Raw genomic sequence first — 68,922 nt, 5'->3', positions numbered from 1 at the left:
GTGTGTTTTGACAATAAACACCTGAGGAATCGAGAGCTGGAGGGAAGGAGGGATGTCACAGGCAGAGATGATTGTCATATTGTCATTTAGTTTTTTGAGCTGGTTGGTGTGTGACTGTGTTTTATCTTTTTTCACTCGCGCTGGGTGGTATGATTGTAATATTCTGTCATGCACTGCCGCTGGGCCATAAATTTTGGTATTTATGAATGTTGGAAGTATCATTATGGTTTATTATTAGATATAGTGGGGTAGCTTACATATAACTTAAAATGTAACTTAAATATATATATCGTCCCGTGTCCCGAATTCGAGTCCTGGCTTGTGGACCTTTCCTGATCCCCCAACTTTGCTTCCTGTTTGAACACTGTCCTATCAAAATGCAGAAATGTGCTCAACAGAAGAACGAAACTCATACATGTTTGGAAGAAATGGAGGGTGAGTAAATAATGAGAGAATTTTCATATTTGGGTGAACTATCCCTTTAATTATATTGAACCAAGGATGTCTATTAAAGTTTTTCCCCCACAGATATGTTTCTAAAGAAATAAACATTCTGAATAATAGACCGTTATATAACAGCCTGGCTGATTCAACAAAGATCTGTAGTCTTGTGAGGAATATTGTCTTTCATCTGAGTAGCTGTTTGCAGCCAAAGACTTTGAGACCCTGAGGAACAAGTTTGTTTCATTTATCTTTTTTTTTTGTCCCTCTGGCTGTCAAACCAGTCTTTTCCTCTCGATTAGGGTTTGTTGTTTAACGGTTTCTTCAGCTGTATTCCCTCACCTTTCTTTTACTGTGGGTCAGTGGCTGTAATGACAGACTGCAGGTAGTGTTGACAACTGAGGTGACAATCACGTTGTCTCATTAGGCTTGAAGTGTTCTTGGGTTTTCACACATTAGGCATATGTGTTTATTGTCCATTTTGCAGTCTGTTCTCCTGCCTGACCTCTTCTTTAGTGTGTTGGGGCTTAAGTCAGCCAAAAGCACTGATAATTACGACTTGCTCTTTTGCTGCTAATGATGGCTGTTTCTTCTCGTGTTTAAGGCGTGTTGTTTAATGGTTCCTTTGGAGATCTTCCTTCACACGTCTCCTTTAGTGTGGGATGGATCACGGACTCTATTGGCAGAGAGCAGGTAGTTCTGTCACTTTAACTGAGCCACAAGTGTTGACATTCACATCTTGATAAGCACTGAATGACAAATCTGACTGAAATACGGGTGAAAGTTTTGTGATGCACTCTTAAAAATAAAGTTTCTAAAAGTGGTTTTCACAGCGTAGAAAAGGCAGTTTTGGTTCACCAAAGAAGCTTTCAGTGAACAGTTCTTAAAAAAAAAAACATTTTTTTGACTTGTATTTGTGTTTTTCTTTTTTTTTTTTTTTGTGGTTGATTACTTTTTAGTTTTAAGTTTTATAGTTTAATAAAGAAAAAAATTTTAACGAAAGTAAAGTGAAGATTCAATCAGTTCTTAAAAAATCATTTTATCATTTACTCATCTTTGTGTTGTTTTAAGCCTGTATGTAATAACAATAGAAAATATTTGACATTTTTCAAAATATCTTTTGAGTTCAACAGAAGAAAATCATACAGATTTGGAATTTTTTTTTAATATTTTTTGTGTTGTTTTGAAGAAAATCATACAGATTTGGAATAACTTTAATTATATACAATTATAGTATTCCTTAATATTTTAAATTAGCTTTTATTTTTAGTCCACTTATTTTTCATTTTAAATTTGTTTTTGTCATTTTATTAGTTTTTCTTTTCTTTTTCTATTTTATGTTTAGTCATTTAAGTACTTCAATTTATATTAGTTCTCAAGGCAACATTTTTATTTTTTTTTAAGTTGAAGGTTTTCATCTTATATTTATTTCTTGTTTTATTTCAGCTTAATTTCAATTAACAAAAACCATTTGTAATAGTTTGTTACTGAACCAAACAACACTGTTTGGTTGAACTATCCCTTTAACCATAAATATTTAACAGCACAGTAGAATTTGCGAATATGTATGTTTATTTTGGCAAATACAGTATATATTACAATCACAAAATATATAAAGTGACCAATACGAATGCAAAATATTGAACAATGGAAAAATTCATATTTATGTCAAAATTCAGTGCAATTTTTATTTATTTTATGTGATTAGTCTTTGAATTTATTGAATTTTGAAAAATGGACGAATTAAAATTTTTATGTTAAAAGTCGGGACTGGGAGAGGTAGCCTGGGGCGATTACAGTTGTCTTTCAGCTGCAACATGAATTAGATGATGTCAACAAGCTGAGAAGAATCTAAGAAGAGTGTGTGAGGGCGTTCACACAACTGTCTGATAGAGGGAATTTCCTCTGCGTCCATTCGGACCTGCTGACTCAGGCACTGCGGTGGCTCACAATGCAGGCCAACTGCTCCCTCAAGTGCCCTCTGCCACAGTTCATACCTGACAATGCTACGTCCCACGCTACACCTCTGTTCCCTCCCGTGGATACAGCAAGTCAGAGGAGCCCATCACTGGATAGAGCTGGCTGGTGTACTGGTTGAGCATAGAGACACTATAGCTGTCTGTGTACGAAGTGTGCGAAGTGGAGATGTTGGATGGGACGGGAGGAGGGATGTGGGTTTCCCATTGCGGCACAGTAGCGTTCGGCGAGTACGAGTCATACGCCCCAGTCTGAGAAGATCTTTGGCTCAAAGGCAAAGCTAGGGGAGATGGGAGAAGAGCCTCTCTTGAGCCTGAAGCCACATCACCCATTTGACTTAGAAAGCCACTGAGACACGGAGTCGGATCTTTGGAAACCGGAGAGTTTCCTCTCTCTGAGGTATCAGTGGGCTCTTTCGGACTCGATAGAGCCGAGTCCGATCCAGAATAACCTTTACCCTCCTCTTCGGCCAGAGAGTCAGATTTTCTCTTCCTCTTGCGACGGAAGTTGCCGTTATCGAACATCTTCTCGCAGTTTGGGTCAAGGGTCCAGTAGTTTCCTTTGCCTGTTAAATAGAAGAAACATTGTTATTTTGTCAGTTTACCAAAAATGATCTAGAACTAAACTAAAACCCAAGCAGTTATGCAAGAAGTTGTTTCAACATGTTCTAACCTGGATCGCTGTCATCTCTGGGTACTTTCATGAAGCAGTCGTTGAGTGAGAGATTATGGCGGATTGAGTTCTGCCAGCTGGCTTTGCTCTTGTTGTAGAAGGGGAAGTTGTCAGCTACATACTGGTAGATCTGGCTGAGAGTGAGGCGACGGTTTGGGGCTCCGTGTATTGCCATCGCAATAAGTGCTGAGTAAGAGTAAGGAGGCCTCACGAGTTTCATCAGATCTTCTTGAGAAGGCAGAGAGAACCAGCTGAAACCACCTTCCGAGCCTCCGATTCCGCCTGTGGCCACGTACGGCTTTGTCATCCCATAGTGTTGAGGAGCCGGATTGATCCCGGGTCCATTGAACCACAGGTAAGGGTTGGATGTCTGGCCAGCGTATTCTCCAAAATCGTAAGCAGACGGCAGGGTTTGCTGTGGACTAGGCACAGGCTGAGTGCTGTACAAGTTGTCACCATACAGGCTGAATTCCTGGGACTCCTGCCCCATGCTGTGGAATTGGGGTGAAAGGGCATGTGGAACAAATGACGTCATGCTTTCCTCCTTTTTTTTTCTTCTGTTTGTTCTGTCGTTCTGAGAGAAAACAACTCCTTCTGCTCTGCTGCCTCTGTCTAACACAGGTGGATTGGTCAGGTGCATCACAGCCTGACACCTGTCTCCGCTGAACTATTTATACAAGTTTTGAAACACCCTCTCTACTCTGATTGGCTGTTACGGACACACCTCTGCCCTCATTTGTTTGGGGGGGGGGGGGGGGTGATATCAGTAGAATATCTTAAGTTTCATGAGTGACTTGGATGGATTAACTTGGTTAAATTCCTGAGTTAGAACTGCCTTATATTACATGAAAATATAAATAAGTATTATGTTTAATTTAAGTAAGATGGTTAAAAAAGTAGCACAATTTACCTGAATATTTCACCCTATACAAGGTGATTATTGTATGTTTATAGTGAAAGCGGTGACCGACAAACAAACAAATAAATGAATAAAATTGTAGGAATTTTACTGTGAAACAAGTAATGTCCAATGTGCGGGCAAATTTAAGTATCTATATGTTGATCCCTGCGTGGTTTCAGTGGCATTATAAACATTAAAGATGCACCATCATGCAGTTTTTCTTGGTTAATTTGCTTACATTTAAGATCACTTCACTTGTAGCCTGATGTCATCAGACCAGCTTCAATTAGTGGTTCCCAGATCTAGATTAAAACTTAGAGGGGATTGTGCTTTCTCAGTTGCTGCCCCCAAACTTTGGAACTCTTTGCCCTCGATGTATCAGATCTGCCCAGACCAGCTCTAGTTTAAAATCTTTGTTAAAAGCTTATTTATTAACTAGGGCTTTTAATTCTCCGGGCGATTAATTCTTAGGTGAGCTCTTGTTTCATATTGTGTTTGTTTTATGCTCATGCCCATCTTTTATTATTTTATTTTCTTCAGGGGAGTAGCAGCCGGGCAGCTGTCAGGTGATGTGACCCTCGACAGCCAAACAAATTATGTACATTATGTACAAAGCAAGTACATTCATGTTCATATAATAAATTCTATATAGAATACCAATTGGTGTGTTTAGAGCACCCTAATGGCAATTTTGGGAAAATGCCATGATAGCTTTACAGGAAGCAAGACAGCTTACAGGGACCTATTTTTTATGATATCATACTCAAAAACCATAACTCTAACCCTAATTTAAAAATAACTGCAGGACTTGGGACTTTGAGACCACTGTGGACAGCTATACTATTATTTTTATGAAATAAAGATATTTTATGCACAATATTTCAGTTACACTACACTTAAACAATAACTTTTATTCTAATTCTTAACAGTTGGCCAAAAAAAGTGTCTTTAAAAACTATTGGAACACACTGCTTTTTCTTAGTGGTTGTAAAAACAGTGTATGAATTACCCCCAGCACTGCACGTTTTGTATGTCTCCCTTTATCTGACACACCCACTTCAGGTCTTGTAGGCTCCACCAATGAGCTGATGAGTTGAATCAGGTGTTATAATTGAGGAAGACAGACAATGTGCAGGGCAGGGGGTACTCCGGGACAGGTCTGAGAACCACTGCCCTAACCTATATAACAAATTATTTATATAAAAAAAATTAACATAAAATGAAAAATATATATATTAATGTTTAATTCCTTAAAACATTGGCAACTAGTCCCTATTTAAAAAAAAAAAAAAAAAAAAAAAAAAAAACTGCCTTAAAATAGGCAATTCTCTTTTTTCAACAAATCTCATCTGTATAGATTCTGGAGAGGTCAAGCAACCACTCTCTATATCAGTCACGTGACAGCCTGCCTTTCCTACAGACTAGTTCAAGTGAAGAACATGTAGCTGTAAGGAATTAAAATACTAAAATATGATAAAGTATGATGAGATATGATAAGTATTCGGCGCAAACTTTGCTTTATTGGGAAGGGATAATTCTACTCCGGACACGAGCGGCACGACGCGACAAAAGAATAATCATGTCGCGTCGCATGATCGCATCGCTTATGGCAAGCCGTTGTAACATTTAAACTATAAACTGCACTGGTATCTAATTTAACGTTACTAGTACTTATTTTTTAGATACTAGTATCTTTTCCATTAAGTACTAGTACTTATTCATTAACTACTAGTGCTTATTTTTTAGATAATAGTGCTTATTCTTTAGCTACTAGTGTCTTTTGTAAAGTTACTAGTACTTAATCATTAGATACTAGTACTTATTCATTAGATACTAGTACCTATTCATTAGATACTAGTACTTAATTCAATAGTGACTAGTAACTTTTATATTGTTACTAGTAACAAATTTAAAATCTTTGCTATTGACTTCTATGGGGATCCGTCATTGAGATATCAACTTTTCAGTTTTGACTAGCATATATTCCACTAGTGACTAGTATTTAATTTTTATGTACTAGTAGTTATTCATTGGGTACTAGTATGTATTTTTTAGATACTAGTAGACACTAATACTTATTCATTAGATACTAGTACTTGTTATTTGATACTAGTACTTGTCCATTAGATACTAGTACTTATTTAATAGATACTAGTACACATTTATTAGATACTAGTACTTATTCGAAATGTTGCTAGTATGATGTTTTATTTTACTAGTAATTTTTTTAATTGAACTCTACTGTAGCCATTTGGACTAGTCATACCATAAGACAAGTAAAAAAAGCAGATCTGACTAGTAAGATAAGAATAGTTACTAGTAGTTATTACAAAATACTATTACAAAACAGTATCTAAAAAATAAGTACTAGTATCTAATGTACGCTTACTAGTAATATTTAAATAGATACTAGTTACTATTGCAATAATTACTAGTCAGAAATAAAAAGAGGATATCAAAAACAGAATAACTACGACTCACTGTTCGTTTGGAGATATCTTCAACCACATAAAGAACTAGTGAGAATGTATTTGGAGATATCTTCATTTAAACAGATCATTACATAAACATGAGTACCTCTCCTCTTTTTTTATTTTATTATATTATTTTTTAATTAATACCTAAATTTGCCAACATTTTTGTCTGAAAACCACAAGGTTTGGATTTTGGGTGCCCTGTACAGAAAATTAATGTAAAAACATTCGGTGTCTGCAGCACCAGTGTGCCCTGTACAGAACATTATTGTAAAAACATTCAGTGTCTGCAGCACCAGAGTGCCCTGTACAGGATATTATTGTAAAAACATTCAGTGTCTGTAGCACCAGTGCTATATGAAAAAAAAAAAAAAAAAAAAAAATTTAAATGATCTTTATTGTTTTTACTGGAGGAAAATTAGGAAAATAACAGCTAATAAAATTGGTCTCTTATCTCCATCCTGCCACCAGAGGTCACTCGATGACCAACAAAAAACATTAGACTACTATGTTTACGAAATTACAGTGTTTACTGACAAAAATACTTTTCTATGTGCTTGTGTACAAATAATTGTTTCTTTTCTATTTGGTTTTCTCAAAAAAAGTACACCCATCTCTTTGTTTCAGTTTCCTGTTTAATCTCTCTCCTATATGTTGCTGGCTCATTTATATTCAACATACAATTACCATACTGGGCAGAAATGCAAATTTAAAAAGTACTAGTATAGATTAAGTTCAGGATATCTCTGGTCTAAAAATTAAGTACTAGTTCTATTTTTTCTGAACAAGAAGAGTTAAATTAAATACTAGTCACTATTGGAATAAGTACTCGTATCTAATGATTAAGTACTAGTATCTAATGAATAAGTACTAGTAACTTTACAGAAGAGACCAGTACCTAAAGAATAAGTACTAGTATCTAATGAATAAGTACTTGTAACTTTACAAAAGAGACTAGTACCTAAAGAATAAACACTAGTACCTAAAGATTAAGCACTAGTAGTTAATGAATGAGCACTAGTACCTAATGACTAAGTACTAGTACTTAATGGAAAAGATACTAGTATCTAAAAAATATGAAAACATGAAAAAAGATACTAGTACGGTTTATGGATTAAATGTTACAACGGCTTTCCATACATCGCTCGCATCCGGTGAAAAATGACCTAATCGTCCTCTGCTTTTTTTCTGGGGTGCATTTTACCCCCAAACCGCCAAAAAAGCAAAGTGAAATCGCGAGCGCAACAGGAGATTTGAAGCTCATGAGAGATGCGCCCAAGAGATTAATTCGTCTTGTGATTGGCTGAATGTTAGTTGACTCAAATCGAAATAAACAAACAAACTAACTAACCAGAGAACACTGGCGGAAATATCGGTGGTGGGTCAAACAAAGAGTGGGGGACATGTCCTGTGACATTGGCAACACAGACCACAACGTGTTGTAAGTAGTTTGATAGGCTTAAGAGCATTTAGGGAAAATGTGACCTGCGTAAGTCCTCAAATTATTAATGGAAGGTGAACAGAATGATTTCACAGGATTAAAAAAAAAAACAAAAAAACAAATCCTTGCTGATAGTTAGCGTGATGTAATCCTCATTCTGTTCTTCACGCCCCGTATAACGTTCCTTGTTGAATAAAGTGACCAGATTTCTGAAATGACAACCGGGGACATTTTCTAATTCAGTGGTTAAAATATCACTGAAATCTCACTTGTCATTATCTACGAATTTAAAAACGGAGACAATATGTTTTTATTTATTTATTTTTTATTATTGTTGTGGGTTCCATACATAGGTATCATAATTGATACAGTTTTGTTTGAGGATCAAACTTACCCCTATTTTAAAAAAAAATTATTTCACCAAAAATTACACTGAAAAATAGTAAATAGTAACTATTGCAAATAGCCTGGGGTGTAAAAAGTCCACTCCCTGGTAAGAACCTCACTAAACATGATTTATAATTAATTTAACAATGCTCATTTAAACACGTTTTGGAAGTTTGTAACATTTCATTTTAAAAAGCTGTCCAAAACATGAATTGTATTAAAATTCTCGTCACCGATAGTATTTGCACTCAGCCATTTTGTGCATTCAGTCAATATACTACAGCTAACAAATATAAATATAATAAATTTTTGAGGGGGGAAAAAAGCAACTTTGCTACCCCTAAATGCTTCCTCAGTTTTGATAGCAAACTTTTGATGCCAGAAATTTAAAGTTAGAACTGAAGCTAAAATATGTGTGCTTGATGCGTGAAAACAAACCTCATTGGTTCTTGCACATCAAAAGCACTTTTGAGTTTCTGCTTACCATATTTAATGTGCATGAGATAAAATAAAAATGCAAAAATATGAATGAGTAATTCTTAAGTTTAAATAAAATTGTAAGTAATAAAAAGTAAAAAAAGTAATCAGTTTACATTTTACATGAATAAAGTACAAATACCCCAAAAATAATACCTAAGTACAGTAATCCAGTAAAATTTCTCAAGTATTTTACACCCCTGCAAATAGCAAACATCTCAAAACAGTAGACTCGTATAATAACAAAGTTATGGCTTTACAAAATCACATTAAAATAAAACAATAAATATGATAACATATGATAAATAAAACAACAAATATGTTATTTTCTAACTGTATTTAAAATTTTCATAACTGTGTGTACACAGGCTATACAACCTTTAAAATTTTATGTTTATAAACATAGGCTATGCTTCTGGAAATAGATATTTTTTATCCCTAATCAGGGTTAATAGTTTGCATTTTAGGCTCATATTGACTACAAAGTATGTGCTTTCTGCAAATGTTATCGTGCAAGTGTAATTGATTAGTTTATTATTTTTTATATTATTCATATCAGAGACTTCAGAGTTGTGACGGCGGAAGTTTCAGGAATGTTAAATAGGCCTATTGTGTGCAAAAGAATCCCGTAACCTACATGTCTTGTTATACACTGCACACAAACAGTATTACTTTGTTTTAATATGTAGGCTATATAACGCGATCTCTTTTGATAACTGATGATAACAGCGCTCTGCTCTCGTCCAGTAGCGGTTTTTGGCACGGGTGAACCTCAGACGTTATGTCAAAATGTTATAGGGTTTCAAATCAAAAAATGACTTTCTGTTACAGAACAGGGCTTTGATTTCATACATGTCCACTGTAGAGGACATCAGGACTTAGATCATGTTTATCAGGCATTTTGGGGGACACAACAATAAATTATACATCAATATTCCTATGAAATATTAGATATTATTATTAAAATGTTGCCAATTATTACTCCAATTATTACACTTCTACATTAAATGTTGCTCCAAGAACACATTAATATGGAAATTAGATACAGTGTATAGATACATTGCATTGAATGGGAATATTAATTTATAGCCATTTTACCCACATATTGCATAAAGTAAAATGGTGTATCAATTTATTCCATTATATCTTTCATAACATAGTTGAGAATCATCTTTATACAAATTTTGGTTAAAAAAAATCCTAAAACCCAAAAAGTTATTGGTGATTGAAAAAAAAAAAATCCCATTGATTTTGCCTATACATATAATTTCATGTCATTTTATTTTTTAGTCCATAGTGTCCACTACAGAGGACATACCATAACATATGAATAAAATATCATTTATCAAAAATTTTTTTTTTTTTTTTTTTTTACCATTTGTTTCTTATGCTCTAAACAATGTGATAAAATGAAGAAGAAAAAATAAATAAATAAAAAAAAAACTCTCTTCTCTTGTTTTAATATATCTGATTGTATAATTTTCTTTCGGCATATTTATGTACATAGTGTATATTTATTTAAGTTCTGATAACCTATACTGCCATATTTTGTGCAGAATTGTGTTCATTGTGGAGATTCTGCAACTTAAAATGTGTGTTTCCTGTTGTAATTGCAATAGTTAAATAACTGCATTCTCTTAAGTGTGTTCACATGTTCTAATGAAGGATTTGTGCATCTGAGAAATATAATTTTCTCCTTCACTTATGTTGTTATAATAAAATATAATTAATTGCGACCAAGTAATCAGCTCGCAGCGCCATCTACTGGTGAATTGGTCAGCTAGATAAATTGGTCGGGATTTTCCAGTGTATTTGCGGATTGTTTTGAACGTGCTGTAAAACGGGGACATTTCCGGGGACAACTCCATTCGGGGAAACCGTGCCTGTCCCCGGAAAACGGTGTTGTAGAATTATATAATCTTTATTGCTATGTCAATATACAATTCAAATTTCATGATAACACAGTAATATAGCTTTGAAGTTAATATTAAACACTTTTGATCGTGGAAATATTAAATTAAAATTATTGAATTGTTTAGTTTGAGAAATAACGAAAACGTATGTATCCAGTACTATGGAATATGCAGCATTCAAAAACTTTATGACGTTGTTCAGTACTATGGAGTGTTATGTTTTGAGTTCTGAGAGGTTTAGATATTTATTGTTGGTGTGTTGATTTGATTTCAGATTAATGTTTTGTAATAACTAAAACTAGTTACTTTAAATTAGTCTTGTGTAGAATAAAGGTTTAATATCTAGCTGGATAAATCAAAGCACACTGGTTCTGTTGGCTTGATTCTCGGTTCTTGGCATCAATAAGAAGGAGTGGCTTGTGTTTGTGCTGGTTGATAATGTCGCTGACCTGATCGAAAGTCTGCCAAAAACAATCAATAGTGTTACAACTTTGGTCGTTATGCATGTAGCTAAGATTACAGACATAAAAAACAACAGTTTTAATACCTCATAGGATTTCAGACCAGTGCCTAGCATGAAGCCATCTTGATTTCTGCGGATCTGTATGTTGTAAACTTTATCCTGGTACAGGACCACAAGCGTGTAGGGCTGGTTTGAAGATCGATTTGAACTGTCTCGCACAAGGAACGTCCCATCCTGACAGAGGGCACATTTCAACAGATTAACTTTGAATGACATTTTTATTCCCTAAAGTTGTTTTTAGTGTCATATAGTTCATTTGAACACAATGGTCTCACCCGGTTAACTCTTCTGAGGCAGTTCTCTGCCTCACCTCGGGAGACCTGACCCACATACCAAGCTGGATCCATGTCCTATAAATAGAGAAATAATAGTATTAGGGCTGACAGTGTCTGTTTTCTCTGTAATTATCTAAGAAAATAATGATTTATGAAATCCTAATATTTTACAAAGACATAATAGTGATATAAACAAAATTCAGCGTAGAACAGACTGCTATTTCTTTATCGGAACACTTGCTCACCGGATGCTCTGCAGTGAATGGGTGCCGTCAAAATGAGAGTATAATAAATAGACTAATAGAAACATAACAATAATCCACAAGACTCCAGTCCATCAATTAATGTCTACTGAAGAGCAAAGCTGTTTCCAGCTGAAAGCTCAATTTTTTAACTTCAAACCATTGCTTTTAGCTAAAATATCTATAATATTGCAGTCACCAGTTAAAAAGACATCTTGTCTAAATCCGCAGAGAAATATGCACATATCAAACATCATTTGTAAGTGAAAACAGTCCAAAACAGTTTTAAACAAAAACAAATAAGTTGGAGGGTTTTGATGTGACAGAACAACAAGGTGAGGAAGTTAAAGAACTGGAGGAAGTGTTATTATAGATTATAGACTCATATTTTGGTCGGAAGTGATAGTTTAAAATTAAAAAGCATTAATGATGGATTTGTGAGCTTATCATTTCACAAGTTGTTAATTGATGGACTGGAGTCATGTCGATTATTGTGATGTTTTGATCAGCTGTTTGGACTCATTCTGACGGCACCCATTCACTGCAGAGGACTCATTGGTGAGCAAGTGATCTGTTTCGATGAAGAAACAAACTCATCTACATCATGGATGGCCTTAGGGTGAGAACATTTTCAACAAACTTTACTTTTTGGCTGAACTGTTCCTTTAAAGCATGGGTGTCAAACTTAATTCCTGGAGGGCCGGAGCCCTGTAGAGTTTTGTTCCAACCCTGCTTCAACACACATACCATGTAGCTGTCAAATAAGCCTAAAAAGATTTAATTAGTTGGATCAGGTGTGTTTAAATAGGGTTGAATCTGTTGGAATTGAGTTTGACAACCCTGCTTTAAACCATACAAGAAAATAGACTCCAGTAGCACTTCAAAGGAAATGCAATACCAAGGTGCCATCTGCTGGTTGATGTGTATTGTTTTTGTTGGTTTTAAGCATTTCAAGCTTTTGTGCCTGCTTTACGTGCTTGTCTGCTTTTTGTGGTTGTGGTGTTGGGGTTCTTGGGTTTTTTTTGTTTGCTTTCGTTCAACAAAATAAAGGATTGAATTAGTTATTTTCATTAAATGTATAGTAAAATTAATCAAACGAATGCAATGCACGCTTACCCTCCTGCAGTTTTCCCGGTAGTGATCGACTGGGGTGAACACTGTAAAATGTAACCGAAAAATAGTTAAATATAATGGAGTAACTAATATTTCTGAATATCTGGATTAATTCAGCACCCAGATAACACACGTGCATCTGCAAGATGTCTGTTAAAGATTGCGTTATCAGGAAAGCATCTCCTGTGTGCAAACATCTGATAGATGTATTTAAGATAGGCCTATCAGTTTTACATCGAAACTGACATTTTCTAAACGTCTATTTGACATCTGATAGGAAACACTGTATATATGTAGGCTATTGCAGAGCAGCAAACACTTTCTAAAAAATATGTCTTGCAGATATTAATGCAGATGTCTGTGATGTATGTGTGCTATCAGGGCAGTAGCTTCTTGAATAATATGAAATCTGACCACCTACAGTCAGTCTTCTCATTTTAATACATACTTGTCTGTTTGATAGGACTGTCCGTGGGTTCCCGGCGGTCTTGGTGAAAGGTTCCTAACGTGCATTGGGAATGTGTTGGAGTTGTGCCTAGCAGCTGTAAGAATTACAGAGTGTTGAAACATAAAACTTAATTAGGTTTTTTTCTTTACTGATAATAAAACTTATTATAACCATCTCATCAACATATATAAACACACACACAATATGGATAAAGTTACTTACTGTCATCACGAAACTGTTGAAGAAAAAACATTAAATTTAAGTGTGAGTGATTGAAAATTTTGCAAGTTGCACAGACATATATATTTACACATATAAACATATATATATATATACATAAATTCTATATAATTTTTATATATATTTAATTTTATTTGTGTGTGTTTATTGTGTGATTTGTTTGTGTGTGTGTGTGTGTGTGTGTGTGTGCTTAATGTGATTACCTCCTTTCTGTGGTCAGGGTCAGGTTGTCTGTTGGAAAAGTAAGATACAAGTTACAGTGGCAGCTTTGTGAAAGAATGGTGCAGCGTAAAGTTATAATATATATATATATATATATATGAATTTGACCTGTTCTGAGAGCCTGGTGTAACAGAAGAGGCACTTCTGCGCACCCCTAGAGGAGGAAGTGAGGGTTTGGGAATTCTCATTGGTTCTCCTGGTGGCTCCACTGCCGGGAGTCTGATAAAAGCGAATGAAATAAAGGCAAATGAAAACATCCCAAAAAATGTATGACAAATTTGATTTAGTTTTTTCCAAAACAAAGAAATTCACAGTAATTTGCAGCAATATTCTGTGTACACATATGTAAGAGAGAATATGTGCGAGAGAATCTTTTGAAATAGTAAATTATACTACTAAATATTGTCATGCTAAATGCACAAGTGCAGTTATTTCTGTTGTATTTATAAAAGAGGAAATTAAAGGAAACCACCGTACCTTCTTGGCAGTTGACCAGTCTACAAAAAAAAGAAGAGAGAAATACCATTTTACAGAACCACTGAATAGTAAAGTTATTATGGTGTAGTATATACAAAAAAATCTAAATGAAACTTTGAAATGGAAAGACTAAATATTAGGAAAAATGTGTGTGTGTGTGTACACACAATTTTAGGAAGATGTTAGGAAAAAAAATGTCATTCATATTTCAAGCATGGAAGTTATTATTATGTTGTATGTTGTAATAATCATAGTAGTAATAATCGTAGTAATAACAATATTCATTGTATATTATATATTCATTCGAACAGTTATAAATATTTATAAAACACACACAATCTAATATATACTTATATATTGTTATACATAATGATATATTTATTTATTAATATAGCTAATCGTGATATTTATTCATCTATTCTTAAAAATAATATATAATTAATTGATTGTTCAAAAATGAAATGTTCAGTAAATGCAATTTTAAAAAAAAATGACTAAGGCACATAGTGGTGAATTCTATTTCGAGGCAGGAAAAAATAAACTTACTCTGTCAAGCGAGCATGTGACTCTTCCACCTGTGAAGACACAATACAGTCTAAGTGTTGTTAAAACATATAATTACAATACAGTTTAGAATCAAAGCCTTCCCTTTTGACACTGCCTACATTATCTTTCTTGATTGCTTTGACACCAGATCATATCAAAGTAATCTGAATTGCATTATTTCTCAATTATTATTTGCTAAAAGTGACCTGCTACAGCTGCAGGCTGGTTTCTGTCCAGAGCTCCTGGCTTTTTACTGCGGTCCACGGCAGGTGCTATAAGAACACAGAACGGTAGAAACAACATATAGAAAAAGTGGATAGGTTCAACAACATCACACCCAGTTCATCTTTCACTAAAAATAAGAATACTTTCCTACCTGGGGATCTTTTTAGGGGCCGCTCTTCTCTCATAGGCAGTCCAACCTATCGATTATAATATTAAATATAGAGTTTATTGCAAAGAAGTCTCAAAAAATGAAAATCAGAGATGAAGAGGGACACATGCTGTTTGGAAATGTGAAGTATTTGAAGTTTGACGCTTTGAAGGTGTGTGGGAGGGTGAGGGGGTTGGGGGCTCGGGAGGGACAGGCGGTTGACTTCTGCTCACTCCACGTGTGCGGTTATTATCTGATAAAACAAGGAATCCTATCATTTTTCCAAAAGACTCAGACAACAGTAGGAGAAAGTGGAAAAGTGTCCAGTTCTGCATACCAATATAATCGCTGTTTTCCATGGGTTTTGCGGGGCAGATCTGGGCCGTGTCTTCATTAGGCTCGGTTGGCGGAGGCTCATAGCTGTTGTCGCTGTCTGACCCCTCCTCTGGGGACTCATAGTCTCCACCGCTAGCTTCACCTTCATCGTTCGAATCAGGATTCTCGTAGTCATCATCACTCTCTTAAGGAAGGAATACACACGCTCTGCCAGTCAGATGTGATACTGATCACTTCAAAACAGTTTTAAACACAAATACGAGACTTACAAACTCTTCAGAGTCCCACGCTTGATCCTCATGATGCTCAACTGGAAATAACAAGAACAAACATCTTCTAGACACTCTTTAAAAGTGTAATTTGTAGCATATTGAATATATTGAATATACTTTATATCATACCTGGTGGTTGTGGGTAGCTGGGAACTGGTGATGGCCTGTTACAAAACACTAAGGATAATTAGTTGTATGCTGAAGAAAAAAAAGAGTTGCTCAAAAGACATTTTTCAAGATATCTTCTTTTGTGTTTCTGCAGAAGAAAGTTCGTTTTCAGGCTTGGAACGACATGAGGGTGAGTTAATGATGACAGGATGTTAATATATGGGACAACAAACCTTTAAAAGTTCAACAAGAACATAAATGTGTTGTCTGGATGACCACATACTTATAGAGTCATATAGTAACCAAAAACATTGGGGTCAGTACTTCTATTCTGCAAGGACGCTTTAAATTGATAAAAAATGACGAAATATAAAAATCATACGAATGCTGTTCTTTAGAACTTTTTAATCATCAAACAATCTTAAAAAAAAGTTTCCACAAAAATGTTCAACATTGATAATAATAAGAAATGTTTCTTGAGCAGCAAATCAGCATAATTATTAGTATGATTTCTGAAGGATCATGTGACACTGAAGAATTTCAGCTTTGCCATCACACATTTGAAATGTATTCAAATAGAAAACAATCAGCAATTTCACAATATTACAGAATTGTTTTTGCTGGTTTTGATCAAGAAATGCTGCCTTGGTAAGCATAAGAGACTTCTTTCTTAAACATTAAGAAATTCTTACAGACCCCAAACTTTGAATGTTAGTGTACATAATATTTCACATATATAACACAAGATTTGTGATGGTAGAGATGTACTGGCCTTATCATTGGAATCGGCGGAAAGATCCTCTTCTTGTTGATTTCCTGACAAATTTTGGAGATAAGCCTAAAAATTTTAGAAAACACCAGTTTCAAATCCTCAAAGTGTAACTACCATTACTGGCAAATGATTGATAAGTAGGCGTTTTTAGAGAAAGAACAGAATGTAATTATTGCTTTATGTACTGGCTGAGGGTTCAGCTCAAGCAGGATGTGGTAACAGAGCCATAATTTTCTGTCCCCGTTTCTGTGCACCTGACAATGCTTAAAAAAACAACAAGAATCACTTTACCACGAAGTCACTGTCACATACCTAAAGCCAAATATGCTTTTGGGGAAAAATCAATAACATCTGCTTATTTATGTGTTATTGAGGTGTGGGTGTTTTCAGCCATTCGCACCAAACATGCTCTGCAAACCAGTTTCTGCATCAGCGTAATGGTTTCTGCCACATCTGCTTCTCTGGTTTATCTTTCCTGTGCAGTGTTTCCTTTTATTGTCACTATGTCATTGATGGTGTTCTTGCACATTTCTACCTGTTTGTATACTTTTTACACTATAAAATACTATGGCAACATGATGAGCTACAGTTGTTTTTGAAAGATTTTAAAGCACAGTGACTGTATTTTTCAAATAAATAAATAAATAAATACTGTGGATATGATATATTTTTGTTTTTTTAATGGCAAATCATTTTTTGTGTTTTTTATATTGTTTTATTTAATCATGCGATTTAAACAGTATAGACTAAGAAAAAAGAATGAGAAATATACAGAATAAGCACACAAAATACAATCGGTACTTACGGTGCATGAAGCTTAGGGAACTTTTGAAGGTCGTTGTCAGACATACTCTGAAAAAAAAAAATATACAGACTGTTTTTAAATTAATTTATCAAACTGGCTGTGTACGTATATGCCTTGCCAAAGAAAGTCATCATTTGGATTCAAATAAGCTAATACTGATTAATGATTAATATGTTTCTGGCATATTGTGTGTTTTGCAACAATTCTTTTAACCCTTACTGCTGTACAGTACAGCTTTTAATTTTTTAATCATTCATGTTGGAAGATGCACCCATGTCCATATTCCAAAATGACAATGGCAAGATTCATAAGGCCCAAAAATTGAGAAATAATAGTTAAGTTAGCACGAGGAACAATTTTCATTTTTCTGAGCTTAACCCTTTTAAAAGGATGTGCCGGAGTTGACTTTAAAGAGTGGTTTGAATCTCATATTGTCAATACAAGATCTCAGCCAAAAATGAATGCAACTCTTGATGGAAATAAATATTTGGATGTTGCACATCATTGTCGAAACAATGGCACAACTAATGCACAGTTATTGCTAAAGGCTGTCCAATGAAATATTCAAATGTGCGAATTTTTTGGACTGGCATTGTAAAGTCTACTCAAGCACATCCCAAAGGCTTTCAGTGGGGTTTAGATCAGGACTCTGTGATGGCCAATCTTTCTCAGTCTGAACCCGATGAATCTTGTCATTGTCATCCTGGAATACGTATGTGGGTACTTCTTTTGACACGGTTGTTTGAGAAATAAACTGCTATGCACTGCATCAGTTAGGGTTTAAAACATATTCATCACTGCATTCATGATTCAGTCCTTCGAAATCATTTGAAGGATCGTTTGAACATACATATAAACACGAACAAACACATTTAGAAGCTTTACTTTGTTATTTATTTCTGATTGATTAGGAGTAGGTCATTTAGAAATAGAAGTTAGGAGAATTCAGAGTTCTTGGTAGTTTTTAGAAGTTAGCAGTTTACTTGGTGGTTCATTTCTAATAACAGCACTTCCTGAATCGCAGGATCAAGGAAAACAATGATACAACACTGAGTCAGACCGCAGATGTCTATTTTGTAAAGGGACATTTTTGTATGAATATAAATGTTTAACAAAATTTTGTTAAAAGCTAAAAATGTTTACAAATGTGAACACAAATTCATAGGGCCAAAAATAGCAAATTATGACATACAAAATGATGACATGTTCTAAAATGGTCAATTCTGCTTTCTGAACGCCTCTTGAATTTCATGAATTTCCCCTCCTTGCTGTCTGTGATCAGAACAGACCTGTGACACAGTTTTGGGTTGTGACCCACCAAAAGTGCTGGACTCAGGTTTTAAAGGGGTACATACCAGGAACCTTTGGCCACTGATGCTATACCGTGTCACAACCTTATCACACCCAGTTAGATTCCGCTAAAGATAATCAAAAAGAAAGTATGTCAGTTGAATTTACAGGCTCACAGACATAACCGTATCTCCTACAAAAACAACATAATTGAATATTAAATATAATTAAATATCAAACATAGGTCTGTAGTACATGCAATGCTATTAAAGATTCAGGAATGCTACAAATATCTCTCATTTATCGGTACTAGATAGTATCAAATTTGTAACTGTGCTAAACATCTATAAAAGAAACATTTTGATTGCAATAGATATGTTTTCAATTTCACTATATATTTTACATTGAAACATAGAAAGAGAAAGCAACTTACTTTCTTCAGAAAGTCTGCTAACCGTTGTGAATCCCAGCTGAGAACCTCCGATTTGGATGGCAAACTTTCAGAATTCATTATTCCAAATGCACTACACTTACTTATGAATATCAAATCCCAGATACCACAAGCATTGAAAAAAAATTACTTATGTATATCAGTTAGATGATACTGTGAGTGTTGATGTGTATAATTTGAACATGTGGATGCTGGTGACAAATCAAAAAAAAGAAGAAAAAAAAAAAAACGTCAAACAAGAAAATAAATCAAAAGAGATAATAATTTAGTCACAGAATCACTCAGTTTCAAATGTAGAAGTGGGAGAATTACTCAAATTTCTACCAACATTTTCAAAAATATCTAAAAAGCCCAACACCCTGGATTTGCCTGAGCACAGTATAAAAAGAAAGAATGACATCCACTTCCCCATAGACTTCCTGTTAATGATTGTTGTGACAAACAGGGGAAGTACGGCCCCTTCATGAAAAAAAAAAAAGAAGTTATTTCTTAATTTAGTTATAATTCATCTTCATCCCTCAGACAGATATAGGCTATAAGCACTGGACATAATGAACTACTGGACTCAATCTTGTGTTCAGTTTAGTGTTTGCTAAGATCCTAGACACACAAAAAAAGTTTAAAACTCCATTATTATATTTAAATTATTTGCCTCATTATCTACATCTTGCCAGTTCCACATCACGTGATTCCTAAATTTTGGTTTTGAATTTTGATAAACACAAGCAAAGAAGGCTTTCTTTGGGAAAAGAATTGATAAAATACCATTTAGAAGTTCACAACATAAAGCCGTAATTTTATTATAGCCATTTTTAAGTTTTATCTTTTAGTTCAGAGCTTTATTTGCAATTAGTTGATGCTTCCCATGTTATTTATTTTGCTTATTTAATTATAGATTTAACGACTGATAAGAAACAGCTATTTTTATCACTTTCATTTAACTTCATCTTAACATTTTTTCTTAAGGTAAACCTGGTTAAACTGTACAATTTCTGTAGCATGCTTTATTTTAAAATGATTGTATGCAGTTATTTACCAACTAAGAACCACATCTGCAAAAGAAACCGATCAAAAGTCAGATTGTGTGAATGATTATGTGGATCGTGACCTGCAACACGGGTGGCTGCTTCAGTCCCTGAACTGTTCGCATTTAACACCCACAACTGGAAACTATGAGTTTCAAGCTTTCAGTTGCTCCTGTTGTAGGGGTTAGTTCATGGAAATATCTCGGTAAATGTGCTTGCATCACTGAATATCCAACTTTGATGTAGCTGTAAAGTGTATTTGATTCACAAAGCTGTAAACGGATGTTCAAATATGATTATCATATAACTTGATGTCATACACCAAAATATAATACCCCTGTCTTGTCGCAGTTATTTCCATTTCCTGGCTGCTTACGAAGAAGAAGGTGGTTCAGTGGGTGTATTAAAATCTTTTTGAGTTTTGAGGGCAAAGTCGTCGGTTTTGACTCTCATCCAGTTGTTTAGATGTCAATAATGTTTTAAGGAGCTCCCACACTGAATTCTGTTGTAACATCACTTGGACTTTATTTTAGTGGAAACTATCGTTAGGATACATTGTACATTTTTGCAGTGACACTAAAAACACTCTTTTTCTTCTTTATTGCTAATTTTAAATACAATTACTTGTTTATTACTCTCAATGTTTTCGGAGATCACAAACCTGTCACTGATGCTGTTTTTCCTCATTTTTGATACAACAGACATGTTATATTTCCTCTTTATCTATGCACAATGGCATTCATAGGCTAATGAAAGGACAGAACCCTCTGGCAACATATGTTTGTCTGTGTACAGCTGAGCCGCTTCCCTTTACAAATGAACATTTTGGCTAGTCTTTTTATTGGAACATTTGTTGTGAATTTGCATTTTTAATTGACAAGGTCTATGCGAAATTATTTAGAATTGTAGGTGCTGACTTTTGATTTATTTCGTTTTATTGATTATTTTGCCAGATGTACATTTTCATTTGCATTAGTAAATTTATGGGACACAATAGCACCGCCAGGTGGTGATGTACTATATAAATCAATAGCGGTTAAAACTTTTCCTTTACTTTTGGTAATTAATCAAGTTAGAAATGCTTAATTATTGAATTAAGTTGTCATTATATAATTGTCATTATATGTGATATGTGCTTATGTAAAGTAAATAAAGCTTCTGTAACAGATGTCATAAAAAAACTAATAAATCCATATTCTATTTACATACATTCACATAAAGAAATCTTTAGTTCATCTTTAGTTCTTTATCATGGCCATAGTTAGTATTGTTGTAAGGTTTTTAGTCAATGTTTTAATGTAAAACAACCATAAATTACAATCTATCTGTCTCCTTATAATAATAATAATACAAATGCTCTATAATTACAACTTTAACGCTGGGGAATAGAAGCATCAAGTCTTGAGGTTTTATTGTTTTAATTTGAACCTTTTCGGTTTCATTGTTTGAAAGGTATAAGACGGTAACTTCAGACACAACTCATAAAACATTTATGCATATGCAGCCCTATTTACACTTTTTTGTTTATTCTTGTTGATGGTATAGGGGTGTATTTAGACAGAGTTATGCTAATGTTCTATGATCAAGGGCCAAGAACAGGTTACCCACCACATGTGTTGAATCAGAGGTATTTAACAGAATTTGTGATAAAAAAAAAAAAAAAAAGCTGTGTGGTCCTGTAAAGCAATAATGAAGTTCTTGAAAATTTTCATTCAGTTCAGGGATACCTATTCACAGAAGACCCCGGTGAGCAAACTTTTAAAATGAGTGATCAGTGGCCTTTTTTGGAGGATCCAAAACCTGAGAATCCCATCACAGCAGCCATTTCATCATCATCTTCAAAGTTGAGATCATCTTCTGCCTTTCTTTTCTTTTCCTTTTGCTTTTCTTTCCTGTAGGCTTTCGCTTTCTCCTCTAACAACAGAATGAAATAATTAGTATAGGTTATGAACTCTTGAGATATACTCTTGCCAGAAAAAAAGTACTTTCTATGAAGCCCATATTTATAAAACATTATAGGGGTATACTTAAGGCATTATAATTAATGCATAATGCATTATATAAAAAAAACCTTAACAAAAATCTGCTAACACTTTATTTTGATGCTTCACCAACAGACATTCTACTGACTAAAAGCAACTTTGCAACTACGTCAACTTATTCTACCAACCCTAACCTTAGTCTACTAATACTCTAATGAGAGTTAATTGACAGGTAATTGTAGAGTAGCTTATAGTCAATAGACTATTTATACCCCTTCATTTTTTTCACATTATGTTGCTGATAAACTTCTTTAAATTAAAATTTTTTCCACATCTACACTCCATGCACCATACTGACAAAGCAAAAACAGAATTGTCACAACTTCATAAATTAATTAAAAATAAAACACTGAAATAAGTACATTGCATAACTATTCATACCCTTAACTAAATATTTAGCACCTTTACAGTCTCAAGTCTTTTTTGTTTGATGCAGCAAGCTTTGCTCATCAGCATTTGGTGATTATCTGTCATTCTTCTCCCCATCTCTTCACCTCTCAAGCTCTGTCAGGTTGGATGGGGGCAGATGCACATTTTCAGGTTTCTCCAGTAATATTTGATTGGGTTCAAGCTCAGGCTCTGGCTGGACCACTCAAGGACATTCACAGAGTTGTCTATAAATCACTCTTGCTGTGTGTTTAGGGTCATTGTGCTGTTGGAAGATGAACCTTTTACCCAGTTTGAGCTCCTGAATGCTCTGGACTGGGTTTTCATTAAGGCCATCTCTATATTTTGCTGCACTGAGGGCTCCTTCTACTCTGATGAGTCCCTCAGTCCCTGCCGCTGAAAACAGCCCCACAGCATGAGGCTGCTACCAGCACACTTTATTTTTGGGATGTTACTCTGCAGGTGATGAGCAGAGCTGGTTTCCTTCAAACATGATGCTTAGAATTGAGGTTCATCAGACCAGATAATCTTGTTTCTCAGAGTCTGAGGGTCCTTTAGGAGCTTTTTTTGTAAATTCCAAGCATGTTTTTATGCATCTTAACTGAAGAGAGGATTGAGTTTGGCCACACTGCCTTAAAGACTGGATCGGTGGAGTGTTGCAGTGATGTTTGTCCTTCTGTAGATTTCTTCTATCTCCACATATGATCGTGGAGCTCAACTAGAGTGACCATCAGGTTCTTGGTCACCATTTAGACCAAAGCCCTTCTCCATCAGTTGCTCAGTTTGGCCAGGAGGCCAGCTCTATAAGGAGTCCTGGTTGTTTCAAACTTCTTCCATTAAGGGTAACAGAGACTACATGCTTCTGTGACCCTTCAGTGAAGCAGACTTTTTTCTGAACTCTTCCACAGATGTGTGGCTTGATGTTTCTGAGCTGTACAGGCAGTTCTTTTGACCTCAGTGCTTGGTTTTTGCTCTGATATGCATTATCAGCTGTTAGACCTATTATTAAGACGTGTGTGCCATCCCAAATCATACCCATTCAACTGAATTGGGCACGTTAACTTCACTTGAAATGTAGTAACATCTACAAGCAAAATGCTAAATTTTAACTGTCCCAGATAAGAATACTTATGCAATGGAAACATTTTAGTTAAATATTTTTAATAAATTAAACAAAGATGTTAAAAACCTGTTTTTTTTTGCTTTACAATTATGGTGTATGGAGTGTAGATTGTTGTGGGGAAAATTTACAGCAGTTTAACATAAGGCAGCAACAAAAACATGAAAAAAATAAAGGGGTATGAATTCATTCGCAAGGCACTGCATATATATATAAATATATATACATATAACACATTGCATTTTTTTAATTTGAAAGTATTACAACAGAGCTTAAACTAGCTCACAGTAAAATTAACATTAACTTCACAGGAAACACCCAACCTCTCCTAACCACTCACAAGATGTAATAAGATACCGTGCAGCTCTTTAATAAACAATGTCAAGTTATGAGATAATCCATTACTAATTTAGTGGATTTAATATGCTCTTTAATAAACAATGTCAAGTTATGAGATAATCCATTACTAATTTAGTGGATTTAATATGGTGTTTATTGAGTGTTATAAATAATCATACTCTAAAAAGTTAGAAGCACAAAGGCCTAAGTATTTTTGTTGTTTTTTTGTTTTTTTTTGTGTTGTATTGACTTAAGAAAACCCCTATAAAGTATTTTAAATACGGGCTTCATAGAAAGTGTTACCAAAAATTCTTCAAGGGATAGTTCACCCTAAAATGATAATTTGCTGTTAATTTTTTTGTTAACCTCTTTACACAAATTCAGGATGTAGGTGATTTAGTTTATTTAGTTTATTAATTAGGAATTGTGATGAATTTAGCTAAAACCATTGTCTTTTGTGTATGATTAATAAGATTCAGAGGCTTAAGGGTACTAAAAATAAAAATAAAAAAAGCATATTCAGTTGTGGCCAAATTTTATATACACTTTGTGACTCATAAATACGAGTCAGAAGCTCTACAGAGTAAAAAAATAAAAATAAAAAAAGTGTTATGTGCTGTTTTCTGGAGAGAATTTGCGAATAAAGTCGTAGTTTTTTTATTTTTTGGTCAAAATGTATTTTTCGATGCTTCAAAAAATTCTGAATAAGATATTTACTTCTTTGATATATTTAAGACATTCTCAATGGAGGGACAGAAAGCTCTGTATTAATAGATAAGCGCCTGGTCTGTGACATTTTCAGAAACATCCCTTAGGTAAGAATGTTGTAAATAATTTTATGTTTCATGAGAATGATTGTTTTTTAAGGTAAGAATTTTGTATATGTTTTTTTTTTTTTTTCATGGACTGATTGTTTGTTTTAATTAGTAAGACATATATATGATTTTTTTTTTTGCTGCTGACTTGCATTTTGTTTATATAAAAAGATAGCGTTTTGAAGAAAAGTCACCCACATTTTGGATGGCCTGCGGTTTAAATAAAAACATAGCACTGACCAGCAAATACATTTTGAATTTTGGGAGGACTATCACTTATGAATCACCAAAGACCATTGAAGAAAAGATTTTTGGATTTTTGGTCAGCAAAAATTTTTGTAATATTTTATGTCATGAGTAAAATAACAGCAAATTTGAATCTTTGGTAGAAATATATTTTTGATTTTATTTATTTTTGTTTGAATTTCACATGTTGATAAATGAACCTCAATTTCAACACTGACCTCCTCTCTCAACTCCTTCATTCGTTCCTCAAAATCGTACTCCTTCTGCTTTTCCTCCAGCTTTTTCTTGTTAACTTCAAAACGTTTTTTAACTTGGTCCAATGAAGAGCGCTCTACTCGCATGGACATTCCCAGGTTTCTCTGATCTGTGCAATGCAAAAGAAGTTTTTCAAAATACAAGGATTTGTACAGATAGAGTGTAAAAATATGAATAAATGCTAAATGTGTTACATTTATAACATGTAATACGAATGTGTTGCATAAAATAAAAGTACAAAGACCGCAATACTTACGTTTTTTACCATTGATATGATCCAAGAAATTTATGGAATCTTTTACTACACAATCACAGACATTGCAGTAGTACCTGGGAGGAAGGAGATGCATAATTATATCAACAGAAATAGCACAATGCCTTCAAATATTGTCAACCAAAAAAAAAAAAAACATTCACAATTTTTTTGTATCAAATATTGCAATTTAATTTAGACTTTTAATCACCATTTTGACATAATATTTGCTTATACTTTACATTCTTAAATGCATTTTGGTTTTATGAATTTTAATTTGAAACATTTCAAAAGGAAACCCATAAAGCAAGAAAGATGTTGACTATCAGCTGTAGTAGTAGTTACGGCTTTATTGACAATATTTGCGGACACCATATCTTTACATAAATCGTGCTTTCTGCAGTTCAGAAATCACACGTTCACCTCGTGATTTCATCGAGATTTTGATTAATCGCACAGCCCACTCACTTGTTCATCAACTCTAACTGATGTAGTCATAGTACAGTCATTGCATAGCAGATACCCACCCTCCCATCTCAGCCTGTGGTGTGGTCTTTGTGATGACGAGGGTCTTCCCCAGTTTTGACTCCAGATCCACTTTATAATCTCTGTGGCGGAGAAGCTCCCGCTTGACGGGGGGCACAGGCTTGCCTAGAGAACAGAAAAGATGGATAACATATGAAATACCACTATTAATTATTTACTTGGATTAAATATTGTCCGTTTATTTACCCCTATGTGACATTCTCACATTAAATGTAATAAATGTATTCTTTCAGTAAAGCGTATACACTGAAAAACTGAATATATATATATATATATATATATATATATATATATATATATATATATATATATATATAAGTAGTCTATATATATATATATCATATATACATATTTATTATACATATATACACACACACACACACACACACACTATATACATACACACATATATATTATACACATATATATATACACACACACACATATATATTGAAAGGTTACATATTGTTTTGCTTACCATCTTTTTTCATATTCACCTTTGTCCCATTTACGACGAAAATCATTCTTGGACTACAAGAACAAACAGATGCTGTTATAAACTTGTTAAACAAAGCACTAACATCAGCTTTATTCAGAAATCTGCGGAAACTGCAGAGAAAAGCGTGTGCACAAGAGCGAACATTAATAAACCCCGTCTGATCATATTGATAGTTCAACAAGGCTGTCAGTCAGCAGTACTAGAGATAGCAGATTGCTAAACGTCTCATAGTTCAAATATATCCGTTTTCTTGTGTTTGTATACGACAACAAAAACAAAACCATCTGTCGACACAAGCTAGTTTTCCTTTTTCCCCAGGAACCACGACATCTACACTTTTAAAAGAGGAAATTAAGAACAGCTTTCGTGCTTAAATAATGGTCAAAGAAAGCGGACAGACTTATATTTTAAACAAAGAAACTAATCTTAACAGAAATTTCTTACCCCGCTGCCAGACGCCATTTTGCTACCGTGATGCCGTAAAGCGTGTTGCTGTCGTAAACAAATGCAGTCGTAAACAAATGCAGTCGCTTCAGATTTCAAGTGTGGTGTGTGATGATGTCGTTATCTTGTGATGTTATATTTTAAACGCAATGTAAAATGGAAAAAAGAACTTTTAATATTAAAGAGGAATTTTCACGAATTGTTTTGTGTTTCAGAGCTAATTTATTATTTACATTTAGCTGAATAGGATAAAATAGTGTTGTTTAATGATAGATCCCACTGTGACAACTTACACTATAGCCTATATATAGTTATACCTATACCATCTGCCCGTTTTGTGGCCAAGACCACAAGAAATGTGTCTAAACCACTGATCTATAATAGAGATAGTTAATAATAGACCAGTGGTCTAAACAGAAATATTTACTGGAGACTGTTCGCTAGACATTTTCACTTCAAAATAAAAGCACAGTTATTTCCTTTCACACGAACGCATTATCACGACAGTATCTTATTTTATTATTTACTATTATAAAATGTTCTGCTTATTTTTTTTAATTATTAGTGGCCTTACTTGTCTCATTTGTTAAGCCCCGCCCCGTTACACCTGCCGCTGATAAAAGCTTTGTCAAACTCATGTGTTGTGTGGCTTTAGCCAAAATCATGACAACACGCATAGAAAGCCCCTTTGAGTCGCGGCTGTATGTTTTTCCAAATTCATTTTATCAGTTTAAAATATGGTTATGTGTTGCTGTAGCTTGTCTTTTTTGTATTTTAGAGGTCTGCCTCTTCATTTCAATATTAAAACGCACTCTCTCCCATGCAGCCCAGAACCTTGGCTCCTGCCAGGCTGCAGTTCAGTGTATGATAGTCTTGTCAGGTAAATATCTCTGTTGATTGAGGAGCAACATGATGCGTTTTTCTTTCTGCTATAGCTTATAAGCTTATTTGATCTTGATTTGTGAACTGTGGAATCCCCTTCCCAGCTGCTCTAAAACCCCTTCACATGATGATGAAAAGATTTTTGTTGTTCAGAAGCCTCGCAGGTCTGTTCTTGTTTAATGTCTTTTGATTGCATATTTTGTTTTAGTATAAAAATTTTGTATGAGACCTTTTTAGAAGTTAAGTCATTTAAAGAGGTTTTTAACCATTTAAATGGTTGATTCTCTGTTCAGGTCATCCATTCTTGAGCGGTGCATCCTGAAGATGTCTACAGCTAGTGTTGCTGTTGGAACTGAAGACATTGATGGGGTCAAGAGGTCATTTAGTACAGTTATTGAAAAGAGAAAATTAGTATATTTTAATATAACTTAATTTTTCTACATGCATGCATTTTTTTAAATAATATTGAATATTTTTAAAAGCTTTTATTAATGAAAGGATTGTTTTAAATAAACCGTATGTGTTTATGTATGAGATTCTGTTAAGTATGAAGTTGATATTGACTTTAGCTGATTAAATAACACTTGCTTTGTAGGTCACCGTCAGGGCGACAGTGGTGCCCCCACAATGCTGACCCGTCACAATTTGAGATTAATGAGGCAGTTTTGAAGCGTAGACAAAAACAGATTCAGTATGGAAAGAACACGTGTGGATACCAGAACTATGTTCAGCAGGTTCCAAAGTGAGAATTGGTGAAATTTTATTAATTAAGGAAATAATTTTTTTTTTTACTTTTTTTTTTTTTTTTTTTCTTCTTATTGAATGTTCTCCTGATTGTATTGAAAGATTTCGGGGTATTGTATTTCCTAACCATTTAGGCGTCTGCGTGTGCCTGGGATTCACCCTTCCACTCCAAACAAATACCGCAAATATAGTCGTAGATCTTGGGATATGCAAGTCCGTCTCTGGCGGAGAGCGCTTCATGCATGGGACCTGCCATCTGCTTTCCAGAAAGACATGGAGGGACAAGACCCTGTTGATCACTTGTAAGTCTTCAAAGACAATTTTTGACTTTGCAGTAGTTCTATTTATTGGCTGAATTAAATGCTCTTAGGCAGAGCTTTCTTGAGAAGATGAACACAGAGCTGTATGACGGTGGTGAAAAGGAGGGCACAAAATGGGAAATGGCGGTGGATACCATGTCGTCTATTGTTTCACAATCTTCTGAGTTGTCAGCTGATGGTCCTTGGCTGGGTTCTAATGCCACTCAGGTCAGACTTAAATATTGAGTCAATTGTTTAAGTGGTATATTTGCTGAAGACACTAGACAAAATTGGTTAAACGATTAAGTTTGCTGCACCTTTTTTTGCAAATCAAAGCACTTATTGTATGCATACAGAAAATTTGCATGCCATGCACTGCAGCTATCATGAGTAGAATGCTGTTCTAAACAAAGCCAATGATCTTAAGGTACAGTGCATGGTTTCCGTGCTAACAAGATTCATCTGTCCAGGTTAAAGTCCCATGTCATCAGAGCCAAACCTCTCAGCCTGGATTGGGTTACGCCTTTAGCAGTCACCTAACGGCTCAGGAGAACGTCCTAGGATGGTTGCGATTTCTTCTTGAGATTGACCACAACCAAAACCAGGCGCCTTTACTGCATGAAGAGCCTTTCTGGAGATTTATGTAGTGTCTCATCAAATCATGCCAATGTTCTGCACAGATCAGGTGCAAAGCTTGTTCTCCAGCCATGTTTAAATTACACTTGGATCACCGTCTCCTAGTTCAGTATGCTGTGCACTTTGTATTTCGTAATCAAGGCATCCTCTCCAAATGAATGTTTCAATATTGCACTTTCAAGGACCTGCTACTTTGTTCCTCACTTTGATTTTCTTTAATCTTTTTTTCCCTTCAAAAGCACAGGTTCTGTTCCTTTTGTTCTGTGTTCTTAACACCCTTTCCCTCCTGTTTGTCACGTCACTGTTTTTCTAAAAACAGGAAGTTCAGAAGTTATTTTTATTTTTGTGTGGACCTCTATGAATAGGAAAAACTAATAAAGATGTGGACTGGCTATAGCTGACTCTGCATGTCAATAAATAGTTTTCTTCGTATGCTTCATTAAACCAACTCACCCAATGCATTCTCACATGCATAACATTCTTTCCCATCTATAGGTCAAAGAACTGAGCACATGAGCAATGCAAGTTTATTGACTGTTTGGAGAAATGTACAGTTGTTTTCCATTTCACCCTATTAATTTTTATGTTTAATTATTATTTTTTTATTAAATGTACATCCATCCTGAAAATAAACAATAAATTAGAATTATTCACAAAAACATGGGAAAATCCCTTCTGAATTGAATAAATTTATTTTGATTCTGTGTTTAGTTTTGTTTTGTGTTGGGATCAGTCCAAAGAGAGTCGAGTGCCCTCACTGAACTGTATTGTGACACCTCCGAGTTTATATTGTTAATTTATTCACCTCATAATATTTGCTCCCATCTACCAAATCCCGTACACCTTCCACGCGTGTGTATGAAGACGGCTCTGAATGTTATTTACAAATTCCTCCATAGAAGGGGCGCACTTATTTTTCCCCTAGTGGGCGACGTTGAGAAGACCGTCTGTATCGACCAAGCGTGCAACTGCAGACCAATCCTCAATTTTACACGATCCTTTAAATAGTTTCTGTCGGTCTTCGCTTATGATCCAGCGTATTACTGCAACGGTATGTTTTTGTTAAGCAGAGCAGTCGGTAATTTTATAGAGATTTATTTCCAGGCCAAAGCGAGGACAGTGTAGACGGCTAAACACGACCTGCTTTAGCTTCTTGTACCGAATCGGCTTGAGAGCAACATACAAGGCCTGGGGTTTTATCGACCACTCTCGGTTGACTCAAGGTAAGCTATTATCGTCGAAAATCCTCCGTGCATCTTCGTTTAAATGCTGTGTTATTCATGTGATATGTAAGTTAGTGTCACTGCAGTCAGGCTCATTGTGCATGGCTTAACAGCTAGAAATCGGTTCGAGGGGCAGAATTGCTTTTCATAAACGTGTGTAAACAAATCTGCAGCACATGGCAGGGATGCAGTAATTTGCTTTTGTAGGCTGGCGAACGGAACGAGCTGTATGTGACGGAAAGACATTTGAAATCTTTATTTCTGTAATAGGCCTGTTTACAGCACCGCGTTACCTATAGCTCGGGTCGGCTGTTCCTGATTGGCTTGTCATACAGTGTTATTTTTAATCATCATGAAATGAATCGCGGTTTATTAAAAGCTAAATGTAGATTTGGAGTTTTAGGTTTTGGTGTGTTATATCCTAACGTAATCTGCAAAATCGCGCAAACTGCAAACAGAGCACAACCGGTGCACGCGATAAAACCGCTATCGGCTTCCTAACGCCGAGCAGTGCTTATTTATAGTCTCAGTTCATTCGGCGTGCAAAAGTCAATATACGCCTTATGTGTATGCATGCTTAGAATGGCTAAACTTGGCAAATGCCCCGTGCAAACCTCACGCGCATGCTTTAGAAATGTAACCCAGTGGCCTACCCCGACCTTCAGCGAGATTTTATTTGAATGAACTTATAGGTGTCGATGCGATCGGGAAGTATATGTGTATATATATATATATATATATATATATATATATATATATATATATATATATATATATATATATATATAGTCTCAGCAAATGATTTGTATTGTAGACGAAGGGTATGTTGTGCTACATGTCACGCTTAATGTGCTTATAATGGAGATGACAGGCAGCAGCCACCCCTCCCCCGCCATCGCCTCCATCAGCCGCGGCCGCTCAGCGCGTTACCACGGCAACGGCGGAACCAAACCCGAGTCTACTCGTGACCGCCACGATACGTCACTACTAGCGACGTTTCTTCACTTAAATCAATGAATTGGGGTGTACTTCACTTACTAAGGCATAGGTTTTCAATCTTTTAGATACCTCGGACCTCTATATTTGTTCATCCACCTTGTTCGAGGGACCCCCAAATCCTTTTTTTTTTTTTTAATACTGTATTATGTCAGATATAACTACTTTAGTTACTATTATTTAGTTGCTTTCCTACTCATATTTTTATTTATTTAATTTTTTTATTATTATTTTTTATTTTTATTATTATTTTTTATTACTTTTAATTTTTTATTTATTGTTTTTCTCTTAAACTTTCCATGGGCCCCCATCACTCTTTTGTGGCTCCCTGTAAGCCCCGGATTTAAGTAAAGTGCAGTAGCATACATCAATACAGTCGTGTTGGACGATGTGTCCGTGAGAACAGACAGGGAAGGATGTGTTCATAGGAGTTCCCACAGTGGCATCAGGCCAGCGGAACAGCCGGTTCCTTGACTGTGCCGGTCTCCCAGACACCTGCCACCAAGCAGTCCCTATTCATGTGTGCTGTAATGGGAGACCACTTGCAGACTGGGCCTGTGCCCTGCAGGGTTAAGGCCTTAGCAGGGTTTCAGTCACTTTCTCTAATTAACCCGTTTAATCCCAAATTTTTCCCAGACATGAAAATATCCAAATGATGTGTCATTAGTAACCCTTTGAAATAATTTGAAAAATAGTGTTATATGGTCAGCCACAATTGTGACCAGTGGGATAATGTGTATGCTGAATTAACATATTTCTGCAGTCATAAAAATTGTTATATATCTTAGCCCTGCTGATCACATTCTAGGGGTACTATTATGCATACAAAACCTTATACAACACTGTTAAGAATACTGAGATAAAAGACAAACAATTACAACCATCAGCGTATTTCAAAATTGTTACTTTATTTTAAAAGATATAAACAATTTTTTATATTAGTGCTACCAGTATTACAACATAAATTTTGCAACTTATTTGTAATGATTGAACTTTTAATTTAGTGCAATATTTTGTCATTGCAACATCTGAGTGCAACCTTCACTAACAACTGCAATAGGATTTATATTGTATACCTAAATTCACTGTTATCCCACCGCTCACTATTGTGACCATCAGCTCATTCTATGACCACACTCAACAAAACTGGATTATTGTGAATTCATATATTAATACTAGACACCTTAAAGATAATGTGGACCAAAAATCTTTGTCACATCTTTGTTAACATACTTTACTAGCCTTTCGTTTTGGAGCTTTGATGCAGCCATCATCTTATGGTGCAAACTGCTCTGATCATGTGACAGTTTGCACTAACCATGTGACACTGCAAATATTTAATTGAGACCCTTTATTTTTTTTTCCATATTTGCAGGAAATGCACTAAAACATCAGTCAGTAAGGATTTTAGAGCTTTATAAATGATTACCTTTTTATGGTCACTATTAAATGTGTTAAACCATAATCTGAGGATACTTCGAAAGAGAAATAAACAACAACTATGTTTAAAGCACAAGAATATTGAAATATTAAGTAGAATTTGGTAACATTCTGTTCATGTAAGATCATAAACACATTAAAGGGATACTCCACCCCAAAATGAAAATTTTGTTATTGATCACTTACCCCCATGTCGTTCTAAACCTGTAAAAGCTCCATTCGTCTTCGGAACACAATTTAAGATATTTTGGATGAAAACCGGGAGGCCTGTGACTGTCTCATTGACTCCCAAGTAAATAACAGTGTCAAGGTCCATAAAAGGTATGAAAGTCGTCGTCAGATTACTCCATCTGCCATCAGATGTGCAATCTGGGTTATATGAAGCGACGGGAACACTTTTTGTAAGCGAAGAAAACAAAAATAACGACTTTATTCAACAGTTCCTTTGTTAACATGTGGCACGTAGTGTTGTTTTTGGCGGCCTGTTTTAATTTTAGTTTTAGTTTAGTCTTTGTGTGAAGCTGTCATTTTAGTTTTTATTCGTTTTAGTCACGTTCATACTCTTTTTAGTCTAGTCTAGTTTTAGTCGACGAAAATTGTATTTAAGTCTCTTTTTGGTAATGCCATTCTATTTAACCCAGTCAATATAGTACAAGTACCTAGTAGTATATACGAAACCAAAATTATCTTATTATATTATTGTTACCTTATAGACTCAAGAATACATCCATTCCAGACACGGAAGACTCTCTGATTTGAATTTACAACATTTATTTTAACAACCAAACACGTTAGAAGTACACAAAAAAAAAAAAAACGTTAGAAGTACACATATGATAATTTTAATCTAAAGACGAACCCCAGCTGGCCAGCCATCAGTCCCTTTCTCTGTGTCAAGGCGATTTATACTCGACGCGACCGCAACTTCGCTTGGGTGAGCGCGGAAAATATGACGTCATCGCAGTATTGCCGGAAGTTCGCTTTGAGTGCACGCGAACTCATTTTTTATTTTGTAAACCACATTTAGTCTCGTTTTTATTCGTCAACAATATTGCATTATACATTTAATTATAGTCAACGTCACATGACCAGCATTTACGTTGCATCTCGTCTTGTTTTCGTCACGTGATAAAGTTCCGTTGACGACGATATTTAGTCATAATTTTCATTGCTGAAAGCAACACTAGCACGGATTATACAGAAGAGCATATGCAGCATACGGTGATTATGGAGAGACACAGAGGAGACTGTTGACAAAGGAATTGTTGAATAAAGTCGTTATTTTTGTTTTCTTTGCTTACAAAAAGTGTTCCCGTCACTTCATATAACCCATATTGCATGTATGATGTTGTATGGAGGATTCTGACGACGACTTTCATACCTTTTATGGACCTTGACACTGTTATTTATTTGGCAGTCTATGGGACAGTCACAGGCCTCCCGGTTTCAATCCAAAATATCTTAAATTGTGTTCCGAAGACGAACGGAGCTTTTAAGGGTTTGGAACGACATGGGGGTAAGTGATTAATGACAAAATTTTCATTTTGGGGTGGAGTGTCCCTTTAACCTGATTACAATAAATGATTTTCCAGATTAAGCTGGTTTCTAGAAATCCTTTGAGAAAAATCCTGTTCTTTTGTGTATTTAGGGGTTTTGCGAGCCTGTTTTTCAGTGTTTCTTGTCGGTACTTTCAATACATGCAAGTCAGTCACCTGAAATTCCATGTTTGTTTCAGTGTGAAAGTATGATGTCAGCAGTTTCGTTGTTAGGAATTATTTATTAAAGGGGATTTTTTTTTTTTTTTTTTATGTAGGGTGTGTTTAGTTAATAATGATTTCTTTCATGCTTTATCGAGAGTATTGTTTCTACTATGAAAGTAGTGGAGGTGAAAATTATAGTTTTTTTTTTCCACTTTATGCAGGACTGTGTTTAATGATTTTTCAGAATGGAGATGGTGAGTAGCCAGTGAGTTGGTTTTAGTTACACGAGAATTTATATTCTTCTTTGTAAACATGACAAGTCTCACATGTGAGTGCAACTGTAGGGCTGCACCTTTTTGAATGGGACAGGAGATTAAAAAACATTTTATGTCGGAGTAGATCAGGAATAATGTGCCGTTTTGGTAATTGTATTATTTTTAACTTTACCAGTTAACTTTATTTGTTTTGTTCCACCATTTTGTATTGTCCTGTATTTACAACAACCAAATGTGTCATTTAGTGTCCACATGCATTTATTTAAAGGGGTCATATCACGAGAAATTATATTTTTCTTGATCCTTTGAGTGAAAAGCATTCATGATAACATACTGTGACTCAAAAACAACTGAAAAGTATATTACCAAATATAATATGGATGTTTTTTATCATAAGAAATAATAAAACCTATTTTATATCTAATATTTTCTTTGACTGCTTCCGTGTCCCAGGTGAGGACGTCATCATGGTTCCTGAGTGAGATCCAGTGAGCAGCGTGTCCTGGATGTTTGGTGGACAGTGCTTCAGTTTTATCTAGTGCACATCAGCCTCTTTCCTTCCTTTCCTACCTTTCCTTCCTCCTGTATTTTGCCATGCCATGGTTTCGTTAAATCTTAAACAACAACGTTGTTCCAGCATCAACAACAACCCCTGGACAGCAAACTGGTAAAGCTTGTGTTTTTTATCTCAGCACAGATTTGTTTCACTTTAGCATTTATCTGTCTCTTAAAGTAATAATTTTTTTTTAAAAACTTCTTTCAGTCTCTACGTCATCGTCAGAGCCCCGAAACCAGCCGGCCCACAGATGGATTGATGCCTGGTATGTAACTTTTCTCTTGAGTATCTGGAAATCAAACATTGATTTATGAGTTTGATTACTGAAATTGTGAAAATAATATACACATTAATGTTTTACCTTTCAGTAACAAAAAGAGAATTGTACTCTAAAATACTTTAGCTCTTTAATTTGCAGTGCAGAGTTTCTCAGCTATTCTGAGTAACTGCTTTGTATTAATTGCACATTAGAGTGAAAAAAAAAAAAACTTTTTCCTTGATAGTTACCTCTTCATTTTGATGTTGAGGACCACAGAAGGTTATTAACTCCTAAAACCCTGTCCGTCCTCTTTCAGAGAGCAGTTACTGGCAGCTCTGCCCTCCTTCGAAGGCCAGCCTGCAGGGGGTGCTCAGCTCCAGCTTCCCCCCCGGCCCCGTGCCCCTGGGTCCTCCAGAAAGCCACCTGCCGGAGGGGGATGCCCTGAACCGTCCGCTTGCCCCTAGCACCTCTGTGACGGACCTGTCTTTTCCCGGGCCTCCCCCTCCCCCCCCGCCACCCCCCAAACGCCACTGTCGTTCGCTGTCTGTACCAGAGGACCTTTCACGCTGCCGGTACACCTGGCGGCCGAGCGCCTCCAAGGTCTGGACACCAGTGAACCGACGATGCCACAGTGGAGGGGGCGCGGGGGGGCCGTGTCCACTGCGTGCCCCCAGCTCCTCGCTCAACTCTTCGCTGCATTCTTCTTCCAGCCCCACCTTTTTCAGTCTGGCCCTTTCCCCAGATTCCCCGCTGCCGTGGATTTTCCCCTGGGACCCGAGTGACGGTGCCGGAGGTGGTGCCTGCTGCTGCTTCTTCCCGTCGCCGTCCTCATGCTCCTCCTCTCCCTCGCCGCTCCACCCTCCGCCTCCTCCGCAGAGGCGCTTCTCCCTCTCTCCCGTGCTCATCCGTGAAGCTGCCGCCCAGTTCTTGCCTCCACCTCCGGTGCCCCCGCAAATCACATCTCGCCCTCCGGCGGTGCCTGCCTCGCCCTCGTCCGCCTGCAGCACTCCGTCTTCGGTGCGCCGTGCTCTTCCTCCTCAACTTCCAAGGTGCCATTCTCAGCCCTGTGACCTGCTCCTGCTCAAACCTGGCCTGAAGCGCCGCAGGGACCCGGACAGACCATGTGCACGGCCTGTGCTAGATTTTGCCAAAATGACACAGGTATGCTGTTCCTTTTCATTCTGAAGATACAGTTACTAGAGCTACTGTTATGAAAATATGTTTTTTTGAAAGCATGAGCCTTTGAAATGGAAAAGGAAAGGAGGCAGTTGACATTACAAAAAAGAAAAGGATAATTTGGTATGAAAAATAGCATTCAAAGTTGGGCTGGGTACAGATTTCCTGATTCTGTTTCTATTTGATGCAGTTCAAACGTTTATCTAACTTTAGCTGCATACATACAGTACACTCATAAACAGAGGTGGAAAGAGTACAAAAATATTCTATCCAAGTAAAAGTACCATTATATTAATGAAATTTTACTTAAGTACAAGTAAAAGTACCAGTCTAAAAATCTACTCAAGTAAAAGTAAAAAGTAGCTCATTTTAAATTTACTCACAGTAAAAATTACTAAGTTGCATTTTAACAGTGGGAGGGAGGCAAAAATGGTGCAGGGCAGGCCTATTAATCTCAAACTAGTTGTTTTTAATTAAAGGAATCAGTTATTTAGAAAAATACGACATTTGGGCTGTTACCAGGCAAATCAGTATCAACAAACTCATCTTTTCAGTGCAGAGGAAATGCAGAAGCTTCATCGGAAGTGGCATTTAGATGTATTTACAGACTGTTTAATGCAGGACATGAATGCATTTAACCTGCAGTTACAAATGCATGAATAATGTTTTGATATACAAGATATAAAATGTTGAATACTCATTTGAAGTTATAAGAAATTAATTATTAAAAAAAAAAAAAAAAATCAAAAGATACTTTAAATGTGAAATTAAAATGGCCAGTATGTGTCAGCAAGTTACTGTTAATGAGTGAGTCATTGCGATTGAACCGAATCATTTAAACGGTTGATTCATTCAGGAACGAAACACTGTCATGTTGCTCAGAGACAAAACTGTGCTATGGTGGCTGTGTTTGGAATTATTTTTTGTTGTCGAAATAGAGCAAAAACAGGCAATATGGTGTCTAAAACGCAAGTCTCTTAATTAACTTGTTTACTGACCTGTTGTAAAAAAAAAATATATATGTGTATATATATATGTATATTAGGGATGCTCATATTGACCGTTTAACCGTTAACCGAAAGTAAAAATTTTGACCGATTAATACTATCAGTTAAACGGTTTAAAACGTTTTTTTAAGGTTCTTTTTTTAGTTTGCTGCATGGTTTAAAAATAAAATAGCCTACTATATAGCTTAGCCTATATTTATTAACTCACGGAGAGCGTCGGCACGTGACACATGCCTGCAGAATGTTTTTTTTTCCGAGCAAGGGAAGCAGAATGAAGCGAGCGAAAAGAAGCACTGTGTGGGATCATTTTAACAGAAAGGGCGACGAAGTTACCTGTGTAAATTATGCGGCGCCGTATTAAAATACAGCAGTAGCACAAGTACGATGCAGTACCATTTACGAAGCAAACACCCTAAAGCTTCGAGTGATGAAGGGCAACAAACTTTGCCCTCCATGTTATCAGGGAGAAGATGCGATGAACGGCGATCTGAGGAGATAACGCTGAGAATCTGTTCAATGGTAATTTTTGCACAAACGGAGAAAGAAGCCGCAAAAGCAAAACTTATTGAAATGTGTGCTGCTTTGGAAAAGCGCTTCCCGAAGCTGGCAACTCTAGCGAGACGTTATTCCCGGTACTGTCCCATCGGAGAGGGTGTTTTCTGCCGCGGGTCTAATTGTCAACAGGCTGCGCTCCAGACTGACCCCACATCACGTTGATATGTTGCTTTTTTAAATAAAAATTAGACAAGGTGTTGAGGGTAGGGCTGCTATTTTTATTTAACGAAAAATCTTAGTCTAACGAAAAAATTGCCGGGTTTTGAAAAAAGCTTCGTTCAAACGGATTCAGTGTTTTCTTTTTGTCATCTTAATTTGTTAATTATTTAAGTTTAAAAAATATATTTAGTGTAGGCCTATTTTGTTTTTTTGTTTGTATTATTTTATTCTATTTTTCTCTCACTGTCAGAAATGCTGCAGGTGCGTGGAAATTTAAACTGAATTCAGGTTCTGTTGTTGATCTGTTCTGTATGCTGCTGTTTGCACTTTGCACGTTAAAATAAACCCTTTGATAAAAAAAAAAAAAATGTTTGTATTTTATTAAAGGGTCACAGATACGCGTCAATTTTATTTGTATTTAATGCCAATTTACTATTATAATCTTATCAGTTAACGGTTAATAATCGATTAACGAGCGGCGGTTGTCGGTCGGGAAAATTAATCGAAATGAGCATCCCTAATGTATATGTAATGATGATTTTTGGAGGAAAAGACAGCATTCTTAGCGTGATTTTGATTTACTATATGAAATGATATAAATATGTAAATTTTCTGCCCCTATGTCTTCAATTTTGTGATCATTCACTTCATTTCCTTCGAGTTCAATATGACGGGGTTTCGTTTTCAGCAGTGTCTGCGCCACTAACGCCTGTTTTGTCCGTCTGCATCTTTTTTTGTGATTTTAGCGCCAGTTTGCTCTCCTGCCCATTATTTACTGCAGTAGTTTCCAGGGAGCGATTTTTATTTTTATTTTTTTTTATTTTTTTACTCAGTAATTAATGTGTTTTAAAATGTAGCGAAGTACAATACTTCAAACAAAATATACTTAAGTAAAAGTAAAATTACAGATTTTAAAAATTACTTTAAAAAGTAGAAGTACACAAAAAAGCTACTCACAGTAACGCGAGTAAATGTACTTTGTTACTTTCCACCTCTGCTCATAAAGCAATCCATATTGTATAATGGCAGAAAAAAAAAACATGAAGTTTTTAATTGAATACTGATGAAACAACACATTTTGTGGATAAGGATAATTTTACACCTCTATCAAAGTTTGTAACATATATTCTGTTTTGATAAATAAAGGAATTTACTTTTATTGTAGCACTTTCATTTAAAGTTGCACAAAGCGATTTCTGCGAAACGATGTTGATATTTGAAAACGGCAAAACAAACGCCCATACCCCAAAAGGACCTCTCCCCTATTTTGATAACTCCGCCCTGGCAGCCAGGATGGCGGAATCTGCTTTGCCTTCCGGCCGCAGCATATTCAAGCAAAAGCCAACACAGAAAAGTTGTGTGAAAAAGCAAAATCAACATAATTCACCTGGACCTGGAAGCTGCTCCGATATTTCTGCGTGATCGTAACCCTTCATTTTAATGTTTTGTTCCTCTGAAATCTTCTTTTTTTATCTGCCATCTCTTGCTATCTATAGTCGATCTGCTAATTTCCGTCCTGTGCACTCACTGAGCGCTCTCTTCTCCCTATCATTACGCAATCGCGATTTCAGACATTGTGGTTTGCTAATTGCAAAGTCTGCGATGTGGACACGATATTACTCTGTTCCAGAGCATATGCATGACTGCCAGTATAAAAGACACTCTCGGTCCTCCATATGCTAGCCTCCCAAAACACAATAGAAAATTTTATGGATTTAAGGGTTATAATGGGAATTATATTGGCTTTAATGAAAACTATAATGGTGTCTGGTATTTGATGGATTCTATTGGTGGGATGTAACCTGGCAGATGGGAAACAATAGAACAACTGTAATTCCTATTGGAATAATGCCCAAAACACACTACAAAAAGGAATTTTGTAATTGTTTTAATGGAAACCATAAGAATTTCTGTGATGGTTTCTATTGTTTTTTTCTCGGCAGGGTAACGATACCCATACTGTGCTGCCTGCAAACTATTGACAATATTAAGCTGATGCTTGACTTTGCAAAATTAAAATCACAAATTAAATCGCAATCGTAATATCTGTCAAAAAAATCGCAATAAGATATTTTCCCCAAATCGCATAGCCCTATTTGTAAGACTTTGAAAGCATCACACACAATTTGAAGGAAATCCAATAAAAAATAATTATTATTGGCTTTCATTATGGCTTTAGTAGTAACAATAAATTAAGTGTGATGGTTTCATTACAAAAAATGGTGATTATCTAAGGTGGACACTCAGCTTATTTTATGTCATGTCAACTATTGGAAAAGCCAGCCAGCTATTTAACAAGGCATCAAATATTGTACCTTTTAGTTTTTTTTTTTTTTTTTTTAAATAAAGTAACTACCATACTTTTACATATTCTTCTGTAAAACAAAATCTGTTTATTTAATTACCTTAAAATTTAAGATTATCAAACCTTTGACTTAAAATATATTTGGTAATTTTAATGGTTCTTCATTTGATTAAAAAAATATATATTATTATTAGAATATACTTTTTTGTGTTTCTGCCTATCAAAGATCTGCCAAATTTCCTTGTGCTTAGAGAAACAATGATGTTTAGAAAAGTGTTCTAGTGAGTTTTTGTGTCATCTATCGATTTAGAGGAAAATTAAAATAAAATTTGCCATTTATTATTATTTCTAAAGTCCACCACATGCCACATTTGTCTAAAGAGTATCTTGGTAAAATAACTATGTTCTGGTGTAATTATAAAAGTTATAATTAATTATAAAAGAGTAGCATTGTAAAATATGTGTGTATATGTACACTTTGGTTTGAAAATTACTAATTGTAGAAAAAATATATAATGAAACTGTGTTTTGCTTCTGTTCAGATATGCAAACATTTCTTATAAACTGATGAAAATTGTCATCACATTTGGTATGAGAAGTTTGGTTCCCTATGATTTGCAACTCAGTGTGGTGTTGTTGTAGCATCTGTACAGTTTGTACAATGTTGTTTTCGTCATGTTTATCTTCCCAGCTTCACTCTGAAAACTTTATCAAAGGGCATAAAAACGATCTTATAAACCTTATCTACCTAACTCTTGAAAATTAATTAGGTGCTGATGACATATGCCCAGTAATCCTTATTAAAAAGTCAGGTAAGTGGGCTCTGGCTGTAGCAGCTTAATGCTAACATTTTCGATTAGACCACAACAGAAACAACTATTTGATGCAGATGCTTGTGTTAGCTTTTAAAGTTGTTTAATGTGGCCAAACACTTAAATATAAATTGTTGCTTAGCCTGTGTTTTGTTGTCACTAAACCGAAGTAACTATTTATTTCTGTTTTTTTTTTAGACTCGAAGCACAGATCCTCTCAGTTATATGGAACGTGGCAGACTGGCCTGTGGCGGGGACGTCTGTATGGGCCTTGAGCCTTTTTTTGGAGACTTCAGAGGCTCATGTTCACCAGCTGAAGGCCTGGGTAGGACGAGTATTGGGCCGTTAAGTGAAAGTGACGAGGAGGAGGAGAGAGAGGAGGAGGACCCCGAAGAGCGTGATGGGGGACAAACTAGTGTGTTTGAAAGGGATTGTACTGAACTAGATATCACCCTCATTGAGGAGAACTGAAGGTTATCCGGGGGAGATCTTCTTTCCCCCCTCACCTCCACCGCCAGCATTCAGCTCTCTCTGCATCACCTGCTACCTCACACTGGCAGGCCTCTCAGGAACCCTGCTGCCCTCGCTCGAGGCACGCAGGCGTAGACGCCCATTAATGAAGACGTGCCGACTACTATCATATGCAGGCAGTCACAGACGCTGACCCATTAACATTGTACATTCCAGAATGAGTTGCTGAGACATTCTGAAGGATGCAAATATTTCAGAAAGGAGTTTTATGTGTATCGGACGTCCTTTTAGAATTCATCTTCAAACTGACAGAACGGAACTGGAGGCCAACAGCTTCCCGCTTCTTTCTTTTCTCGTCTTTCCTCTTGACTTGTTTTGATAGTAAGAATAGACTTTCTTGGATGATGGTTATAAATATCAGTGTTTTGTTCAGTTGAAATATAAAAGGGCAGTATGACATAGCAGTATTTACTCTGCAGACCTTTATACTTCCTGACGAAGGTCCATCTAATTCAACATAAGCCTTAAGATGCCTGTTTTTTTCTTCTTCCTCTTAATCAAAAGATTCCTCAAGGAAATGAATTGTGTACTGTAGCTGTTCTGTTTTTTTCTGCAGTCTCTCTCTCTCTCTCTCTTTTTTTATCTGTACAATGCATTCCTCTAAAATTGAAATGTGTATACATTTATTAATGCACTGTATTTGGGACATTTAGAAAGAAACAATGAACGCAACCACTGTATTCTGAAGGCACATTGTTATACTGTATAGTACAGCGAGTATTTGTTCAAATAAGTTGTGTAAAGATGGTAGCTTGAAGGTTGGAGACAGGCTATTTCTGTCATTTAGAGATTTTTTTTTATTGTATGTGTGATAAATTCAGACTCAGTTTATGTAAAAATAAAGTTTATTTGAAATTACAGCGAGTTGAAATATTAACTCAACGAGTTGTCTAAAACTGGAATAATTAGCAGCATGCTGGCAAAATGGTAGTAAATGATTTGTGTATTGATTGTGTTGTGATGTTGTTTGTGTTTTCTTTTATTGGAGTAATGTTATTTTGCATTTTGGTGTTTTTTTTCTGTGTGGGTGTGTCTGGGATTTCCGGCACATTATAAAATGCAGTATCACATGTCTTTTGATGGTAAATGTCCCACTGAGGAAAGTTGTATGCCATCTGAGTTGACATGTTTTGTATATATTTCATTTGAATTGCTCATGTCTCTTAAGTTATTCATACAGTTTAAATCACATATTTTGTTTTGGTTTCTAATAAATGTACACTATCAGGTAACTCCTTTTATTTCCTCACCAAAACAAATTAGCTGTTTGATACTTTGGGCTTCAAATAGTAAATGGTAGGCCACATAGTGTAACTCCTTTTTGAGATGTTACTTACCTGGTGAGTTTTCCTTTCTCTTTGGAGTGTTACAAGCTGTTCGTGAATAGATAAGTCTCAAACCCAAAGAAATATTCTTTATAAAAGTAAAGACTCGTCCATGCCCTCCTAAAACGCCTTGTTTAAACACCCCCACATGTCTACGTCACGATGTGGGAAGATTTGCATAACGCCGCCCCTAATGTTCTCGCAAAGAAAGAACAAAGTAGGCTTAACTTTGATTCTCGCTGTTGCCGCCGGTGCCATGTTATGGAGACCCTGTTTCGTTGTGAAAGCGAAAATACTTTGTTTGGCCTTCCAAAAGAGGACACAACTAGAAATCAGTGGTTAAGTTGTATTTACAACACTGTTCCAGAACAGTTCAACCCAAATATTTAGATATATGCAATATGGAGGACTGTTTCCTGATGCTGGGAGAGTAGACTAAAATGCCGGCTGTTCTGACTCACAGCCTGTAAGTACGTTTTCATATGTAAATAATTTGCCACTGATGATTCAAACGCGAGTTGTGAGCAGTGTAGAGTAGCGCTTGTTTGTTCTTTCTCCGATCACAAATGCAGACATGGTTTTATGTTTACGCAGCACGATACGCATCGCATAAAAACACAGTATAAGTCATTATAATCTGTAATTATGTCCCCACAGGATGCAACAAATGGCTCGTTTGTAATGGACTTTATTGTTTTTGTCTTGTTGCGTCGGTGTTCTGACCGGGACACTCATCACAGTATGGTAAGGGGTGTAACATTTCTGTCCCTAGCTTGAGCCATTCGGCCAATCACAATGCACTGGATAGCTGGCCAATCAGAGCACACCTCGCTTTTCAGACCGAGGAACTTTGTAAAAAAATGACACGTTTCAGAAAGGCGGGGCATAGAGGAGAAACAATTATGTACAGTATGTGGAAAATAATGTGTTTTTTGAACCTTAAACCACATAAACACATTGCATTACACCAAATACACAAAATAATGTTCTTTTTAGCAACATCATATGACCCCTTTAATGTGACACACATATTTAAGTAGGAATAACACCAGTGACAGCAAACACTGGGGTTGTGAGAGGATCTTCTTTTGTGGTTGAGACAGAAACTTCTAGGGCCAGAGCAGCTTTAGCAGGAACCTCTGGGACCAGGGAGGTTGAGAGGGGAGCTGTGGGACTGGAGCAGCTTTAGACATAAGCTCTGACTGAGGTTACGGCAGGAAACGCTGAGGCAGCCTTGGCCGAAACTTCGGCAGGTTGTGACAAGAAAGATTGGATGGTGGTTTTTTGGAAATTCGTGGCATGAATTTAAAGGAAGTTTTGAGGATTCTTCTTTTATGAGACATGGCTGTGAAACCATTGCAGGTTCTGGGGGTTGATCATGGGGGGAACTTTAGTAGGGGACAAGAAGCTCTGGGACCTGGGCAGCTCTGAAAAGGTACCATATTAAGTAACCTCTGTTGTGCCTTTGATTGGGTTCTTTCTGATCTCAGCAGATTCTGGAGCAGCAGCGTCAGGAACCTTTATGGAGGCCTTCAGAGTGATTTCTGCAGTGGCCCTGACAGGATCTCTGGGCCCAAGGTGGATGAGAAAGTGAGCACTATCTCCATGCCAGTGGCAGGGACCTCTAGTGTGGCAGTGCCAGGAACTTGTGGGACAGGCTGACAGGGAGCTCTGGGAAGGATTAGGTGACTCCATTTTTAGAAATATTATTGGATGGTGCAGTACTTAACTTAAAACTAACATCCCTAGCCAAATAGTTCAGCAAGACACTAAAACTACTGCAACAAGCCAAGTCACCAGACGCAACCAAGGCCTGATAGCCCCACAAGACGCCAAGACGGGAAGGTGGAGAGATTGGGGGTTAATTGTTTTAGTTTTGCAGGTTGAAGGCTGGTTGTCCTTGTTGTCTTTGAGAGGGACCTTAAAAACAATTACAAATTGTACAAATTAGACAAAAATATTTCATAAAGTATAAACATTTATAAACAGTTAAGTATAAACAGTTATTTATGCAGTGTATGAGGATTGACTATATGAGTTACTGCAGGTATTGAAAGGTAAAACAAGGAAGTTAATGTTCATATTCAGATAATCAAACTAAACCACCAAAAAGCCAAAAAAAAAAAAAAAAAAAAAAAAGTGATAATGTATTCAAAATCATTTTAGCTTGTCTTTGACTATAGGTACATTAAACCAGTCATGGAAGAGCATCTCCTTCAGATGAAGCCTCTGCTCTGGGTCGCTCTTCAGACAACCTCGGATAAAACGGCAGCATTCTGTGCAGAAAGAAGGAGAGATGTCTGCTAATTATCTTCAACGTTACACTCGCTTTCTAAGCTCTAAAACTGAGAAAGATTCCTGCATTATCCATAAGGACATCTTTTATAAAGCTGTTTTGTCTAATTAAAAATTTCTCACCATCAGAGAAGCCTGGCTGGAACCAGATATCGGTGTCCATCAAACTGATATCTCTGCTCTTGGGGAAAAGGCTGGTGATCATGCGGAACAGGAGCACTCCCAGTGACCACATCATTGCCTGTTTCCTATGGTACTCGCCCTTCACTAAATATTCAAGAGGGCAGTTAAAACTAAATTTGATGTATGTAATGTGATGTGCTACAACTGCAGATGTTCTGTGATCTTGACATTCACTCTTAGTTTAAATTGTATAGCTCAGAGAAGTGGAGTTAGCTCTGAGCTCTGAGAAGCATCTTACATTCACAGTTGTTTAAAAGTAATTATTTATTTATTTTAATTAATTTTGTGTCTGAGTTGTTTATGAGTTTTTTTATGCTACTGTATGCCACATATAAAGCACAGTGATGACTCTTTTCTGCAGTGTATTCCAGGATGCCCAACAGCTTGTACAAAATATAATTATATTTTAGTTTAAATTAGCCTTCGTAATTCATAAAACAATTATTTTGTGAAATTTATTTTTTTTTTTTTGATTTTTAGTGGTTAATTTTTCTTTTGTAGTATGATTATGAATTTAAGGTTTGATTTTTTGTATTGCTTATTCTCTCTCTTTGGGCTCATTGAAACTTTGCTCACTGACCATTCAGTCATGTGAAGTGGCTAGTAGGAAGTGGTTGTGATTCCTCTCACAGACACTTGAGGGCATGAAAGTTACAGTAATGCAGGGGTCTCCAACCCTGCTCCTGGAGAGCTACTGTCCTGCAGATTTAAGCTCCAACCCCAATCAAACACACCTAAACCAGCTAATCAAGGGGTTCAGGGATACTTGATAATTACAGACAGGTGTGTTTGAGCAGGGTTGGAACTGAAATCTGCAGGATGGTAGCTCTCCAGGAGCAGGGTTGGAGATCCCTGCAGTAGTGTGTATCCTGCTACATTTCAGAAATTACTTACTTCGCTAAAGGTTGGTTCTTTGGTCCAAACATGCTGGGATATTTCCATGGATTTCCAATGTTTTTTTTTTTTTTTTTTTTTGTTATATTAAAATAATAATGCAAAATATTATTAAAATGTTCAATCTGGACATTGCTGGTCATCTGCGTCACAGAAAAGCTATAAATAATGGCAATTAAGTTTACATCATTATTAGACAGTTTGTTTACTGCACTGAACCAAGCGACTTAAATTTAATTATTTATTTAATTATTTATTTTTTTTTTTTTTGTTTTTTGATGTAGTGGAATGTTTTTTAAGGCTTTTTAAAACCACTTCCATATATATAAAAAAAAGTAAAATTAGAGATGTCAAACAGGCTCCACTGTATATTGTAGACTGTCCTTTCTTGTTTTTACCTCTAAAAAAATTTAACACAATAATTTGGGGGCAAATTATTAGCATATTTAAATGTTTAAATTTCTAATCATAGTGCAATTCAAATAATTTACAATATAACAATATTTTAAAAGCAATAAGTTAATCAAATACTTAATCTCCTATTAAATAAATGTTAACAGCACTCTTAACAATATACAAAATACTAAACTGTCACTGGGGTGATACCCTTTCAAAAGGTACCTGTACCTTTAAGGTACTAATATGTACCTTTTAGCTTTTGCATAACATACTGCTCAGTGACAGCTTATACCTTTTTGTCTGAGAGTGAAAAACAGAGTTAGAATGTACAACGGGTATGGAAAGTATTCAGACCCCTTTAAATTTTTCACTCTTTGTTATATTGCAGCCATTTGCTAAAATCATTTAAGTTCTTTTTTTTCCTCATTAATGTACACACAGCGCCCCATACTGACAGAAAAACACAGAATTGTTGACATTTTTGCAGATTTATTAAAAAAGAAAAACTGAAATATCACATGGTCCTAAGTGTTCAGACCCTTTGCTGTGACACTCATATATTTAACTCAGGTGCTGTCCATTTCTCCTGATCATCCTTGAGATGGTTCTACACCTTCATTTGAGTCCAGCTGTGTTTGATTATACTGATTGGACTTGATTAGGAAAAGCACACACACCTACAGTCAGTATGTCAGAGCCAATGAGAATCATGAGGTCAAAGGAACTGCCTGAAGAGCTCAGAGACAGAATTGTGGCAAGGCACAGATCTGGCCAAGGTTACAAAAAAATTTCTGCTGCACTTAAGGTTCCAAAGTGGCCTCCATAATCCTTAAATGGAAGACATTTGGGACAACCAGAACCCTTCCTAGAGCTGGCCGTCCAGCCAAACTAAGCTATCGGGGGAGAAGAGCCTTGGTGAGAGAGGTAAAGAAGAACCCAAAGATCACTGTGGCTGAGCTCCAGAGATGCAGTCGTGAGATGGGAAGAAAGTTGTAGAAAGTCAACCATCACTGCAGCCCTCCACCAGTCGGGGGCTTTATGGCAGAGTGGCCCGACGGAAGCCTCTCCTCAGTGCAAGACACATGAAAGGCCGCATGGAGTTTGCTAAAAAACAGAGAAATAAGATTCTCTGGTCTGATGAGACCAAGATAGAACTTTTTGGCCTTAATTCTAAGTGGTATGTGTGGAGAAAACCAGGTCCAATACAGTGGTCCAATACACTGCTCATCACCTGTCCAATACAGTCCCAACAGTGAAGCATGGTGGTGGCATGCTGTGGGGGTGTTTTTCAGCTGCAGGTACAGGAGGACTGACTGGTTGCAATCGAAGAAAAAGATGAATGCGGCCAAGTACAGGGATATCCTGGACGAAAACCTTCTCCAGAGTGCTCAGGACCTCAGACTGGGCCGAAGGTTCACCTTCCAACAATACAATGTCCTAAAGCACACAGCTAAAATAACGAAGGAGTGGCTTCACAACAACTCCGTGACTGTTCTTGATTGGCCCAGCCAGAGCCCTGACTTAAACCCAATTGAGCCTCTCTGGAGAGACCTGAAAATGGCTGTCCACCAACGTTTACCATCCAACCTGACAGAACCGGAGAGGATCTGCAAGGAGGAATGGCAGAGGATCCCCAAATCCAGGTGTGAAAAACTTATTGTATATTTTGCTAAAGGTCTAATGTTTGTTTTGTATGGTTATGGTCTGATACGCTACAACTGAGCAAAGGGTCTGAATACTTAGGACCATGTGAATTTTTTTTTTTTTTTTTTTTTTTTTAATAAATAAATGTGCAAAAATGTCAACAATTCTGTGTTTTTCTGTCAATGCTGTGTGTACATTAATGAGGAAAAATATTAACTTAAGTGATTTTAGCAAATGGCTGCAATATAACAAAGAGTGAAAAATTTAAGGGGGTCTGAATACTTTCCGTACCCACTGTATAACTTTTACAATGTATAACTCAGATTTTCTGTCTTAATGAATACCTGTTGAATTTACACACGTGAGCCTGCTATATTATGCAAAATCAAAAGCTTCTGCACCATTACTAATACAAACAAATGCCTTTTTTTAAGTTTTAAGTTTTTTAATTTTATATTTAAGACCAACATAACAAAACTTGATGTTAAATAAATAAATGTTCTATTAACATTACTTTACTCTCTCTCAACACTAATTTGAGAGAACCTTGCCAGAACTTTAGCCAACGTTCCTTGTTAGCTGTGATTAACCTTTTAAGTACCACGCCATGTATTTTCTTTAATAATAATAATACTTCATAATGGAAGGTTAAAAAGAAAAAAGAGAATTTTATATCTGCACAATTAGGGATGCAAAAGGCAGGAGTTTGATTTGATGACAGACAGAACAGCACATCACAGGATGACACAGACACTAAGCAAATAGATACAAAACACATCAGTATTTTACCAAATGAAACAGTCGACAGTCTGACAAAAATAAAATCAATATTTCAAATATACAATAATTTGATTAAAACCTAATAAGCACACAGACACACGTTTCTGGTGGAAATGAGCATTTTTAAATAAGAAATGTAGAATGTTGAAGACTTGCATGTTTTGTACATGTCTGTGTATGTATTGTTTTTGTGTTTATTCCAGGTGTTTTTTTTTTCTATTCCAGTGTGCTTCTTGTGCGTATTTCATAAATAATGTGTCGGGGCTCCTTTGAAAAACTGAGGTACAAAACATAGCAGTCATTGTGATTACACTGTTACAAATGGCATTGTGGTATTCTCAAAGTGAATCACACGCACTTACCACCCACTGTCAAAGGCCTTCCCATAAAAGCCACCTGAATCAGAATATATATATTTAATTTCAGTACAGAATACATATACGTTCAAAACTCACCTATAATAGCATTTTCTTGCATTATAGTTGAGTGTTATACAGTACATATGTTTGAAGGTCAAAAGGGCCAGTGCACCCAAGAGGAGCAGTAACAGACTGAGAGACAGAGACAGAACGGGGATGTTTATCTGTAGCGTGATCTTAGAGATCGGCTCCTCCATCTTTAAATCACAAGTTTAGAAGGGGGTTTTTTATATGTTTTTTTTACGTAGTTATTTGAGTTTCCATTTTTTAAGTGGAATTTTGTTATAAATTTATATGTCATTGATTTATATGTTTCTTAACAAAATAATTCAAAGGTTACATCCATGCTATTTATACATATCCTTTAATCTGACTGCATTTATTTGATCAAATACAAAGTAAAAACTGTAAATTGTGAAATATCAAAATCTACAATAGCCATTTTCTACTTTCATATATTTTTTCAGTATTATTTGATATAGAAAGTTCAAAAGAACAGCATTTATTTGAAAGAAATCATCCATAACATTGTCTTTATTGCAGGTTTAGCATCCTTGCTGAAAAAAGTATAACTTTCTTAAAAAAAAAAAATTCTGATCCCATAGTAGTTTGTATATAAATAGAGAGATTAGTGAGATGTAACAAACTTTATACAGCATGCTGGAAATTATATGTCGCAAAATACAATGACTCAGTGACTCATAAGGTTGCTCATAATATTACTCACAATATTTTTCACTTTCCTGCATAATAAAACAATGGCAGGAGAGACTTCTTTTTTTAAACACAGAGAGAAGAGATTTAATCTGCAGTATTTATTATAGATTACTGTATTTGATCATTACATTGACAAAAATGATAATTGTGTATAGAGGAAGTTCCATTAGAATCTTAACAGCATATACTGTGTTTGAGCAGCAGTAACTCACCATAGCCTCAGAATGCACATGGGTGACATTCTGCCAGGAAATGTCAGAGAATGATGAGTCTGCTCCTCTGGACTGATCTGACAGTGAAGACACTAGGAAATTCAGATTGAAAGTCAGGAAATCGCTCATGCCGGTTGATGCGTATCTCTACCCACAAGGGTCTTTGACATTTGAGGGTTTGGGTTTTGTTGTGTGTGGTGTCTCTTGTAATTGTGTTTGTACAAGTGCAACTGAAATGCAACTGGTGATTCATCATAGATTGTGGTTTGACTGAATGGTAAAACCAAGGCCCTAAGGAAAAAAACAATTGACACAGCATGACACTTACTATGCAAATCATGTAAAAAGGAATTAGCTGTTAAAAGCAGTCAGCAGAAATGATTTCTAAGGCAAGACACTATAGGCAAAACCATAGTTTTTTCAGGCACTGATGAATTTTGACATTCAGGCTATTTTGCTTCCATAGCTTGTACTTTCAGGCTGCACTTAAGCCACATTGAAGTGTTCATTTTATTATGCTTTATCTATTTGTGTCTTTGGAATTCAATTACAATACATTTTTAAACACAGTTTTCTTGAATTGAGCTTTTCCCATGATCTAAAACAATAATTCTTCACTTATATACACCAAACTCTATATTCTCAACCAACTATTTTGAACCTGGCTTTATCAATGACCAGATTTCTATTCTGGAAATGTATGCAAATTAGTCCATATTTAATGATATAATGCATCATTTGCATATTTCAACAACCTTTGAGATAACTAACAAAACAATTGTACTGTACAAACATTGGTACTGTAGTAATTGGGGTCGGGGTTGTTAGAGGCACTGTCGTTGAAGCCAGAAATGAAAATTCATGTAGATTTATTACAGTAAAATAGAAGCTCTCCAAAGGTTTTCCAGCTTTAAAGCATCTGAATGACTTGCCTTTCATGACCCTCAACGTGTAGGACACCTTCTTGTCATTGAAAAACCCTTCTATGTCCACTCTACAGCAGTACGGCCCGCCGTCTGTCTTCTGTATTTTTTGGATTCCCAGGTCCATTTGTCCTAACAGGACGTCTCCGATGAGCTTGTACCTGTCGGAGACTTTGGAGATGACTCCATACTCATCTGTTTGCACGATGATGTTGTTGCACCAGAACGTTCCACAGTCCCATCCCCAGCAGACGTGGCTCAGGCCATGGTGCTTCACTGAGTAATGACACGGCAAAATCACTGTGCTACCCTCCGTCATGTGAAACGCCAACACGTTGTTGACTTAGTAATGACATGGCAAAATCACTGTGCTACCATAGGTTATGTGTATATATATATATGTGTATATATGTGTTTATATATATAGATATCATATATATATATATATATATATATATATATATATACCTATCTATCATCAATAGCATTTTTAAACATTTGCTCACTAAAAAATAAATCAATGTCAAATAATCAATGACTTAATAACCACAAACCTTTTATGTTTCTAAACGACACATGCCTAGAAGACAGCTGCAGTGCAACGGTCCTCAATGCAACAGCCCCTCTTAACTTTACTTTCATGAGTGTCTGCAGGACTGTTAGGAGAGGTGGAGCTGCTCTATTTAAAGATGTCTATCAATGCAAGCAAGTGTCATTTCGTCAGTACTTGTCTTTTGAATAGAGTTTGACTGTTTTTTCTATTGCAGGGGATTTTAATATTCACATAGATAATGCAGAAAACAAAAGTACAGAAAAATAACTGTTTTAAACACTTTTGACCTGAATCAGCATGTGCATGGACCCACACACAAACGTGGACATACTCTAGATTTAATCATCAGTAGAGGTCTAAACATTTCATCCATTGTTATTAAGGACGTAGCACTATCTGATCACTTCTGTATTTTCGTTGATATATTGATCTCTGCTACTACTGAATCTAGATCTGTCTCTGTCAGAAAGAGATGCATTAAAACACTAGTGTGCTATTTATGGAAGCTATATCTCTAACACCAAGCATCTCTGCAGACTCTGTTGATCTTCTCCTTGATTCCTTTAACTCAAAAGTTAAAAATGTTATTGATGACATTGCTCCTGTGAAAGTCAGCAATAAGACAGGCAGACAGAAATCAGCTTGGAGAAAATCAACAGCAGTGCAGAGTATGAAAAGATAATGCAGAAAAGCTGAACGGATGTGGCGGAAGACAAAACTTGAAATTCACTATAGCATCTATAAAGACAGCCTTCAGGCTTTTAATGTGGAACTAGCCACAGCTAGACAGACTTTCTTTTCAAACATTATAAACAGTAACTTAAACAACACTCGCATCCTTTTTGCTACTGTTGAGAGAACGACAAATCCCACCAAGTCAGACTGCCAGTGAAATGCTCTCCGACAGCAAATGCAATGAGTTTGCATCCTTCTTTTCTGAGAAGATCAATAATATCAGGAAGGCGATTAGCACATCCCCAAGTTATGCAGAGGTCAGAAAGATTCGACCGCAATATCAAATAGAAGATGCTATGTCTGCTTTTGAAGAAATTGATATCAACATTTTGGAAGAAATAGCACAACACCTTAATCGTCAAACTGCTATCTTGACACACTTCCCACATATTTTTTCAAAAGGGTTCCCAACTGTTTGGAGGCAGATCTCTTAGAAGACACTATATTTTCCAAACTCCCTGAAAACTGCAGTTGTTAAACCCCTTCTGAAAAAGAGCAATCTTGATAACACCATATTGAGCAACTCTAGACCAATATAAAATCTTCCTTTTACAGGCAAAATTTTTGAAAAGGTAGTCTTTAATCAGCTAAACAAATACGTGAACACAAATGGATACCTGGACAATTTTCAATCTGGTTTCCAACCGCATCACAGCACAAAGACAGTGCTCATTAAGATAATAAATGATATTCGCTTTAATTCTGATTCTGGCAAATCTTCAGTGCTGCTACTACTAGATCTCAGTGCTACATTTGACACTGTCGATCATAACATACTACTAGAGAGACTGGAAAACTGGGTTGGGCTTTCTGGGATGGTAATCAAATGGTTCAGGTCATACTTAGAAGGGAGAGGTTATTATGTGAGTGTAGGAGAGCATAAGTCTAAGTGGACATCCATGACATGTGGAGTCCCACAAGGCTCAATTCTTGCTTAGCCTGTGTATGCTCTTGTTTAGCCTGTGTATGCTCCCACTAAGTCAAATAATGAGAAAGAACCAAATTGCCTATCACAGCTATGCTGATGATACTCAGATTTACCTAGCCTTATCGCAAAATGACTACAGCCCCATTGACTCCCTCTGCCAATGCATTGATGAAATTAACAGTTGGGTGTGCCAGAACTTTCTTCAGTTAAACAAGGAAAAAACTGAAGTCATTGCATTTAGAAACAAAGATGAAGTTCTCAAGGTGAATGCACACCTTGACTCTAGGAGTCTAACAACTTAAAATCAAGTCAAGAATCTTGGTGTGATTCTGGAGACAGACCTTAGTTTTAGTAGTCATGTCAGAGCAGTAACTAAATCAGCATATTATCATCTCAAAACATTGCAAGAATGAGATGTTTTGTTTCCAGTCAAGACTTGGAGAAACTTGTTCATGCCTTTATCACCAGCAGGGTGGACTATTGTAATGGTCTTCTCACCGGCACTTCCCAAGAAGACCATTAGACAGGTGCAGCTCATCCAGAACACTGCTGCCAAGGATTCTGACTTGAACCAGAAAATCTGAGCATATCACACCAGTCCTCAGGTCCTTACACTGGCTTCCAGTAATATTTAGGATTAATTTTAAAGTACTTTAACTTGTTTATAAATCACTCAATGGCCTAGGACCTAAATACATAGCAGATATGTTCACTGAATATAAATCTAACAAACCACTCAGATCATTAGGATCGAGTCAGTTAGAAATACCAAAAGTTCACACAAAACAAGGGCAGTCTGCTTTTAGTTATTATGCCGCCCGCAGTTGGAACCAGCTTCCAGAAGAGATCAGATGTGCTAAAACATTAGTCACATTTAAATGCAGACTCATCTGTTTAGCTGTGCATTTATTGAATGAGCACTGTGCAATGTCTGAACTGATTGCACTATATTTTATGTAAAATCATTTCTATTCATAATTGTTTTAAATTCATTTTAAGTCTTTTAAATAAATGTTTAAATCATTTTCAAAGTCTACATGCATGTGTGTGTGATTTAACAGTAATTATCTTAGCAAATCCTTTTGTTTTCTTTTTTATTATCTATCTTTTCTTTTTTTACTTTTTTTGTAAGTTTTATTTTCTATACAATTTTCTGAAAACAATCACATCTTTTGCTGTTTTATAAGTTCTTTTTACAGAATATATCAATATTTTTTACTAGAAAACAAGATATGAAGATTTTCTTTTCTTTCCAGTGCATATTCTGTTTCTGTTACTTCTGTTATAAGGTTAATCTCACATAATACCCCATGCCTTACACATTTTTTTCAAGTTTATAGTGCGGTACTTGCCTGAAATGGTGAGGAGGAGGATCCAGCGTAGTACTGATAATCAGGGAGGAGCAGCCATTCCGACCAGCCAGTGTGGTGTTCAGGCAACACTGCCTCGTGCTGGGCGGCACCAGGGTTATGGAGAGGAGGGAATGTGAAAGAGTGGCTGTGTTCTCCAGCTCTGCGCCTGTGACATCTCCAAGAAGGACAGGGCCACTGACCCATCTGCAGTCCTCCTCTGGAGGTGGAGTCATGCAGCGAAGAATAGGGCCATTGTTTGTGAGTTTTATCTGGATATCTTAGCTATGTGCCTGTAAACAGGCTCCATGAATGATTCAGTGGGCCTGCACACAGCATGTATGTGGTTGGTGGTGTGTTTGTTTTTTTTTGTTGGTAGAGTGGGTGAAAGTATTGTTGATGTAGTAGCTTGATCTTCCGATAAACTGGCTTATTCTTCCTTAGACTCAACGAATTGACTAATTATTGAAAAAACATTGATAGAGTGAGACTATTCAGCTGGAACAGCTAAAGACTGTTCAGGTATTTTGAACCTGAATTGTAAAATAATGATTTTTTAATATGCAGGGACACATGTAATTGATTACAAGTGACAGTAAAGACATCTGTAATGTTACAAAAGATTTCAATTACTTTGTACTTTCTATACACGGTAACACTTTACAATAAGGTTCCATTAGTTAAAGTTAGTTAAAGTATTATTAACTAACATGAACAAACAATGAAAAATACATTTATTACAATATTTATTCATCTTTGTTAATGTTGGTTAGTGAGGATACAGTCATACATTGTTAGTTTGTTAATTCACAGTGCATTAACTAATGTTAACAAGCACAACTTTTGATTTTAATAATGCATTAGTAAATCTTGAAATTAACATTAAGTAAGATTATTAAATTCTGTAGAAGTATTGCTCATTCTTAATTCATGTTAACTGAAGTAGTTAACTAATGTTAAATAATGAACCTTTTTGTAGTGTTACCCTATACATCAAAGTTTTGTGAAAAAATGTAATGTAAAATTCAAATTCAATTCATTTAAAAAAAATTTAAGCAAATCAACTTTTTCAATATTGATCATAAATGTTTCTTGAGCAGCAAATCAGCATATTAGAATTATTTCTGAAGGATCATGTGACACTGAAGACTGCAGTAATGATGCTGAAAACAAATTTTAAAATATATTCAAATAGAAAACAGTGATTTTAAATCGTAATAATATTAAATAATATTACTGGCTTTTATATATTTGATAAATGCAGCCTTGTGAGCATAACAGGCTTCTTTCAAAAAAACGTTACAAAATCTTACTTACCTCAAACTTTTAAATAGTGTAATGTATGCTGAGGTCTGTTAACATGTACTGAGTTTAATGATAACAAATTTGCACAAATCTTTTCCTCTTTATGTATACACATTGCGAAACAATATTCATACTTCTCACAGACTGCATTGTAGTTAATCAGAAGTTTGTTTCTGAAAAATTGCATGGTAGTTAATCAATATTAAGTGTGGTCTATGAGTGTTATAAGAGGTGTGAACCAGCATGATGATTGTTGGCAAATATATTTTTTCAACAAGAACATTTTATCTGTCACTATCAATGGAAAAAGGAACTGATCACTGATGTCAACACTGATCTTGCTTTTATCGACTTTAAAATTTAAATTGGTTATTGAATTTTAATGAACTTCTTTACCGTCTAGTTTCTATTTTAATCAGTTTTATGAGCTCTCTGAACCCTTGTTAGCACTTCCGCAGCCCTGGATTGGCGTAAACGTTATGAAACTTGTGAAAAGTTGAGAAATGTGCAGCTGGGGTGCCAAAACACATGTGTGGTAAATGAAACATTTAAACTTTGATTAGTTAACTTAGATTAGTTTTAATAATGATTAAGTGTTGCAGTATGTTAGTCGCTAGAGGTCAGAGTAAGGTTAGTCCAGAGCAATAATATATCTGATCAGCAATAACTGTCACATTATAACAAACACAGTGTAAATACAACATTAGACAAGAAGTCTACACTGATCAACTTAAAGGTAAATTATAAATGTGAATTAATGCCACTGTTCATATTCATTTTCAGGTTGTATTTGATAGATATTTTCCACAGCCATTTCTCTGTTGTACAGGCCCACACTGCTGCCAGAGTTACTGTAGATGACAGAGTTATCTGAGTTCAGGGTTCTGAGGAAGAAAAGTTATGAGAAACATTTTGTGTTAATGCAATTCCCATGACATATACAAAAGGTGACCTAATAGAAGAATCATACAGTATTAGCTTTGATGCCATTATGCATTGCATGGGTCACTTAATTAATTTTTTCTTATTATTAATAATATGCACAATATTATTGCCTAAATAATTACAAGATTATAAGACACAACACTGTTCAAAAAACTGTGTTCAGTTAGATTTTTTTTTCACGTTTTTGCAAGTCTCTTATTCTTGCCAAGGCTTCATTTCATTGGTCACAAATACAGTAAAAATGGCAATATTGTGAAATATTATTATAATTTAAATTAACTGTTGTATGTCAATATTGTGGTATATTTTTATATTTTGTGTTATATTTTTTTTATTTAAATTAACTTTTTGTTTTTTTTAGAATTTTTTATTTATATCTTTCAACTTGACACAGCAGTTCATTTCACATTCAAAATACATTAAAACTACCAAAAAACTTCATTACAGTTTTTTTTTTTTTTTTTAAATGTTTACATACAGTTTTTTTTATCTATGGCTCCATTTCGCACATCACACACACACAACATGCAAAACATCACACATATTTTACAAAAGCAAACACTTCTTTCAAAACTATTTTAACTCTTCAAAATGCTATGTTTGCATAGTAACTTTACAAACAAACATAAAATAATTAGCCACATAAGTGCCAAAGTACAAAATATTTAAATGCATAAGTTAATAATATGGTGTGTGTTTTGTTTTTTTAGGGTGTGTTTTTTTGTTGTTGAGTTTGGAGTGTAGTGCTCGGGAGTTTGGTATATGAATATAGAAATTTAAGTTGTATATTAAGCATGTACAGTGCCTTACAAATGTATTCATACCCCTTCATTTTTTTCATGTTTTGTTTTGTTGCTGCCTTATGTTAAACTGCTTTAAATTAGGGTTTTTTTCATAACAATCTACACTCCATACACCATAATGGTAAATCAAAAAAACAGGTTTTTAACATTTTTGCAAGTTTATTAAAAATAAAAAAACTTAAATGATTCCGTTGTATAAGTATTCATACCCTTATCTGGGACAGTTGAAATTTAGCTCAGGAGCATTCATTTTACTTGTAGATGTTACTACATTTCAAGTGAAATTAACCTGTGGCCAATTCAGTTGAATGGGTATGATTTGGGACAACACGCGTCTTAATAAAAGGTCTAACAGCACTGAGGTCAAAAGAACTGCCTGTACAGCTCAGAAACATCAAGCCACACATCTGTGGAAGAGTTCAGAAAAAAATTCTGCTTCATTGAAGTTTAAGGGTAGCATGTGGTGTTTGTTTCTGTTAATGTTAGTGGTTTGAGTTTGAAACAAGGACTCCTTATAGAGCTGGCCTCCTGGCCAAACTGAGCAACTGATGGAGAAGGGCTTTGGTCTGAGTGTTGGTCTGGGATGTTGTGGTAGATCTTGTTGGTCTCTATGGTTGTGTGTGGAGATAGAAGAAATCTACAGATGGACAAACATCACTGCAACACTCCACTGATCCAGTCTTTATGGCAGTGTGGCCAAACTCAATCCTCTCTTCAGTTAAGACGCATAAAAACATGCTTGGAATTTACAAAAAAAAAAGCACTTAAAGGACCCTCAGACTCTGAGAAACAAGATTCTCTATTCTGATGAACCTCAGTTCTAAGCATCATGTTTGAAGGATACCATGTTTGAAGGAAACCAGCTCTGTTCACTTACCATAAAATAAATTGTGTTGTTGTAGGAGTCTTGTTGTGTGGGCGTTTTTAGGTGTAATGATTTTGGGTTTTATGAGTCATGTATGGAAGAAAGCAGGCACTGCTCACTGCTCAATATCAGGGGCAGGGACTGGGGTACTCGTTAGAGTAGAAGGACTGGGCAGAAGGTTTACCTTCCAGCAGGACAATGACCCTAAACACACAGCAAGAGTGATTTATAGACAACTCTGTGAATGTCCTTGAGTGGCCCAGCCACAGCCTGAGCTTGAACCCAATCAAATATTACTGGAGAAACCTGAAAATGTGCATCTGCCCCCATCCAACCTGACAGAGCTTGAGAGGTGAACAGATGAGGAGAAGAATGACAGATAATTGCCAAATGCTGATGAGCAAAGCTTGCTGCATCAAACAAACAAACAAACAAAAAAAAACACAAAAAAAAAAGAAAAAAAAAAAAAAAAAAAAAAATATTTAGTTAAGGTTATTTTTACTTATGTAATGTACTTATTTCAGTTTTTTTGTTTTTAATAAATTTAAGTTGTGAATTTTGTGATTTTGTGACAATTCCTGTTGTTGCTTTGTCAGTATGGTGTATGGAGTGTAGATTGATGAGGAAAAGTTTTTATTTAGGCAGCAACATTAAATGTGAAAAAAATGAATACTTTTTACTGTATGTACAACTGATTAATTTGAGAGTTATGCAACTGAACTGAATCAATACTGAACAGATTTGAGCTGTGTAATGACACTATTGGCTTGTTGGCAATTTATATTGTATAAAGCGTTTTAGAAATAAAGTTGACTTAGTTCGTATGCATATTCAATGTATGTGTGTTTGTGTGTGTCTTGTGTGCTTATTAATTTTTTTTAGTCATACTGTACACATGTACAAACCCACACACACACACACAGACACACACACACACACACACACACACACACACACACACACACACACACACACACACACACAAAAGAGCTGTTAGTTTTTAATGATGTGTGTTATGTAGAGAACTGTTTTTAGAGTTCTGCAAAAAGTTTGTTTGACAGTAGCAAACTGAGTTTAATTTTAAAAAACGTTTTAATTAAAAAAAAAACCGTGTCCATGCTGAAAAAAAAAAAAAAAAAATAATAATCTTACTGTAAAATAAAATTTAATGTTTTGTGAACCCTAATGTTTGGTTGTTGTTTTTTGTAAGTTTATGTGTTTTAGTATTTTCGCATTTTGTTTCATTGTTTTATTTACATATGTTTATAATCAAAATAACTTTGAAATTAACGTTTTTAATCATAATTATTATATATTATATAATATTATATAATTATAGTATAAATAGTTTTTTTTGGATTTTTTTTTTACATCTGTTTTTATTTGGTTTTATTTTTGTGTTTATGTTTTGATTGATTCTGTTTTATTTTATAAGTAACAAACACAATGAATATTGCTGTGAAATTTGAAAATTTGACCAAATGCACTTTGGACTCACATATTAGAATGACAGCAATGACAAGCAAAGCCAGCAGTAACAGGAGGACAGGCACAATCACTGCTGATGCATTTACTAAAACACAAATCAGTATAAAGAAATTAAATGATCATTGTTTCAAACATGTCTAAAAACATATAAGGCTTTATGTTTATGGTGAAATACTCACGCTATCTTTGTTTTCCACAGAGGACGGTTCAAGATGATTATATGAGGTTTCTTTTTTTATAATGAAAATACAAACAAAATGGTCAGTCAGCATATTCGCAAATACATGCAGCTTGTTAAACACAATTATAAATATCATAAAATGATTTGCTGTCTTATACCGTATGTTGTGTTGGAGAGCCACAATCCAATAGTGCTGCTCTCATGAGCATTTGTTGAACTGACGTTTTTTGGAGTCTCTTGTGTTGTGTTCTTTTGTGTTGTGTTAAATTTGTGCTGCTATCATGAGCATTTGTTGAACTGATTAAATGTCTTTTAAAAAGCAGAGATCTTTAATGACTAAAAATTTGTACAACATGCAAGTGCATGAGCTGCCAAAGTAGACCATTATTAATAATGATAGATCACAGATAATGAGAATTGACTCTTTCTTCAGTCATTATAGATTCACTGCCAGTTTTAAAATCATAATACCTCCTGAAGTGATTCAGAGGTTATAAGCCGTGGTCTGTGATAGAGGTTTTGTGGTTAGAAATGGTTGTTGTGTGGTTGTATGGTGTGTTTGGAAAGGTGTTTAGAATGTTCCTTTTTAAATGTTCACACTCGTACATGAGAAACAAAACTGCTGACAGGACTGACTTTACAAAGCAGTGATCTAATCTGTGATGACGGAATGATGGCAGATAGAGTCTTTATTAATGTAGTCACTGTCATCATCACCAAAAATACCTACTTTTTAGATTTGGTTAGATTTGTTTTTATCATCATTCAGGCATGACAGATTCACAAAGACAGTATAGAATCACATACAGTATAAACACACACAAGTACCCTCTGTCATGGCAGTGCTGAAAACTCCTGTGGTTTCAGGCTCAGATGTGCTGCTCGACATGGATGTAGTTTCCCAAGTTGTTGGAATAATGGCTTTGAAGAAAGTGTAGTTCAATGTAAAACTGTACTACTTTTTTATGTTTTCTACATCTACACTGTATAGTTCAAAAGTCTGGGGTCAGTAAGAGCATTAATTTGATCAAAAATACAATAAAAACAGTAATGTTGTGAAATATTACTACAATCTTAAATGTTTTTCTATTTGGATAAAATTCTGTTTTAAATGTAATTTATTCCAGTTGGTTGTTTTAGCAGCAGTCATCATATAAATTTGTCAAGTTTGATCAATTTGATTTATCCTTGCTGAAAAAAGTATTTATATATTTAAAAAAAAAAAAAAATCCTACTAACCCCATAATTTAAAAATAACTAAATAAATAATAAAATTAAATATGAGTAGTAGATTTAAACAATTAAATCACTTGGATTTAGTCATTTCAAGTGTTTTGGCATCGGAAAGCTATGCTTTCAACACTTACCGTCATTAACAATCAAGTGGACGTAGTACATCTCATCATTAAAAAGTCCAGGCACATGTATTCGGCATCCATATTTGCCAGAGTCTGTTTTTTTAATGTTTAGGATTGTCAGAGACACGTCTCCATGCTGTATTTCTCCCTCCAGCTGGTATTTGAATGATTTTTTCACCACCACTTTATCTCCATCACTTCCAATAATTTCTTTACCACAACCCATATTGGGAATGTCTCCTTTCACCCAGCATATGTGACATTTTCCATGATATTTGCTGTCATATTTGCATGGCAAAATGACCCTCTCACCCTCGAAACTCTGTACAATGACGTCACTGCATTTAGAAACTGAGAGAGAAACAGTGATTTTTTTAAAAAAAAGATCCAAACAGTTCTAGATAATGTGCCTTGTTCATATAAAATGTTATTATGGGTTAATGCATAATTAAATACTACATAAATAAAACATACTATTTGAAAATATTAATTACATTAAAAAAAAAATCCTCACTATCACAAATTACTTGTAAGCACACTTCAATATAAATGTGAAACTCACTTGTGAGATAACAGAGAATCCAGGATGCAAAGAACCAGCTGTGAAATTCAGTCATGATGAAAAGGTTTCACTCTCTCTGCAAACAGTGCTCAAGACTAATCTCTCTTACATTATAACCCTTTATGCGGAAGTCAACATGCACATGACACCCTCTCAGCTTTTCTTAAAGACTTCTTTTTTAGAGTTTCACTTCCATATGTGACCTACTACTCTGTGGTCACCTTCAAATATCGAAAGATAGACTTGTGAGAACATATTAACATTTATTTGAACTGCAAAAACACTACTTTTTGCAAGATTTAATTTCTTTGTTTGTTATTTATTATTTTTTTTTTGATTTTATTTTTTTTTTTATGTGAATTGATTGATAGATGTGGGGTTTTTTTTCTTTAATAAATTTGATTTTGTTTACAAACGATCGATAATTACTTTAATCCCACGTTAGGGACATTTAGTAATTGATTTCTTAGAAAGAAAGTTTCATAACTGATTTCTGAGAAACAGATTTCATAACTGATTTCTGAACAAATAAAGATACAGGCAACAAACATTTCATATTACAATGAAAAGTAAAAAACAACACCATGATGTAAATAAATTATCTCAGATTTAGAATAATAACCGATCAATTACTTTATAAATAGTAGTCACTGAGAACACAAACCGCAAAAAAAAAAAAAAAAAACATGTAACAATGCATGTGGTTTTTGTATGTGGATTTTTATATAGGAATGGTGTATTAAGAATTGTCTATTGTGTGGTTTTTGTTTTTGGTTGTTTGTCTGGGTTTTATGGCAGAGTTTTACATTTGCGCTACTGGGCCGGGAAGGCTGAAGATTTTATATTCTCATGCAGCTGATGTGCTACTGGGTAGGGAAGGATGGAGTTGAGCGACCTCTTTCACTTCCACTCAGCCATGGGAGACACTTCTGAGAGCCAAATTTAATGCTGCATGCAGCATGAGGATCTACAGAAGTTTCCACACCGCAGTGAGCAATGAGCAAGTGTTTCTTGTTCATGCATTAAATTAAGTGTTCAGTATACTTTTCAAAAAATATATTGTTTGGTACAGAGGTTTATTTGGGTATACCGGGAGGCCTGTAACTGTCCTATTGACTGCCAAGTAAATAACAGGCTCTTCTGTGTCATCCTCGCCACAAGGATGTGCTGTTTCTACATGTATTTAGCTTTGATTTGAAAGAAAACAGCGCATCCTTGTGGCTCGGATGATACAGAAGAGCATACTGTGATATGGAGAGACACAGAGGAGACTGTTGACAAAGGAATTGTTGAATAAAGTAGTTATTTTTTGTTTTCTTAGCTTACAAAAAGTTTTCCCGTCGCTTAATATAACCCAGATTGCACGTCTGATGGCAGATGGAATATTCTGACAATGACTTTCATACCTTTTATGAACCTTGACACTGTTATTTACTTGGCAGTCTATGGGACAGTCACAGGCCTCACGGTTTTCATCCAAAATATCTTAAATTGTGTTCTGAAGACGAACAGAGCTTTTAGGGATTTGGAACAACATGGGGGTAAGTGATTAATGACAAAATTTTCATTTTGGGGTGGAGTATCCGTTTAATATTTCTCCAGAGCTAAACCATTCAAATTATTTACTTGCTACTCTACTTACTGAACAGAAGTGTGATGATTAAACCCGGGATGAAGACAATGGCCCCCCCTCTTACAGTATTTATGACAAATGTTGCCATTGTATCCTAGAATGACACACAACATGTATGTACAGTAACACCTTATTCATGTCCAAAAATCAATATGCATTTCATACATACATTACCTACAACATATTCAAGGCAAACTACAGACTGACAGTAAATGCAAAACTGCCAATGTATGTGTCTTTGCAAACAGAATAGTGCAATACCTCAGTATGGACAACTGCAACTGCTTCATACATGTAGTTGTTGGTAGCATCTGAAATAAATAAGTCATTGTATTTACTCTTACATTTCTGAACAACTTTTAAAGATGATTAATATATTTGTGTGGCCTCTCATCTTTAAGTTAACAGATTTTTAAATTTTTGATCTTTAGATTTTTTTTATTTTTAAATTTATTTTTGTTCTTTTTGTTGAATTAATGCTTTCTGTTTATGGATAAATATTTTTTTTTCCTGTTTATGTTGGCCATGTTCATGGATGTGCAACCTTTGACATCAGCAACAGAAGTAGCTCTACAGTATGCATGGTTAAATAGCTAGTTGCATTAGCATTTAACATTGTTATTCCTCGCTCAAAACTGATTTGCTGTTGTAGGGATCAGTTGCGTTTCTGGGGTGACTCTCTTTGGATCCAGTCCTTTTATGCATGAACAGGAATATTGTAGATCATCACAGTATGAGCACAACAACAACACTGATATCAACTGGTTGGTTTTAGTGATTTTATGTTTTGTGAGGTATATTGTTGTTTTTAAGAGTATGTGCACAACAACCCTTACTTTCGGTTCCAAAAATGAAGGTAACTTTCATGGTATGTTAGTAGTCATAGCAACTCACTCATCTGAATAACCTGCCTCCGGAGCAGGTTATGTTCCAGGGTTAGTTCACTTCAGCGAGCCTTTAGTGGGCGTGACAGATAGCACACAGTATATAATATTACAATATGTAATATAGCTTATTATATATTATAATAGCTATGTTAATGAGGAAGCACTAATAAGTAATAAATAAGGTACATTATTCTAATATGATTATTTTCGCTGCCATATATAAGAGTTATCTGTAGAAATTATAAAACACTATGACAAGGGTAATGTTTAACTTATAAATATTTATTTAGTTTATTTATTACATGTATATTATCTCACACATGGATTTTCTATAATGTCTAAATTCTAAATCAAAAATCATATCTGATATGACTTAATATATAATTTAGCATAAAACAAAAAATATAATTCACATTCTCAAGGATTAAAGATTACATGGAAAAAAAATCACGGTCATCAGTTAGGTGGCGATATGCACTAAGCATGTAAATAACTAATGAACAAAAGAAGAAGAAGAAAGAAACAGCTTGGCGCGCTTTTTCTCTTAGCGTCCGTTTCTCTAGTGACTCGTCGATTCGTCGCTCTGTTGAGAATGTCTTGAGTCTTAAACAGGAACATACTCTGAGTTGAATGAACTTACTCCGGATGCATTTTTGGAACCACATACCTCGAGTAAGCAAGGTTTGGGGTTAATCCACCGAGAGTTCAGGGTTTAGTTCACGGTAAGTTAACCCTGCTTTCTGGAATACACCCCTGGGTTTGAGGTAAGTTAAAACTGTTTTATGGAATACACCCCTGGACGCGACGAAGCATTGCAGATCATTTGAACTTTGTGTCAGCGTACATCCCAGCATCCCTCTTTTGAGCAGCCTTTATGGTAAGTGAAACATCCCCTTGCTCCAGTCCACTGGCCAAGCTGAATCTGTTTGACTCTCTGTATGTCACTTGCAAGCCATAGGAGGAGATAACAGTGTTCTCACAGCTGAGCCATGACTGATGTCTCCCCCAACAAACATTCAATAGGCCATTATTGTTGATGTCATATTTGCATGGAAGATTAACTGTATCCCCAACCTGTCCAACCACCAGTTTTGATGATTCGCTGCAGGCTGCCGCACATAAACAGAGAGAGGTTCATTAGTTGTTATTTTTTTTTTTCATGGGGGATTAAATTATTCGATTTCTCATGCATTTCACACATACTTCCTGATTCTTTCGTAAAAACATCTTTCACATTTTTCACTAAACTAATCAAATAATGTTAAGTGAATGATGACAGAGTAAGAAAAGGTTTATTTTTTCCAAAATAGCATGAGAAACACAACAATATACATACATAGAATAGTATTCATTATAGCACTTGAAAAAAACAAACAAAAAACAAATCTGATTAAAAAAATTTTATCTTGTTTTCCAGTCAAATATTTGAACATCCTTAAAATGAGATACATTTAATGTACTTTGTAAAGTACCTATATAGACAATAAATGAAGTTTTTATATCACATATCAATTATTTTTCACACCACATTGCAGTTTTTTTCTTGTTTTAAGCATACTCTCAGATTTTGCTAGAGTTAATAAAATGAGAGAAAGAGGAAAGCAAGACAAAAATACTCGATACTATCTTTCGAACTGTACAGATATGAAATAAAGTGCACAATATTTTATTGCACTGGCGAAATAAGAATTTTTTTTACTTACATGTTACACGTATATTTGATGAGAAAAAGAAGAGAAAGACAATCATTTTCAATTTTCTTTGCCGTGGTACACTCAGTAAGTCACTAATACATGTGTAAATGTCTCATATGACTAAAAATACAACTTCTCTTTTTCATGAAGGCTGTTCCCCAATTGGGATAACTTAAACATGCTATTGGTTCCACAGCCGGACAGAGAATTTGTATCCCTGTATATTTTTTATTTGATGCATTTTTATACATACCACTAAAAAGTTTGGTGTCTGTTTTTTTTTTTTTTTTTTGTGAAAGTGAAGAATTTTATAATGTTTTCTGACTTATGCTGTTCTTTTGAATTTTCTATTCATCAGGTAATCCTGAAAATATGTGTCACAGTTCTCATAAAAACTGTTAATAAATTACAATAAAATCTGTTATTTTAAATGGTAAAAATATTTCACAAGATTACCAGTTTTTTACTTGAGTAACTTATCAAATAAAGAAACATAAACAAAATTCTGTTGCTGACCCTATAATAATATAATATAATATAATATAATATAATATAATATAATATAATATAATATAATATAATATAATATAATACAATATAATATAATATAATATAATATAAGCTGCCAGTGCTTGTACAATCATTATATTTCCGTTATATTTCCATTAAAGCAGCATTGTTCTGTAAAAAAAATTGTCCTATAATTTCCCTGTGGGATTCAATATCTAATTCAACAAAATTAAAAAGAAATGCCACACATGGGCACAAAAGCATCATCCTCAACTTCCTTCCTTTTGAGGAAATTAGGGGATTTTTTTTCCTCCCCCCATTTACCACTGCTGACACTACAGATACTGAGATGCTGTTTCAAGTCTAGACAGTCATATTATTTCCTTGAGACTGGAGGCTTAGTTTGAGCAAAGGTGACTTAATGTTCTGGTAATGTTAACCTCTATTGCATTCAGTCAGGTTTCCTTCTTTCAGTGCCAGTATGTGTCCATGCCACAACCAGATACAGATCCCAAGTTTCCATAAGCAACAATTCTATCACAAATACAATAGCAAAAGGAGAGAATCTGTCCTGCTCCCTTGAAAATGTCCTAATTTCTAATGTTTTTCTTTTCCTATTTTCTAAGTACTAAG

At 35.4% G+C, this 68,922-nt stretch overlaps 8 protein-coding genes across 8 annotated transcripts; 2 read left to right on the top strand and 6 right to left on the bottom strand.

Moving 5' to 3' along the window:
• Positions 1–2,205: 2,205 nt before the first annotated feature.
• foxi3a (forkhead box I3a) lies at positions 2,206–3,756 on the bottom strand. The gene is made up of 2 exons (XM_019074503.2): positions 3,091–3,756; positions 2,206–2,983 (listed from the first exon to the last, which is right to left on the bottom strand). The coding sequence occupies exons 1-2, from the start codon at positions 3,728–3,730 to the stop codon at positions 2,460–2,462; spliced, it is 1,164 nt and encodes a 387-aa protein (XP_018930048.2). The 5' UTR covers positions 3,731–3,756; the 3' UTR covers positions 2,206–2,459.
• Positions 3,757–10,941: 7,185 nt separating this feature from the next.
• lcp2a (lymphocyte cytosolic protein 2a) lies at positions 10,942–19,297 on the bottom strand. Its single transcript, XM_042711486.1, has 20 exons — positions 19,159–19,297; positions 18,791–18,853; positions 17,436–17,482; positions 16,631–16,696; positions 15,880–15,914; positions 15,748–15,788; positions 15,480–15,663; positions 15,299–15,395; positions 15,146–15,192; positions 14,976–15,041; positions 14,770–14,798; positions 14,224–14,243; positions 13,855–13,965; positions 13,728–13,755; positions 13,507–13,519; positions 13,285–13,378; positions 12,817–12,880; positions 11,482–11,556; positions 11,231–11,380; positions 10,942–11,144 (listed from the first exon to the last, which is right to left on the bottom strand). The coding sequence occupies exons 1-20, from the start codon at positions 19,234–19,236 to the stop codon at positions 11,019–11,021; spliced, it is 1,434 nt and encodes a 477-aa protein (XP_042567420.1). The 5' UTR covers positions 19,237–19,297; the 3' UTR covers positions 10,942–11,018.
• Positions 19,298–21,815: 2,518 nt separating this feature from the next.
• zmat2 (zinc finger, matrin-type 2) lies at positions 21,816–27,180 on the bottom strand. The gene is given in 7 exon segments (XM_042711018.1): positions 21,816–22,116; positions 25,369–25,514; positions 25,662–25,735; positions 26,186–26,309; positions 26,683–26,691; positions 26,693–26,735; positions 27,148–27,180. Coding segments are annotated over 7 exon segments (558 nt in total). The 5' UTR covers positions 27,166–27,180; the 3' UTR covers positions 21,816–21,972.
• Positions 27,181–27,758: 578 nt separating this feature from the next.
• Positions 27,759–30,128, top strand: slbp2 (stem-loop binding protein 2). The gene is made up of 8 exons (XM_042711017.1): positions 27,759–27,848; positions 27,926–28,027; positions 28,134–28,193; positions 28,323–28,406; positions 28,625–28,771; positions 28,908–29,075; positions 29,144–29,300; positions 29,543–30,128. The coding sequence occupies exons 1-8, from the start codon at positions 27,784–27,786 to the stop codon at positions 29,717–29,719; spliced, it is 960 nt and encodes a 319-aa protein (XP_042566951.1). The 5' UTR covers positions 27,759–27,783; the 3' UTR covers positions 29,720–30,128.
• Positions 30,129–30,448: 320 nt separating this feature from the next.
• fam53c (family with sequence similarity 53 member C) lies at positions 30,449–43,560 on the top strand. Its single transcript, XM_042711016.1, has 5 exons — positions 30,449–30,931; positions 35,796–36,009; positions 36,106–36,163; positions 36,474–37,318; positions 42,370–43,560. The coding sequence occupies exons 3-5, from the start codon at positions 36,157–36,159 to the stop codon at positions 42,640–42,642; spliced, it is 1,125 nt and encodes a 374-aa protein (XP_042566950.1). The 5' UTR covers positions 30,449–30,931; positions 35,796–36,009; positions 36,106–36,156; the 3' UTR covers positions 42,643–43,560.
• A 6,878-nt stretch (positions 43,561–50,438) lies between these two features.
• timd4 (T cell immunoglobulin and mucin domain containing 4) lies at positions 50,439–56,119 on the bottom strand. The gene is given in 6 exon segments (XM_042711485.1): positions 50,439–50,499; positions 50,585–50,618; positions 50,727–50,838; positions 51,571–51,717; positions 52,372–52,835; positions 56,029–56,119. Coding segments are annotated over 6 exon segments (909 nt in total).
• Positions 56,120–57,922: 1,803 nt separating this feature from the next.
• Positions 57,923–63,707, bottom strand: havcr1 (hepatitis A virus cellular receptor 1). Its single transcript, XM_042711015.1, has 9 exons — positions 63,566–63,707; positions 63,013–63,354; positions 62,468–62,566; positions 62,303–62,349; positions 61,804–61,906; positions 61,640–61,693; positions 61,464–61,549; positions 59,553–59,584; positions 57,923–58,244 (listed from the first exon to the last, which is right to left on the bottom strand). Exons 1-9 carry the CDS (start codon positions 63,618–63,620, stop codon positions 58,118–58,120), a joined length of 945 nt encoding a protein of 314 aa, XP_042566949.1. The 5' UTR covers positions 63,621–63,707; the 3' UTR covers positions 57,923–58,117.
• Positions 63,708–65,086: 1,379 nt separating this feature from the next.
• Positions 65,087–67,916, bottom strand: havcr2 (hepatitis A virus cellular receptor 2). The gene is made up of 5 exons (XM_042711483.1): positions 67,789–67,916; positions 66,930–67,194; positions 65,743–65,768; positions 65,460–65,509; positions 65,087–65,292 (listed from the first exon to the last, which is right to left on the bottom strand). Exons 1-5 carry the CDS (start codon positions 67,832–67,834, stop codon positions 65,200–65,202), a joined length of 480 nt encoding a protein of 159 aa, XP_042567417.1. The 5' UTR covers positions 67,835–67,916; the 3' UTR covers positions 65,087–65,199.
• Positions 67,917–68,922: the final 1,006 nt, after the last annotated feature.

This window comes from Cyprinus carpio, chromosome A21 (genome assembly GCF_018340385.1).
Source record: "Cyprinus carpio isolate SPL01 chromosome A21, ASM1834038v1, whole genome shotgun sequence".
In the NCBI taxonomy this organism is placed as follows: Eukaryota; Metazoa; Chordata; class Actinopteri; order Cypriniformes; family Cyprinidae; genus Cyprinus; species Cyprinus carpio.
This window is presented reverse-complemented; position numbering and strand designations above follow the sequence as displayed.

Coding starts and splice junctions, on each gene's coding strand:
- foxi3a (XM_019074503.2), bottom strand. CDS start 3,730: ATGCACCTGACCAATCCACCTGTGTTAGACAGAGGCAGCAGAGCAGAA. Junction 2,984..3,090: donor CAGAGATGACAGCGATCCAG/GTTAGAACATGT, acceptor TCTATTTAACAG/GCAAAGGAAACTACTGGACC.
- lcp2a (XM_042711486.1), bottom strand. CDS start 19,236: ATGAATTCTGAAAGTTTGCCATCCAAATCGGAGGTTCTCAGCTGGGAT. Junction 18,854..19,158: donor TAGCAGACTTTCTGAAGAAA/GTAAGTTGCTTT, acceptor GATTATCTTTAG/CGGAATCTAACTGGGTGTGA. Junction 12,881..13,284: donor CAGTCCTATCAAACAGACAA/GTATGTATTAAA, acceptor TACATTTTACAG/TGTTCACCCCAGTCGATCAC.
- slbp2 (XM_042711017.1), top strand. CDS start 27,784: ATGTGTTGTGTGGCTTTAGCCAAAATCATGACAACACGCATAGAAAGC. Junction 28,028..28,133: donor GTGTATGATAGTCTTGTCAG/GTAAATATCTCT, acceptor TCCCCTTCCCAG/CTGCTCTAAAACCCCTTCAC. Junction 28,194..28,322: donor GTTGTTCAGAAGCCTCGCAG/GTCTGTTCTTGT, acceptor TTCTCTGTTCAG/GTCATCCATTCTTGAGCGGT.
- fam53c (XM_042711016.1), top strand. Junction 37,319..42,369: donor ATTTTGCCAAAATGACACAG/GTATGCTGTTCC, acceptor TTTTTTTTTTAG/ACTCGAAGCACAGATCCTCT.
- havcr1 (XM_042711015.1), bottom strand. CDS start 63,620: ATGACTGAATTTCACAGCTGGTTCTTTGCATCCTGGATTCTCTGTTAT. Junction 61,907..62,302: donor CCATCATTCCGTCATCACAG/ATTAGATCACTG, acceptor CACAAATTTAAC/ACAACACAAAAGAACACAAC. Junction 61,694..61,803: donor GCTCTCCAACACAACATACG/GTATAAGACAGC, acceptor TTATAAAAAAAG/AAACCTCATATAATCATCTT.
- havcr2 (XM_042711483.1), bottom strand. CDS start 67,834: ATGATTGTCTTTCTCTTCTTTTTCTCATCAAATATACGTGTAACAT. Junction 67,195..67,788: donor ATCAAATATACGTGTAACAT/GTAAGTAAAAAA, acceptor TATGTGCGGCAG/CCTGCAGCGAATCATCAAAA. Junction 65,293..65,459: donor TTGCAGTTGTCCATACTGAG/GTATTGCACTAT, acceptor GTGTCATTCTAG/GATACAATGGCAACATTTGT.